General features: G+C 34.3%; 1 long non-coding RNA gene across 1 annotated transcript; it reads right to left on the bottom strand.

Annotated features, from left to right (window-relative positions):
* Window positions 1–8870: 8870 nt before the first annotated feature.
* LOC111719029 lies at window positions 8871–31695 on the bottom strand. Its single transcript, XR_002769346.2, has 3 exons — window positions 31400–31695; window positions 26122–26210; window positions 8871–9155 (listed from the first exon to the last, which is right to left on the bottom strand). It is a non-coding gene; the product is annotated as an uncharacterized LOC111719029 (long non-coding RNA).
* Between the last annotated feature and the right edge of the window lie 40394 nt (window positions 31696–72089).

Here is a 72089-nt window from a genome sequence, read left to right on the forward strand (position 1 = left end):
ATATAGACATATGTAGATGTAGCTTGTCTCTTGATCAAGATAATATATTCCTCAATGATAATAAGAACTTGACCCTCTACTATCTTTGTATCATTCCATATATCCTTGTACTTTTTCTTTATTCATTATTATTTTCTAGGACAAGCATATATTTGTGTTATATTCTTCTACCAGGTTATAGATGAAAAGAAAGCAGAGACCATGTTTTGTACTAATTTTGCACTTTCCTCTTGTCTACAATAGATGACAGACATTTTTAATTATTAAATTTGTAGCATCATGTCTTACATGAAATAAGTTTTAAATGGATATTTGTGAAGAAATGAATGAATTAATATAATAGAAACAATTTCTCATCTCTTTGACAGTGTTTCATTTTGATACTCTAGAAATGCAGAGAAACCACACAGACTTTGTAAGGAAGACCTTTCAAATACATGAATTCTATGAAAGGTTTTAAAAATCTTTCATATATGTAAATAGGACAAATATGAAATCAGCTATTTATCCTGGACATAATCAATTAATAAGTATTTATCAAGTTTCTACTATGTGCCAGGCATTGTGCTAAACGAGGCAAGAGTCAAAACCTACCCTCAAGGAGCTTACAGTCTAATGGGGTAGACAACATGCAAACAAATATATGCAAACAAGCTTTATACAGAATAAATAGAAAATTATTAACATTTAACTTTACATTACTTGCTAGCCCCCCCACACTAAATGTTCTATTAGACTGAGTGGATTACCTCCCACTGCTTTGAGGGTACAGTATTTAGATAGCTAGGATAATTCTTTTCCAGTTGAGTTTTCTGGCTTTCAGATTAAATTTCTTACATGTGTATAATTTGAATGTAACATTTTAAACCTACCTTAACCCATTTCTCCCACAACTGTATTACATATTATATGTTTTAACAAATAGTCCAGACACAAATGTCTGCTAAAGTTCAATGAAAGTATCATATATGTAAGTTATTTTCTTCAGAAAAGGAGGATTTATCATTATTGCAGAGTTTCAGATTTTTATGAGGACTTAAAATTTTGGAGACCATTGAGATCTGTACTCACACCAACCATTTCAAATGAAGGAAATGTCAATCTTACCAGCTAAAGTAAAAGATCAGGTCACATAAAGAAAATACAAATGCTTAATTATTAGATAAAATTATCAAGAATCTTAACAGTCATTCTAATGGTCTAATGTGCTTGGCTCAAAATGACTTCATGATGCCAAATGATATTTATGAGGGTATGCAACTGAACAATGAGGACAAGGATCACTTTTGACTTTGTTTAATTGCATCAAAGTGTTACATATTTTTTTAAAGAATTGATTATTTAACAGTATGGCTGCATCATCACAAACTATCCAGGTCCAGAGATTTTCTTTCTTTACAATTATCACAAGAAAAAATCATAACTAAGTTTTTCTTATTTTGAAACTCATTGCCCAATGGTATAGTAAAGTAATTTCAACTCTTCACAATGTTTTATTGTTGCTGTTTCTCTTTTGAATTGTCTTACATTTGGGCAAATAATGCAAAAACATAGGGATCTCTATAAAAAAAGATATTTCCAAATCTCTGGTCTTCATAAGCTTTTTGCACCTAAATCCAATACTAGTTTACTTTGATTTGTGTCCAGGACAAGCTTTGCAAAATGTTGTCTTAAATTACTTTTTAAGGATAGATTTAATTAAGAGAAGGAGATAGGGATCTAGAGACCCAACAATGCAGTTTTTTCCTACTTGGGCATGTCATCTGGAACTTGGTCAGTCATGAGGTGGAAACTCTCATCTTGTAGCCTACTATTTTAACTCATCATGCACATAAACAAGATGATAAGCTCAGGTGATTTCATACTACTGTCGATTGTGAAACCTAAGGGAAAGCCCCCAGTTCCCCACCCCAGTTACACTTTGCTTCTACCCTTTTCAAAGTCCAGTATCCCTACTTTGAAGCAACTAGGTGGTAATAGTGGATGAAGAGTATGGCCAAGAGACATGAAGACCTGAATTCAAATCTGGCCTCAGATACCTACTGGCTGTGTGATTCTGGACAAGTCACTTAATCCTATTTATCTCTGTTTCCTCAACTGCAAAATGATATGGAGAAAGAAATGACAAACCATTTCAAGAAAACTCCAGTGGGGTCACAGAGAGTTGGATACAACTGAAAAATTACTTTTTAAAATGCCTACTTTATAGACATTCCTACCCCATTCATGAGAAAATGATTATTATCTCTTTTTAGGAAAGTAACTTGTTTGTAAACAAGTTCTGTGTCCCAAAAGATTAAATTAAAGTCATCTTAATTAAATGCATCTAATGTGCTAGATAGAGATTAGGAATACAATGACCACAATGAAACTTTACTTCCCACTCCCATGCCCAAGAACTTAACATGTAATGGGGAAATAGCATGTACAAAGAACAATAAGTATAAAATATATTACAAAGATACATGTTCATATTCTCTGGGTAAAAACAATAAATATATTTCCAAGTGATTTATTCTACTACAATTATATCTGAAGTTTTGTTAATTAAATGATAACCACAGTTGAAAACTTCACACAAATTAAAAAGGTTTTGATAAAATACTATCTTGTCTCTGATCTGGATTTTAAAAGTGCATTGTGATCACCCTTTGCCATCTAATTCTTTTTTATTCAGTTTTTCTGTTTGAGACACATGTTTCTTCTGAAAGAGTCAGTAGACCACAGGATTAAAAAGCAGTTAAGTAAACTTATTTCTGCAATTGAACCATCATCATCAAGCTGTCCACTGCTCTTACTCCCAGCTTTTAAAATTTACTTCCAGTGAGAAATCCTCAGTTTTATCCACATTAAAATTTTCACACAAATTCAGGTCTAACTTGACTCTAACTCCCAAAGTATTGAAAAAGAAGGGAGGAGGGATCCATTGGCTATCATGTGAACAAGTGACATGTGGCACAGATAATAAACCTCATGGAAACAGAAAGCCAAAAAAAAAAATTGTTGGGAGGAAGAAAAAAATAAAAGAAATGAACTCACAACAGGTCTATGGCAAGAAATGCACCATTCTATCAGACTCCATTTGTTAATTTGAAGAGGTCATGGGGAAGATTGCTCTTTGATGTGGAAAACAGGGACATTTGAAGTACTCTGCAAAATTTTTGAAGTCATGTGGGATAAGTGAATCCAGCACTTCTGCCACTTTTTAACAATATTGGTGGATCCTTTCATAGATTTGTGGCAGCTTTCAGAAATGCGGGTTAAATTATGTGAGCAGATCAATCAAAAGAATATTATTCACTCCCTGAAAAGCAGCTTGAAATCAGAGGCAGTTGGCCAGAACTAATACAAATTCAACTTCCTTTTCATTTCCTCTGTATTTGTTATATGCAATCCTATGGAGCACATATGTAGAAGGCTCATAAGTAAGGAAATCCATTTAACTATATGAAATTATTAAAATGGAGTAGCCTTAAGCAATATTGGTCTGAAAAAGCTCAAGCAAGGCTTACCCATGAGATATATTAATAAGCAGGAACTTAAATGCTTAAATTTGTTCTTCATAGGACAGATGTTTGTTAGTAAGTAATGTGCATCATTCCACGTCTTTTGTAAGTTTTAGGATTACTGAAATAGATTCCTACATCTGGAAGCCAAAGAACAAACTGGCCACACAAGCCCTAAGAATTTATGACTCTGATATAGCTAATCAAGGTAGAGGGGCTACTAACTCCAAAAAGCATAAATTACATCATAAATAAGTTTCCTCTTTAAGAAAAAAAAATCTCACTCTAAGGTATGATATATTAGATAGCATATGGAAACATGATACCAAAGAAAATGGTCAACATAGATACTCCAAAAATGAGAACTTTGGAGGAGGTTTAAATTTCCAGTTTAACTATGTTAGCCAAGTTACCATCACAAATATCCCATTGAGGGCTTACTGGTTAGACAGCAACTTAATAGCAAAAACAAGCAGGACATAGTGGCTGGAGGGTCTAATGGCATCAGGACATCTTATATTCAAGTCCTGCCTTTGACACATGCTACCTATGGTCAAATAGGGGGAGGGGTACTTTTTAAATCTCATTGTCCCAAACATTATAATACTATAATTAGCAAATGCCTTGATGGTTTATGTAAGTCAGTGGAGTTTCCCTATTGGGAATCCATCAAACCAAAGAAATCATAAGTCTGGACCTTTTCCTTCCACATGCAAAAATCCTTTTCTATTAGTATATTATAAATTAATTCAAGATGACTCAAGGACTGATTATTTGGGAGGAGGTTTCCAGGCTCTCTTATTATATTCTTCCCCCATTTTGGTTATTTCCCTAATTAATAAAAATTCCAACTTTAAATACATTCTACTTGATAACTTCTCAACAACTTGGGTAAACTCAGTAACTTAAGTTAAATTGACTCTCAGAAGTTAAAACTGAATTGAAATGATGTTTTCTAAATTATCATTGGGTCTTATTTTTCTATGCTATTTCTCTCCCAACTGCTATTGATGATTGCACATTCATACCTTTTCTTGTAAAAGCTTAAACTTCAGACACACAGAGGCGGCTGATAACCGGTAGTGTCTCCACCTTAATCTTGACATGTCTCCATGTACCCTTACACTCTATTGTCAGAGTAGGGCGTTGTATGGTAATATTTAGTACAGGCTCATTTCCGATTTCATTGTCAATTGCCAAAGGCAACCTACTGGCCACTGGCCACTTCATGATGAAAAGTCAACAAACAATGCATCATGCTTGTCCAGGTCTAGATTAGCATTTACAGTCCAGACAGTGAAGGAAGAGTCCTAGGGACTTATTATGATAGTCTATTTCTGTAGAAAACAATACAAATGGAAGGAAGTTAGCCTGTCAGGAGATTGGCTTCCTATTCCAGCCAACAGGTAGTTGGCAAATTGCCATCTGAAACAGAAATGCTAATCACTAAGCACCTTAAAGATGTTCCTTCCCAGATTGGTTGCTTTATTGTAGGTTTACAGTAAAAATACCTTATGTCCACCAACTGGGAAATGTATCCAGTTGGCAATAGCTGTGGGTGGCAAAAAACAGAGTTGTTTTTCAGTACTAATATTTCTAAGATTTATGCAAATTTTACCTGATAGATTTTTCTAATAGAAGAAACCTAGAGAAAGCTCCTTTTAAAGGGGATGATTTACTTAATCATATGCATGTGCTAATTAACATAAATATATGTTATAGACAACAGGACATAATGACTAGAGGGGTAACTTTGCAGTCAAAAAGAATAAGAAAAGAAAGGAAAGAAAGAAGGGAAGGAGGGAGGAAAGGAGAAAGCAAAGGAAGGAGGGAGGGAAGGAGAAAGGAAAAAGAGAGAGGAGGGGAGGGAGAGAGGAACAGAGGGATGGAAGGAGGGAGGAAAAGAGGGAAGAAGAAAAGGAAGGAGAGAGGAAGGGAGGAAGAGAACTGGAGGGATGGACAAGATAAGAATTCAAATGTAGTCCCTGAAACACAATAATTATGTGACTTTGGGCAAATCACTTAATTTTTCAGTGCTCCCTGGCAATTCTTTAAAAAAAGACAAAGTAAAAAACAGATAAATCGTTCTACAATTGTAGAAGGAATTTCTTCACCAGGAGTTCTCCATTCTGATGAAGTCACAGTTCTAGATTCCCAACCAAACCACTTTCTCGCCTATGCACAGCCACACATACTGATTTGTGTGAAGTATAGAATGGAGAAAGGATGAAATAACATGCTTCACTTAAAAATCATTTATTCTTTTAAAATTCAAATCAACCATTCAAAATAAGAAATTCAATTTATGAAATTAGAAAGAGAATTCTATGTGCATCTATGTGCATTTAATATTTTAATCTTTCTGCAAGGTTAGAGATTCCATAAATTCCAATGACAACCTCTTTTGTTTTTAATAACTTTTTCTAATCACTTTCTTATTCTCTAAAAAACCAAACTCTCCTGATGTAATATAACTCTATATCCTCCTCTTCTTTGGTCCTTGAAGAACTTAGTCTAGTCATTGAATTTATTTTGTAAATTCATTCCTTAATCTTCTTTTCCTCTGAATCCCTCCAAATTCTTAAACTTTTCCTCAAAAGTTCTGTTCTCCATCTTTTGAATCTTTATTTTGTTTGTTCTTTGAACCAAGCAAAGGCTTTATTTATATTTCAGTGGATCAATGATCTCATAGTGGCTACTCCCTCTGCTATTATGGATTCTTATTAATTTGTTTGCACAAAAATCTGTAGAGAATCCAATAAGGTAGAAACTTTCTTGTTATTTTAATATTTAATGGCTGTTAATATAGTAGTGAGGTTCCATCTGTTATTTCCCTTTACATCATTTAAAATTTGTAGCCCAAACCTAAGCCTGTCCTAAGAAGGGTATAACCAATACCAAGTAGAGGATTCATGTGGATCCTAGAAGGCAAGTGCTAAAAGCAGGACACATTTTAATATGGTGGCACAAATAAAGGAACTTCAAGGAAACAGTATTTAAAGAAAATAAAAGACATAGTAAAATTTTGACTTATTGCTGGAAAGAGATAGAGGAAAAGGGAAAAATTTGTTATACATAAAAAATGGTTTCTATTCAGTATGCCAGATTCACCAATATGAAATATTTATTATGCGTACAGACAAGCAAATCTGTAAAAAAATTTTCAGTTTATAAAACAGCTATCATTGTTCTTATCTAATGATTCTCATAATGAATTAATGAATAAATTGTCAATGATTCTCATGATTTTGAATTAATGAATAAATGAATTCTCATGATAATAAATTATCTAATGATAAACTCAGAAATCATACAATCTAAGAGTTTAAAGAAATAACTAATACAATGTCTTCCAACCTCTACTTGACCAAGAGTTCTCTGTAATATCTCTAAATGACCATTTGGTCTCTGCTTGAAGTTTTCTAGAACCAGCTAAGGCATTCAATTGTACTTTTGAAAAGTGCTTTAGTTATGAAGGAAGGTAAGTTCAGTTTTGTTTCTATCTACTAACCAGTTAATATAATACAGAAAATAAGGAGTATATAACAGAAGTAACTCATTCTTAATAAATTAAACAAATACGCCATGACATTCCTTTAAGAAGCAAAATAAGTTCTTTGATTGATAGCTAGCCATTGACTGGGTGAAAATTAGCCATGTCTCCAACAGCCCTTACAAAGCTAAAACTACCAGCTCTAGAATGAGTTTGAGAGTTTGAGGTAGGTCTCTTGCACTGCAGCAAAACGACATAAAGGGGAGTAGAAAAATTTCTCTCCTCATTCCAAAATAGCTATAAAGTGTGGCAGTAGAGTAATTCATTCATATCCAGTAGGATACATTAAATTAAAAAAAAAACAGAGGAATAGAAACTTAGGGGCAGAAAGTTTCAAGGAACAAGATGTCTACAAACAGAGAAGAGAGCCAACTACATATTTAGGTAAGAAATAAGCTCTTGCGGGTAAGAGTTGAATTATGGACAGAAGTTGAAGTACCTGACCAAAAGAGAATCTGTGCTTAGAAAGAGAAAAATAAAAATAAAAGACACAAAAAAGAAACGATATCTAATCCCTAAAGTAATAGAAGCATGAGTTGTTTTGACCACATGTGTTCTCTATATGTGTGTTTTATTTTATCGGTATACTTTTATTTTGTGTCCACTCTCCCCCAAAATACTGCACATTTGTCTATGACCATGCCCTAACTCTATGAGGAGACTGTTTTGTTTACTATTCCTTTTATAATAGCATGTCAGTAAATACCATTTAAGTTATGTTTTCTATTGGCTAAATATTAAAGGAAAGTTCATGGATAGAGATTGATGAGCTATAGTTTTAGAAATACAAACCTATAGACTACCTTAGAACCATAGTTAATAGTCACACTTTGGTGAAATAACCTACAAATATTAGTGTAAATACACGAGCTATACTCTACTTATTAGGAAGATTTCCTCACATTAAATCTGCTTTTCTGAAACTTCCACTCATTGTTTCCAGTTCTGTCCTTTGAGACCAAGAACAAGTATAATCCTTCTTCCATATGATAGCCCTTCAAATGCTTAGAAATGATTATCATATCCTGTTTCCCCACTCCCACTCTCATTATCAACAGTCACCAAGTGTTCTCTTATTTACAATAGGTATTTTAAGTCTTTTGAATGATCCTTTAATGTCATAATCTTTGTTCCATTTTCAATACAAATTCCTTTTTTTCAGTTTGCAGCCAAATTTTTTATATCTCTTCTAAAAAGTAGCACCAAAACCACAGTGTGCCAATGTAGTCTACTTAATTCTGTCTGGAAGAGAATTATGTCTTCTCTCCTGTATACCATTCCTCTCTTAACATAATCTAGATTAATGTTAGGTTGGGGCAGGGGCTGGAGGGTTTGACTGCCAGGTGACACTGTTGACTCATTAAATTACCTCTAATAAAATTTAGAACCCTTTTCAATATCCTCTACTGATAGCATTACTTATTTAATATTTGTTAAATATTTTTCCTATGTCATATAATGTATTAAATGCATGTTCCTTGCCTTTGGATTACATTTTAAAATAGTATAGTATATGATTTATATTTCTAATTCTTGTCTAGTATTTCTCCTAAACTCTCACCTTTTGGATACAATGGCCCATAAAGATCTTTAAAATTACATATTCTTTTTTTTATTTCAATAGTGTTTTTTCCAATTACATGTAGAGATAGTTTTCAACATTCATTTTTGTAAGATTTTGAGTTTCAATTTTTTTCTCCATCCTTCCTTTACCTCTTCCCTCCCCAAGATAGCAAGTAATCCAATATAGGTTATACAGATACAATCATTTTAACCACATTTCCATATTGGTCTTGTTGTGAAAGAAAAAATCAGAACAAAAAGGAAAACCATAAGAACAAAGAAACAACCACAACAATTTTAAAGATCCACATTCCATCTCCAAAGTTCTCTCTCTGGATGCAGATAGCATTTTCCATCTCAAGTCTATTGGAATTTCCTTGGATTACTGTATTGCTGAGAAGAGCCAGTCTATCATAGTTGATCATCCCACAATCTTGTGTTACTGTATATAATATTCTCCTGGTTCTACTCACTTCACTCGGCATCAATTCATGAAACTCCAGGCTTTTCTGAAATCATCCTCTCATCATTTCCTATAGAACAAGAATATTTCATTACATTTATATACCATAACTTATCAGCCATTTCCCAACTGATGGGCATCTACTCAATTTCCAATTTCTTACCACCACAAAAAGAGCTGCTACAAACATTTTTGGACATGTGGCTCCTTTCCCCTCTTTTATTATCTCTTTGGAATAAGAACTCAGTAGCAATACTTCTAGATCAAAGGATATATACAGTTTAAAGCCCTTTTGGGAATAGTTTGAAATTGCTCTCCAGAATGGCTAGATCAAGTCACAACTTCACACCAACAATCCATTAGTGTTCCAGTTTTCCCACATCCACTCCAAAAAGAATTACACAATCAAAATAAAGTTCATCTTCCCCTTTCCCCAACCCAAGTTTCCCTTTCCAGACTTCTCTATTATTATCAAGGTCCTATGCTCCTCTGGTCACTAAGTCTCTACTTATTATGCACCTCACCTTATATTCAATCAATAGCCAAATTTCATCATTTTTACCTTTCCATCTTTCAAAAATATCCTTTTTCTCTATTCACATAGCCACCACCTAGATTAGGGTGTTGTTGCTTTTTTTCTGGACTATTTCAAAAAATTTTTAATTTGTCTTTCTATCCCAAGTGTCTCCTCACTCCAACATTCCACTTGACAAAATGATTTTCCTAAAGCACAGGTCTGTTCATGTCACAACCTTATTTAATAAACTCCATTGGCAATTTCTTATCTCTAGGAGCCCTAGGTATTTGAAACTCCTCATAACTTCACTCCTTCTTACCTTTCCTCTCTTTTTACACTTTAACCTCCCTCTACCCACTCTATACTCTTATCTACAAAAGCCTACTCACTGCTTCCCACACATCACTTTCCATGCCTCATTATCTGTACTTTTGGCCTGGTTATACTCCAAGTCTGATTCTCATACTCCATCCAGCAAACCATCTCAGCAAACAGGCTAAACCAGGTTGGGTGAACCAACAGGCCACAACACTGTCAATGAGTTGAAGTTTCTACTGAAGCATGTGAAGACTTCCCACAATGGAATGGACAGGTGAGAACAGTTTGGTCCAATGACCATGAAGGTGTTTGAAGCAAGTGCTATAGACCAATTAGAGACGGATCAGACATCAAAGATGCTAAGATCATCTACTTCATTCAGAACCATCGCCAGTCAGCCTGACTTTTGAATTGCCACTGGACATCATGACTCGAAGAGAGAGTGAAGCTGATGAGTTTGTGCAACTGTGTCTCATTCAATTTACACTTGAGTCAAGATATCATCCTGTGATGTCATTGGTCCCTTCAAAAATGAAGGACAAACAATAACTCCATGTGTGGAAGGTTTTCATTCCTCATAAGTACTTCTTAGCTTCCCTGGCTTCTTCCCAGATTCAGCTCAAATCTTACCTTTTACAGGAGGCTTTTTCTTACCGCTCTACCTTCTGTTGCTTTCATAGATTACTTTCTATTTTATACATACACATATATGTATACACACATATCTATATACATATCTACAAGCATATACATATATATTATATGTACTTAGGTAATTGCATGTTGTTGTCACATTAGAATATAATCTTGGATGGCAGGGACTTCTCTTCCTTTGTATTCTCATACTTTATACCATTGAATACAATGCTGTAAGTGTTTAATATATTTTTCTTCTACTTCTGCTATTGACTATATGCTTGTTTATTTTCATATAGCTCAAATATCTGTCATTTCATTTGTTCTGGGTATGGGTATTCCTTCCATCAATGCTAATTATCTTAGTCTATAGGCTTCGGGAATTATTGTGTACAAATATGTGCCAACCTATAAGAAAATTGACAATAAATTTCTCAAAATTTAACCAGTTGGATATTCAGATGACAGATATGTGGTCCATTCTGTTCCCACACACAAACTTTTCAGGTTGCCAAGTTGGCAACTCTTCCCATGGCTGTGTTTCACTGTCACCATAATAAGGCATCACAGTGGGACTTTAATGATGGGTAAAATATTTGCTTTGCTAATTTACATTTGTCATTTTTGCAGGTCAGTTTGGTATTTTGCCTATTCATATCTTTAGACATTTATATATCATGGGGGAATGATTTTTGTTCTTACACATTTATATCAAAATCCAATGTGTCTGGAATTTGAAGCCTTTATGAGAAAATTGCTGTAAATGGATTTTCCCCAAGTTACTGCTTCCCTTCTAGTTCTAACTGCATTGAATTTGTTTGCACAAAAGTCTTTCAATTTAATATAATGAAAATTTTCTATTTTATCTCTCATGAAAATATTTAGCCCTTACTTAATGAAGAATTCTGATCCTATCCATAATCATGAAAACTATCTATTTTACTTAGGGAAGAAAGATTATAAAGAAGAGATGAGGGTAGTCAACAATGTTGAAGACTGAAGAAAGGTGGAAAAGGATTAGGATTAGAACTAAGAAAAGGTACTTGCAAATCACCCTTGAAAAGGGAAGAGGGAAGACTTTGCTATTTCCTCTAGGTCAACCTGTCATAAATTCATTGAACCCCCAACAAGCTGAGTGAAAGAGCTTTAGGTAAGTGGTACCTCTTGCAAGTATAGTTGAAATTAGTATTGTGTATAAAAATAATGGAGCCTAATTTTTGTAATGGAGGCAGCCTAACCATAGGGGATATACTAATAGGTTTGGAATAAAGAAGATGTATGTTCAAATCTCCATTTCTGACACTTTCTATGAGTCACTGGACAAGTCATCTAACATCTACCTCATATATATCAGATGGCTAATCAGACAGAAAAGGAAAGAGAAATGCTGAGGGGAATGTAGAAAAATTGGGACACTGTTGGAGTTGCAAAATAGTCCAACCATTTTGAAGAAATATTTGGAACTATGCCCAAAGGACTATAAAACTGTGCATATACTTTGACTCAGCAATACAATTAATATAAATATCCCACTGGTATTGCGGTTTAGAGCTTTTTTTCTATCATTCTGTAAATATTACTTGAGAAACAACCTGAACCTTAAATTAATAATAGTGTTTAGAAGCCAATGTGATTTAGGATTAGCTTGTTGGAATTCATCAGCTTTTGGACCCCCACATTTTAAGTATCTTGTTAAAAGGCAACAATGCTACAACAAAGTCAAAAAATATACTATAATTTACTTGATCCAATAAATTTATTATTTACAAAATATTTTAAAATACATGATTTTAGATGATATTTTTTACCTTTAATATTGAACCTGTGGGCACCTATTGAAGAAATAATAAGAATGGATAGTGGGTAGTGTACATATGAGGTAAATTAGTCAAAAACATATTTCTGTTCTATAACAGTTTATAATTTTTTTTTAAAGAAATTGAACTAAAGTTGATCATCTGTTTTCAAAAAGTTCTCCTTTCCCAACAAATGTTGTATAGTTAATTCTTTGGGGTTGATTAATCTGAATTTAAAAAAGAAAAACTTTTCTGAATTGGCAAGGCTTCTTACCCATTGTGAATTCTCTATTTGTAAATAAAATTTAACACTTTCCTATCATCCTTGTAAACATAGGGCTACTCAACAACAAGGAACTATATACAAAGACACTCAAAGTCTCTTTGAAGAACTGTGGAGTGGATTATTAGACATGGAGACACTGGCACAGTACTGCCCCACATGGCATACCTACATCAAAGAAGGCATTGTACTCTCTGAGCACATCAGAATTGCAATAGCTCAAAAGAAATGTGAGTTGCACAAATTCAGAGACATCTCTACTCCAAATGCTCACATGGACTATTTGCGCCCAACCTGTGGTACAGCTTTACCAAATTTGTATTGGTCTAATCAGCCACAATTGCACATACTGTACCTTGACCCTAGCATAATGATGTCATTTTGGTCCTCTTCAAGATTGAAGAAAAACAACCAAACTAACCACTAGCAAGAATTCAAAGAATTTATTCCTGCTTTTATAATTTACCTTTTCCAGCAAATAGTCTTTTCTATTTTGTTACTTTAAAATATTTCTGAAGACTGTAAAAAAACATCAATACCAATTATTAATTGAGAGATATTGATAGGAAATAAAAAGTAGAATGATGAAGTAGTAAGATCTAATGTTTATATTTTGATTCTAAATCACTTATAATTCATACATACATGATAGAGCCCTAGACTTGGAATAAGGAAGATGGATCCAATTGCCAATTCAGATGTTTTCCAGCTATGAAATCTTAGGCAAATTATTTAACTACTCTGACCTTCAGCTTTATGATATATAAAATAAGAAATTTTGACTCAGTGAGATCAAAGGTCATTTCTGATTGTTCTTTTATATGTCCTTAATTTAGCACCAAAATGATAAATATCCATGGGATCAGTCTTTCTGCCTATTTCATTCAATTGATTTATTAGGGCAACAGGGAAAAAAATAAATTATGCTTTTTGTGGTGTTTTTTATTTTGTCTCAGATCTATAATTTTATTCTTGTACAGAATTCTTGCCTAAGAAACTACCTCTTCCAATGAAGGTAGTTTCCTAGGCAAGAATTCCTTATTCTTCCAAAGAAGACCAGCAACTTCTTTGTAATTTGGCATCTTTTGAGTACATTTTGAATCAGCATTTATGAATCACTGCTAGATTCACAGGGTTTGAAGTGTGATGTGGTGATGATAATGATGATCAATAGCTAGCATTTATATTGCATCTACTATGTGCCAGGAAACTGTCCTAAGTGTTTAAAGAATATTATCTCATTTGAACATCATAACAACCTTGTGAGGTATTATTATTATCCCCATCTTATAGTTGAGCAAACTGAGGCAAAGAGAGATTAAATGACTTGCTCAGAATTACACAATTAATAAGTATCTGAGCTTCGATTTGAATTTAATTCTTCCTGACTCCAGGCTCAGAACTCTATCTATGGTACCTCCTAGCTAACTGAGTACAGAATACTATCCTACATCCTTCTCCATTAAGGCAATCCAAGAGTTTCAGGAGTAGAGCCAATATAGCAGAGTGAAGCCAGGAAGGTGCTTGAACTTTTCCAGTTTCCCTTTAAAACAGAGTCTGAACAGAGTTTGATGAAATGAAATTCCTCTCCAGCTCAAAATAGATTAGAAAAATTTCAAGAAAGGTCAGTCTCACTGGGGTAAAAGGAGTGTTTAACCCAGCTCAGACAGAGTCTGGGAAATCACAGCAGATCAAAAACTGAGACCCTTGGTCTTGGCTCAGTAACAGAGCAAAACAGTAAAGCAGTTCCCAGTACCAGTTCAGAATGCAAATTCTCTTTCCTGGAAAGAATAGGTAAAGCTACCACTTGCAAACACAAGGAGGTCCTATGTTAAAAGGCAAGGTTCAGACCTGCAGAACAAGCTTGGGACAGAACCCCTTTTACCCAGGAGCAGTTTGACCATAAAAGTAAAAATGAGGAAATACCAAAATAAAAGGAAAGAAAATGAGCAAGAAACAGAAAAGAACCTTGATCCCAGAAAGTGAATATGGTGACAGGGACCATATATTCAGATAAGAACCAACTCAGATGAGAAAAAAAATGTCCACAAAGGAAATCTCAAAGACTGGAATGAATTGGTCTTAAGTTCAAAGAGGCTTCTTGGAAGTGCTCATAAAAAACTTTAAAAAGCAAATAGAAGAGATAGAAAAAAAGATAAGAAAAGAAATGAGAGATGCAAGAGAGAGTTAATAGCTTGGAGAAAGAAGACAATTCCTTAAAAAATACAATTTGCCAAATGCAAAAAAAAAAAAAAAATCCACTGAAGAAAACAGAACCTTCAAAAGTAGAATTAACCAAATGGAAAAAAGAGATACAAAAACCAACTGAAGAAAATTACTCATTAAAAACTAGAATGGAGTAAATGGAAGCTAATGACTCTATGAAACATCAAGAATTTATCAAAGAAACTAAAAAAAATGAAAAAATGGAAGAAAATATAAAATACCTCATTGGAAAAAATAGCTGACCTGGAAAATAGATCCAGAATAAACAATTTAAAAATTATTGGTCTATCTGAAGACCATGACCAAAAAAAGAACCTGGATAACATTCTTCAAAAGATCATCAAGGGAAACTGCCCCAATATTCTAGAAACAGAGAGGGAAATAGTCATTGAAAGAATCCATCAATCACCTCTGGAAAGAGATCCCACAATGAAAACTCCCTAGGAACACTGTTGCAAAAGTCTAGAACTACAATCTCAAGGGAAAAATACTGTAGGCTGCCGAATAAAAATAATTTAAATATCAAGGAACAAAAGTCAGGATTACCCAGGATCTGGCAGTTTCTACAATAAAGGATCAGAGGGCCTAGAATACCATATCCTGGAAAGCAAGGGATCTGAAATTACAACCAAGAATTAACTACCCAGAGAGACTGAGCACCATCTTTCATCCATGAAGTAAGAGCCTTTCAATCATTTTTGTTGAAAAATAATGCCATTTTAGAAAAAAGAAATTCAACAAGCCATTAATGAACTCCCTAAGAAGAAATCTCCAGGGCCAAATGGCTTTACAAGTGAATTCTACCAAATATTTAAAGAACAATTAATTCCAATATTATGTAAACTATTTGAAAAAAAATAGGTAAAGAAGGAATCTGCCAAATTCCTTCTACAACACAAATATGGTATTAATACCTAAACTAGGAAGAGCCAAAACAGAGAAAGAAAATTACAGACCAATTTCCTTAAGAAATATTGATGCAAAAAATTTAATTAAAATATTAGCAAAGAGATTACAGCAATGTATCACCAGGATAATACACTATGACCAAGTGGAATTTATATCAGGAATGCAGGGTCAGTTCAATATGGGGAAAACTATTGCCATAATTGATGATATCAATAACATGGTTATCAATAACAATGCTTATATGTAGACCAAGTTAACTATAATAAAAATGACAGTTCTGCCTAAATTGGTCTACTTGTTCAATGCAATACCAATCAAATGGCCAAAAAAATATTTTATAGAACTAGAAAAAGTAATAACAAAATTCATCTGGAAGAACAAAAGACTAATTCTTGTTTATTTTTCACTTAAGGCAATCTTTAATTTTAAAAATTACAAAGGATGGTGGCTTAGCAGTACCAGACCTAAAATTAACTATATTATAAAACAGCAGTCATCAAAACCATTTGATAATAGATAGGAAAGAGAGTTGCAGATCAGTGGAATAGATTAGATATACACGGTATAATAATCAAGGCCTTTTGTAATTAGTATTTGATAAACCCCAAAACTCTAGTTTCTGGGATAGGAACTTATTATTTGACAAAAATTACTGGGAAAACTGGAAAACAGTATGTCAGAAACTCGGCATAGACCTACATCTTTCAATGTATACCAAAATAAAATCAAAATGGCACATAATTTGGGCACAAAGAATGAAAGCATAAGCAATTTAGGAGAATAAAGGACAAGTTACCCATCAGATTTTCAGAGAAGGGAAAAATTTATGACCAAAAAATGGTTTTCAATAGAAAATGTCATTTCTATCTAGAAAAAAAATATGGAGATTGAATATAAATCAACATATGCTATGTTCACTTCATTTTCTGTTGTTTTCTCTCTCCCATGGTTTTTCCCATTTGTTTTAATTTTTCTCTCCCAACATGATCCATAAAGTAAATTGCATTAAAAATAAATAATAAAACAAGCAGACACAAAATGAAAATAGATTTTAAAAAAGTAAAACCAAGTTGCACATAAGAAATTCTCAGTTTCATATATAATACTCTTTTTTTTTTTGGTCAACTTTTTAGAAGAGAGTGGTCATTTTATTTGTTGTTTAAGTTCAGAATAAATTATAGCAAGATATAATACTCTAGCTTAGACCTAAAGAAAAAATGAAGTGACAACTCTCACTGCTTCTTTACATAAATGGAGGACTATGGCTATAAAACACTACTTATAATGTCATTGTATTGATTAAATTTACTGAACTATCATTTTTTTCCTCTTTTAAAATTATTTTTATAAGGGATAAACTAAGGTCCATTGGGAAATATTGGTGTGGTAAAAACAAAAAGTATGAATAAAAATTTTGTTGTTGTTGTTTGCCCCCCCAAAATAAAATTAAATTAAAAATAAGGCAACCCAAGCACTTAATTTGAATTGGGTTTGTCTACAATCAATTTCCTCATACTCAATGACTCATTAAGGCTCCAGGATAATATATTTATAGCTTAGAATATGGTTCATATGTCTAGCATTTACCCAAAATGAAAGTAATAAAAAAAAAAAGTGTGGTGTACAATATAAGACATGCCATAGGTAAATTATTTCTACATACAAAAGGAATGATAAACATATAAGGAATCATAAAACCATATTAATAGGACAAAATTGACTAATATAACTACTGTTACAGTCTACTGAAAAGATCATATTTAAGTATTATAAGGACATAAAGTTTGTGGGGTTGCTGATTAGGCATTACTCTCAAAGAAAGCACAAATGGAGCATCCCAAATAGGCAGACTGAAGCTTACTTAGGTAGGAAATATGCTTTAGCTGCCATATGTTTGAGATGGCACAGAGGCTATGGTAGAGAATGGGGCAGCTTCCCCTATTCCCATCTGATTCTTGGGATACAACTCAAAAATAAATCTATGCATTTTGCAGCCAGAAAGGGAAAGAGGAAGAGGAAACATTACCCCTTTCATACATCCACTGATTCATCAGCTTTTCTGATTTTGTAGCCAATAAGATAAATCTTTATTATCTCATAGCAGAAGTGCCAAACATGCAGCCCACAATACTTCTAAGTATTAGAACAAGATTAAAATGTAAATAGAAAATACTTAACAAAATAAATAAAAATGCTTTAAGACATGGGTAATATTACATTTGTAAACTAAGTTCAAGAGGGATCCTTTTGCACAGATTAATAGTCCCATTTCTATTTGAATTCGACACTACTGTCTTACAGTAGCAAATGTAAGATTCTGTGATAAGTGATACAAGGGCAGAAGCAAGCCTCCCCAAACTACCATATGGTTGCCTAGAACCAAAAATGATACCCCCTGATCTGTCCAGTTGGGGAAAGGAACCGGAAGATGCTCCTTCTTCCAATACACTGATGGTGCTAGATTTAATGTAGCCAGAAGGATAGTTTCTACTCTCATTAGATCTAATATTATTCAGAAGAAAAAGGACAAATGTTAGCTAGGCTAGTTATGAAGAGAGATATAATAGATTCACAGAGGAATTTATAACTTGTGCTAAATATAGTTATGTTAGGAACTGGCTGCTCTAGCTAGTACTAAAAACTAACTATTTCCCTTAATTTAACATAAGAAATAAGGTCACCAACCAATTTTTTTTAAAAGGTCAAAATTAGTCTGAGATTTCCATCTTCCTGGCAACTGAAAAAGTCCTATCAGAGTCAATACTCTTTTCCTCTCTCTTCCTTCTTCTTTCTCTAAGGAGAAGCCTTTATAAAGGCAAGCAATTACAGAAGCTACCCCCAAAATCTAATAAAACAGACATAATTAAAGGAAATATTCATTCAGTTCTGTCTGGTAAACAGAATAAAATAGTATAAAATTTTATTCTGATTTTGTTCAGTTCAAGTTCTTGGTTTAAAGGATGAAAAAGGCTATTATAATAACCAGGAAAAGCTTGTGATGAAAGCAGAAAAGCTTTTTTTTTTAATATCCTTGTTTATTTTTCACTTAAGGCAATCTTTAAAATGCTTATACGCTTACAACCTTATTTTAGATTGTGAGATCTCAAGGGCAGAGTCTGGGGAATACACTATTGAAACAAACACAGAGCAATCTAAATATATGGTGGTACTTAACAAGAAAAATGGAGAAAACAAGGTAGGAGAAAGATGGAAAGGCAGAGGAAGGAAAAAAATCATTCCATTTTAGTTTTTTAGACACAATCACACTTCATCTGTAACTATGGAGGCCTATAAATACAAACATATAAAACTAAACTCAGGTAGCCAGTCCCCAGAAATATTGTTTCTGTTTGGATAATTAGCACATTTCAAGAGTTTTCAGTTTTATTGACAATGTTCAAATTTCTATATCTACCACTGCTAAAATTTTTGTTTTATTATTGATTTAAAATACTACAATGGGGATTTTAATTTTTTCTTCTCTCTGCTGATGCTTCTGAAGCAGGCACATATTCCACTAGAACAGAGTATAATTTCATCTGATTCTCCTAGTTTAGGGTCCAATTGAAGACCCTTAGAGGTGAGATTAAAAATCCAGACTGATTCTCAGATTTAATTCAAGATTCACCATATGTGCTCACTCTGTGTGTGTGTCTCTGTGTCTATATATGTATCTCTATGTTTCCCCCTCTTTTTTCTTCCCCCCACCAATCTCTTTCTATATTTCTTTTTCTCTGATTTTTTTATTTTTATACTATTTTAGAGAGGTACAATGGAAATATCAAAGGATCAGAGAGAACCTGGGCTTGAATCCCTTTTGTGTGACTTTAAAGAAGTCACTGAATCTCTATGGGCCTCTATTTCCACATCAGTAAAATAATAAAATTGGACTAGACTCCTTCTGAGGACTCACAAATTCTATATCTAAGTTTCTATGATCTAATAGGGTCAAATCACAAATATTAACACGGAACATCTTCCTTTTTTGGATGGCTTGGGAGCTACATCATTGCAAGAATGCAATCATATTCCATGGGAATACTTCATTTATTGTATTTTTATTTCCTGTGCATGTTTGTATATACAGTAGGCACATGACTGTTGTTTGTTTGTTTGTTTGATGGCCCTCTTGGGCATTTAAATCTTAGGATCATAGACACAAAATTGAAAAGGACGTTGTAAATCTTGGAGGAGAAACTTCTCACTTTACAAATGAGGAAACTGAGGTATAAATAAGTTGAAGTAACTTATTCAAGGCCACATAACTTATAAATGGCACAATTAGAATCCAAACCAAAATCTTTAAACTTTAAACCCAGTACGCTTTCCACCACAAGAAGCTGTCTTTGCTTTATGAGAATCATCTATTTTAGCAAATCTGAATGAAGAGGAAATAGTCATTGCTGGTAATTTTCCCTTTGATCTGGAATCTTTCTCTCTTCTAGAAATGAAATGACAGTGTAATTCAGTGGGTGACACTAGTTTAAGGTCAAATTTGATTCTAGACTAAGAGAGGAAGAAAAATAAAAATGGCTTTCTTAAATTTCATCCTTACTTGATGACTCATTATGATAAAGTCATGGATAGAACAAATACTGCATTCCTATGTTTAAAATAGTATCTTTTTTCACATTTGCCTTACATCCATCAAGGTAAGAAAATTTTAACAAATAAAAACATCTTAAGATCCACAAACTTCCTGGCACACATTTTCAGCTTTGTTGAGCTTCCTGATAAATTGTCTTGGGGATCTTTTCTTTATGCCTTAACAATTCAGAATGTCTCTGGTGACAGAGCTCATGTCAGTCTGATGGTTGAGGAAAATACATTCATTTGCAGTTGCTACAAGATTGTAACAATAGAAAGGATAATTTAGTGGTATAAGAGACAGAGGCTGCAAGGACTAGATTAGATGATATTTTCATGAAACGTCAGCGCCAGAGCCAGGTCCCTAAGTCTCTGTGCAATTACAGCAATCAGGCTGTTACACATAGAACAATGTGCCTTCTACCTCTTATATAACAATTCCTGGTGACCAGCACAATCCACAGGAGACATGAAGTTGATGCACACTATAGACCGTTATTGTTTAAGTTGGTCTTAACTTTAGGTTAATGCTCATCAAAGAGCACATTTGTTGATTTCAGTTCTCTCCATGCTACTAGCATTTTAAAAAGATGTTTCTCTCAAAAGTTGTTTTGTTAGCATAAGATTGTTTGCAGCTGAATTCTGGTCCACTCTACTTATATTTTCATTTCCTGTTACCCTGTGCCAGATTTTCCAATCAATTCTACTTCAACGGTAAAGTTTGTGGATCAAAGATAAAACATATTCCTTACTTTGGAGAGTGAAATCTCCTGAGACAGCAGCAACAGTGAGATTTCCCCTATAAACCATTAATGGATCCTAAAGAAGCTGTTGAGGCAAATGTCCTGTTCTCAAGTATGAGTTCTTTAGGATTTAAAAGTCTTTCACTAGTCATTATATGTATATTCCCTGTACCACAGTCCTACCGATCATGGGACCCCACTATAATTTCCTACATTTCCTCAGCAACACTGAACATTAACAGAGTAGGGTATTTCCAAAGGGAAATGACCCCAAGACCTCTCTTCATCTCCCTTTCACTTCCCTCCTCCAGTGCTCTCAAGGAAAACATAGACTCATCCCTTTTTCGCCACAAAACTTTCCTAAGGTAATAGATATTAATGGGAGAAGAGAGACATGAGCATGGGCTTTGCACCCTAATTGAATAAAAGACCTGCCTAAAATTGGACGGTGGTGAGGGAGCGGAGGGAACAGAGTAAAAGCTTTGTTCCCAAGTTGATCTCTGGATGCCAAGCTGCAACCTGGAATTTTTACAGTTGAGTTTTAAACTCCTGACAATGAGCATTTATAATGGAAATGCTGCCAGACCTTTAACTATAGCGACGCCACTATAATATTTATAAGTACCTTATACTCTTTCCAAACACATGTGCTCATTACTTATGTCTCTGCTTCTGCCTCTCTTCTGGGGAACCTTTCTATATAAACAATCCAGATTGGCTTGCTTATACTCCCAAATTCTAACTGTTCTACATCTCAATCTGTTATGAGAAAGCCAGTCCAAGGGGGCCAAAAAACCAAGACTCTTCCATAAGGTTTTTACAAAGCTATAGTTTTTATGATACATAAACTTCCATTTTCTCCTTGGAATTAGGAAATCAATCTTTTGACATTTTACTTATGATTTTTTTTCAATTATAGGACAAGACTCCTCAGAGATTTGGAGGGAACCTATTAACCAGTCCTTACACACCCTGACAATTAGGCTGGCTTTAAATAAACAGAGAAAAAGAAGTTCCCCATCAATGAAAGGCCACTCAGAGTGCTGACAGCTTATCTGGTCCAACATAAGCAGGTTTCTGGGGAAACTGATTGCTTAATAGTGATGGAGAATGACAAGGATTTCCTAACTCTTCCATGCAAACCTCAAAGCAATTTTTTGTCTGGGCACAAATTCATTTAACAGCTAAGAGACAGTTTAATATGGCCTGCAGGTGAGAAGGAAACAAACAAAATAAAACAATCCCTTTCTTTGCTGCCAGTTTACAAAAGAAGCCAAATTTTCATCATGACTCAGGACAATGGCTCTGCCACCAAATAAATATGAAATTCAGAATGTTATAGGAATATAGCCTTCTGTGCATATCCAAGGGACAAGGATAATGCTAACATTTTCATTAAAATTCTCCTTCATGATATATTTTAGGTCATCATCTCATTTAAATTTAAATTCTTCTTGTCTAATCCCAGTTTGGTCAATTGTTAATCAGAAAGGGAAGTTAATCCAAAAAGTTAATCCCTCTGGGAAGGGAAAGAAGTTTGAAGAAAATGTTCATTTTTAGATTCTAAGATCATGAGAGAAAAAAAAATAAGAAAAAAGAATAGGGTTCATGTTAAGGCTCCCTCCTATCACCATAAATGCTCAGGGCTGCTACGCTAAGTCACTGTGTCCAAGCTTTCCCAAGGTTTTTCAAGCCCAAAGAATCAGTAGCTTGGGGAACATCAGGAAGTCTCCAAAGAAGAACCACCAACAGCAATGTGATGACAATTTCATTATTAAAAACTCATGATGCTGCTCAGCTACAATGATGAAAGTAGCCTAAATTTCCAGGTACCTATCATGGAAGCCTGATTGTTCATTATATGTTTGGAAAACAGAGAAAGACATTCTCTATCAGTGTGGTATAAACTGAAAGGGTTGTGAAAGTTGTCATTGATGGGTGGAAGAAGAAGAAAGGAGGGAGATATTTGAAAGTTAATCTCCTCCATTGGCAGGAGTTTGTGAAACCATCTTTTCCTAATCTTGAAGGAAACAAAACAAAACAAACTCTCTTTTAAATACCAATCTATGAAGGATGCCAAATTCCTATTATTACTCAAGTCATTGGACTTGTCATTAGTTAAAGATGGATTAAAGATAGGCTCCCACAATCCATTTGTCAAATGTTTGGTGGTAGTGATTTTTTTTAACTATTTGGGTAATTTGAGAGAATTGTGCAAGTTGATATCAAGAGATAATTTTGAACATTTTGATAAGAAATATTTCCAAAAAGTTTATCAACTAAAATTTGTTTTAAAACAACAACAACAACAACAACAGCCTTCTGTTACATCTTACCATGAGTAATGATATGAGCAAAGGCAGAAAATTTCTTTATTTTAAAGAAATTTATTATAAAAATATGGGTCATCCTTTAATTTATTATTTAAAGTATAACTTTTTCTATTTTGATTTCACCAAGAATCAGTCTAATTTCTTTCAGGATATTTTAAGTTTTGAATGAACTTATTTATATTTCTATGTATGTTAGGAAACTAGAAAGAGAACATGTTCTAATTTCCCCAGCAGGAGAATTAGGAGATGATATCCAAGATCCCATCCAGTTCTAATGATCTATTACTACTAACAAAGAGTCACTTTGTTTACATTTCAAACTTTGTATATGTTATTAAATGTGAAAAGAAAATTGCATAAAATTAAGAGTATTTATAAAAATTGAAATGTATTTCCATTTTCTTTTGGTCTAAGACAACCTAGTGACCTTCATCTTAATCAAGTTAATTGCCTAAGAAGGAAAAAGTCTAAAAAGGCCCCTAATTCTTTGAAGCTCCTCATTTTTTTTTCTCATCTTGGACAATATTAGTTGATGCTAAATTTGATTATTGATATTGATATATATATATTTTATACACATACATACAACTTTGTATGTATGTGTACAAATGTATATACTATGTTTTATATATTTGCATATATATCATTAAGCTAATTATTTAAAAATAATTATCTTGAAGATAACATATTCTCATATCTTATTCTGTCCAATTTCCTAATAAATTACTGACTATAATTGGATCTCTTAATTATACCCTCTAAGGATTTGAAATTCGGATAATATGGAAGCTTTCTATCAATTTTCTCTTCCATTGCAGTTCAGTAGAAAGAGTTCTGACTTTGCCAAAGAAGACACTTAATTCAAATGTTGGATCTGATATTTCAACTAATGGTGTGAACATGGGCTCATTTAATCTCTGTAAACCTCAATTTCTTCAGGTATGAAATAAGAAAAATGGATATTTATCTTTCTCACTTTACAGAGTTGTTTTCAAACAGTACATTCTAAATATGAGTTGTTATTAAATTTTGATCAGCTAGGAATAGGGTTTCTGAATAGTATGTTATTCATATTCGGTTAACAATGAAAATTTCTCTCTTCTGTTTTAATTTAAATAAATTAATTCCAACTTTTGCATTGCTTATGGAAATCTCTCTCCAAAGATTCTTTCTCCCTCCCATTAAATGGAATGTAACACTTACAGTCTGTTAGATTATTTAAGCCATTTCATATTAGATCATAATGGCAGGAGATATTAACATATTTCATAATACCCTTAAATTTCTTCTATAAATAGTTCCTTTCATTGATTGAAAGTGACATTCTCAAAGAGATCCAGACAGAGAATCTCCAGATATTCCTGTTGGCTAAGTTTCCCATGATCACAATTGCCAAGAGTATTTGACTATCTTAAATAAAGGACTAGCATATCATAATAATAATTGTTCATATTTTATAGCACTTTGATGAGAGTTTCCATTTGAGCCTCATGACAACTCTGTAAAGTATGAGATATTATTATGCATTTTACAAGTGAGATAACTAATGATTTGCTCAAGATCATATAAGAAGCAGAATGCGAACTCAAGCTAACTCCAAATCTAGCACTCTAGCTATTATCCTACCACAGAAGTCTCTAGATCCATTTTAGGACAAACAGATAGTATACTAGAATTTTGAAGAATTAAGGAGTAGCATAATTCGAGTTTTCAATTACTTGAAGGATTGTTACAATGGAAGAAAGATTAGATTTATTCTAATAAATTGAAACATATATTCAATTTCATTAAAGTTCTGTAGGGCAGAACCATAACCACCTGATAAAAGTTTACAGGGAGGTAGATTTTGACTTAACATAAAGAAAAATGGTCTAATACTCCATAAATTCAATAACTACCTCAAAAATATAGTTAAGGCCTCAGTAGTACCTAGATGCTTTCCATCAACTATATTGTAAAGAACATTACATCTTTAAAATTCTATAATTCTATGATTTTATAGAATGGTGAATTTATTTCATCTCTAAATTAAACTATATTTTATACAATACTGGCAAAATGGATTATTTGAGTCCTAGTTGTTATAATTACTTTTAGTCATTGATAAGCCCTTGAATGACCTTCAATTTCATATCAAATCCTGGAAACCAAATGTGAGTGATCATTTACTAGTATGTCATGAAAGTTGTCTTGTGCAATGTCCAAATGCCCTCAAATAATGAACTTCTCAGATTTTCTTGTTTGTTGACAATACTATGTTAATTGCATTAAGCCCTGGTACTTTATAGGGCTTCCTTAACAAGTTACTCAAGAGAGAGTGACCTAAAATCCAATAGAAGAAAAATTCATATCACCTAAATGATGACATGTAGTTGCATAAACAGTCCAATGAACTGGCATGTCAATTTTGGACTGTTATTATAGACAGATCATGAGTTAACTAAAAATGCATAAAAATAAGACATTGGGCTGCATTGCATTGGGAATTTCCTCTGTACTTCTAGAAGGCCCAGGTGATACCCTGTTACAAAAGCTCAACTTTTTAACTCTATATATTACAAATCACAAAATGCCATTATCTCTAAAGAATTAAAATTAAAGGATACCCAAAGGTAATGGGAAATATGTAGAGTGTAATTAAGCTCATATATGAGAAATAGCTTATCCATATCATTAAAAACACAATACCAGAAAATGAGGTGAATTTCTTGTCAAGTCATAAGGCTGAGAAGTTATATGTAGATTGCTCAAGTCCTGCACTGGTCTCCACAAAATACCTTAAAAAGACCCAGCAGAAGACGTTTTAGAGTATGTTCTCAATGCAGTATTGGTGGAATAAGAACAAGAATTACATATATTGATAACACATGGATGAGTTTCAACCTGCAAAGTGAAAGTAATACATTTGATAGACATCCATTATACCAAAGATTAAGAACTTTTGTCAGAAGATCCTTTTTTTTTTTTTTTAACTTCTCTTCCTGCTTATTAATTCCTGTATTTCAAAAGTTGAGATAACTGGGGGAGGGGAGGATTAAGAGAGCAAGTGAATTGTGGGAACTGAGTGAACCACAATGAAACCATCTTGTGACTCAATTCTGGAATTAGCTCAGTGTCCTTTCTATTAAATTATGAGTCTAGTTCAACTTTTGACTTGGGAGAAAGCTTTATTCAGTTGGATATTGTTTGAACCTAGGCCTGTGTGGCTGAGAAACTGAACCACCTTTCCCTGCTATTTCTAAATAGGCCCTAATTATTTCTCTAATTAGGCCCTATTTTAGAAACATGGTTAGATCCAAAGATTGATGCAAGGAGTTTTCTCAATTACACATCTCAAGCAACCTATAAGTCTTATTTGAAAACTGTCTCTATACTCATCAGTTATTGTTTCTGTATCACTTTGTTTACAGATAATTGGGAGAACTGGGTCACCTCTTTTTCTAAAGTCAAGGAAATATACTTATTTGCTTTCCCCTTTCCAAGTTGAAAATCCCCATTCTTTCATCTAATTAGAAATCAAATTAATGTTGCACTGTTTCCTTTTAATTAATTGACCTTATTTGATTAGTTATTTTTAATATATAAAACTCAGTCTCCCCTGTGTTGAGGTCTGGGCCTAAACTGAGAAGGTCTGGTCCCAGTTTGTTGGGAAATGACCATGAATTGCTTAATAAATCAATGTGCTTGAAAGATAAATCAATATGCTTGAAAGATCAAACCTTTGTTTCCTCAATGACAACATATTTTATCTACCATATAGCTACTGTAGCTACAGTATCTGAAGTAAATTATTTTTTCCTCCACAGCAATGGTTCTCAAAGTATATCTACTAGCCCTTTGTAGATTTCCAAGATTTTTCAGAGGAGCCTTTGAGGCCAAAACTATTTTCATAATATTAATACATTATTCACTTATTAACTTATTCCTCCCTTTTCCAAGTACATATATATAAGGCTAGATTTCCTTCATATATTTCAACCAAAAAAACTTATCACAACAGATTTAATGCAGAAAGAGATATGAGATTCCACCTATCTTCTATTAAGTCAAACATTAAAAAGATTTGCAAAAATATGTAAAACTATGCTATTCTTCTCACCAATCTTTTTGTTTTGGAAAATATAGTTATTTTCATAAAATCATACTATTTATGCCAATATAAAATAGGTTGATTATTATTTAAATGAGTTAATAACTTCAATCCATCCATTTTAATTTCATATAGCAAATATCAATAACTATAATTCACATAAACAAAAACTCAATGGTGGGGGTCCTCAAAAATATTGAGTATAAACCAAACTGGTATGTTTTCTTCTATGTGGCTCTTAGGCTCAGAACTCCACCCATATTCCTCTCCACCTCATTTAGCTTCTTGATGAATTTTAAATCTCAGATTTCAGTTTTATTGAATATATTATAAATAACATTTATTGAATATCTGGGTTATAATTCAGATTTGCCAACCATGAGATCTTTAGATTCTGCCAACGTATGCTAGAAACATGTTACTATCCAAGTAGACCAGATAGAACATGGGTAGAAAATATATTAAACATAGCAAGTCACCTCAGTAGATGATCTTGATGGCGAACCAAAGTAAGATAACAAGAAAAAAGTCAGCAGTGGAACTAGATGCAATAGAATTATCATTGTAGAATGATGGAAAACAAAAACAATGCTTCTACAAATATAGAAAACAACCATGGGAGATGGAATGACACATTCTGGAAAAAAAATAAAGATTAGTATAAATAATAATTCATGTCATTATCATAACTTGCGTTGCTGTACCATTCATTGTACTTCACACATATAATATCTCCAAGTTTGGTTTCTGAGGAGAAACAGGACATACCAAGGCAAAAAGGATTAGATCATCAACTCACATAGATTCAATAAGAATTCCTTAACCATTTAATCAACAAACATTTATTTCGTTCCAATGTATCCAGTACTAGGTGATAGGACTGGTAGGTTTTCACATACACGTAGGATAGAAATCACTACATATCTCAAACTTTTCAATAATACTCAAATGTGTCCCACAGAAAAAAAAATATTCTGTGTTCATTATTTTTAAATAGATCTTTGTGTTGCACAAATGGTTTTTAATGTTGAAAAAGAAAGATGTAGCTCATTCTGCTATTTTTGGTTTTGGTCTTCTGGAAAAAATTTTCCTCATAAGATTAATTATAATTAGGAGCATTTACCTAGTGCTTTAAGCTTTGAAAGGCCCTTATATATGTTATCTCATTTCATCCTCACAGCAATCCTGTGAGTATGCACTGTTACTAAACCCATTTTATAAATGAGAAGACTAGGGCTGAAATATATTGAGTCTTTCTCAGGGTCACACCACTTGAAATTGTTTGAGGTTGAATTTGAATTCAGGTCTTCCTAACCATAAGTTCAGCATGTATCCACTATACCAAACAAACTGCAGAAAGTTAAGGCAGATTGCTATATATTGCAAATCATACTAATTCCCATTACTAAAACACAGAGCCAATGTATTCTCCCCTAATCTGTGCTTCTACTACTTTTTCCCTAAATTTCTGGTATTATTGACATAATGAATTAAGTTGGTGTTTCTTTCTCAAATGTGTGCTGGTATTGATTATATCAATCCAAATCTTAATTAGAACAAAATGTATTTTCACAATTACAAAAAGAAAAGTGAAAAATTCAGAGAATTTTAAAGAAAATATATTGGGGGTAGGGATTTAGAAAAGCAAGTTTGATGACAAGGTAAATCACATTAAAAGAAAAAAAAAAAGAAACAAGGGAGGGAGAAAAAAAACCAATTTCTTTTCTCCTATCATATACCTAATCATCAGGATAAAAGATACAGGTCCTCTATCTCTTCATCTGTTTCTAGAGGAAAACCTTTACTCCCATAAGCTCAGCTACTTTTCTATAGCCTGACCCATGCATAATCTACAAATGATGATGTTTATTAGAAAAAGATTATACAGAGTTTGAGAGTCTTGCAGATAGGTTCCTGTTTAAAAGTTTAACTGGCATGCTAAGGATGGAAGAAGGGAAAGAGGGATGGACACATGTGATTGATGATGTCATTTAACTCCTGTCTGATTCTTAATAACTCCTTTTGGGGTTTTCTTGGCAAAGGCACCAAAGTGATTTGCCATTTTCTTCTCCAATTCATTTTAAATATGAGGAAACTGAGGCAAACATGGTTAAGTGGCTTGCCCAAGTGTCTGAGATAGGATTTAAAAATCATAAAGATGAGGTCTTCCTAACCCCAGGCCTGGCACTCTATCAATATATATATATATATATATATATATTATTACATATATATTGCCATGAATGTAGTACTCAATTTTGCAAGGGCTTAGTATGACACCTGCCCTGCTAGGATTTTTGCTTGTTAGATTTGCACAGCCTAATTTAAGCCCTGTATTTTGCAACAAGTCTATATTTGAGTAGTTGATTTCAGATAGCTCTTGAAAACAGGAAGAGAATGCTATAATTTTAAAGAACTATTTGGCAATCAACCCACTAAGAATAAGGATCCCAGATTTTTAAAAGGGGAAAAAAAAGCAAACCTCAGAGATTTAACATTGAAAATCCTCAAAACAAATCATAATAAAAAATAGCATTTTGTACTTGACTTCTGGCAGGTTTTTCTTTTTTGGCAGGGAAGTAGGGGGAAGGACAAACTTTTAAAAGTGCCTTAACAATAAAGAATTGAAAAGGCCAAAGTCTTCCTTTAAAATAGAAGGGTGGCATGATGAAAAATCAATTTATTTTCAATTATGATCCATTTCCGATGAAGAAAAGCAGAAGAGGATCATTTTGTCAAGGCAATTATCCTTCTGAAAGCTAATATGTTCATCATGTTGAATCTGAAAGGAAAAAAATGACAATAATTGAGAGAAACATTATTCTCTTTCCCACGGAAATGTCGCTGTAAAATCACAGGGAAATAATTAAGTGCAGAGGTGCTCTTTAAAAGGAGCAAGACACATCTAGCAGAAGGACTACTTCTGGATTAGATAGGAATTTGTACTCCTTAGGGCATATGTTTACCACACCTGGAGGTGCCCAAGACCTGCTAAACAATGTTTAAATTGGGTTCTTCAAGTCAATCAAAATAATTGCTTTGAATAAAGCAAATTATAGCCAAGAGCTGTAGAAAACCTTAACTGGAGTCCTGTTAGTTTTCAAAACTGGGGACATTAAATCCTCACACATGTTATATAAACCCAGTTTGCACTAGTGTAAAAGGAATAGTTGAAGCAGTACCTGTGCCCTACACACTGAAGCTTTAACTCACTGAACCACCTGAAGTTCCACACATCTTCCAAGACAACAAATGAAAAAAAGGCACCCCAGAGTTGAAAGAACTGGCTTCCAGAAAAACAACACTTCTATACAACTGGTTTGCTTTGGGGAGGGTAAGGGAAGAAAGGGGAGAATGATGTGGGAGAGAAATGGAACAGTAGCTCTTACAGTGAGACAGATACCTCAACCTCAGAGGGAGATTGGAACTTTTTGAGTAGCCATTTAGAAAACAGGAACTTTTCTACTCTTCTCTCCACTGGGAAAAGAACAACTATGACCAACTATCTCAGAATAGTCTTGATAGATTTGCTCTAGCCTGCTTAGGAAGTCATGTAACTCTAGTCAGTGCAGGGGGCGGGGGGTTGGGGAAGAAGATTCCTAAGATTTAGATGCAGAGTGTAACCTACTAAATCTGGGTCTTAAAAAATAATTTAAAAGAATTTAGGTGTCTTGATTCCTACATATCTCTAATCACAAGGCAGTGTGGTATAGGAAAAGGGGGTATGGGTTTAAAGTCTTATGATATTACTATAGAGCAATCCCCCTTTATGGTCCTCAGTTTCCCTTTCTGTAAAATGGGGTGGGGGGATTGGACTAAATGACCTTTAAGGTTCCTTCCAGCTGTAGATCTATTATTATAATAAAATATACATACATTGAAGTTGTTGCCTTCTTCAAACTGCATGCAGAACTCCCACTGATTCTAACTATATGTTGGATCCAGCAATCAGACAGACTCCTGCCTGTGGAAGAAGAGAAGAATCTGAGGTAAACCTCAAATGAGATGCATTTCATTTTGCCCGAGGCATTGAAAAAAGTCCCACTTAAAGGGGCCCAGGAATCCTTTACAAGAGCAACCTTCTGCCTCTTAATTTCTATGTTCAACATAAGCCCTCCTCTCAAACAATGTCCTTCCAACCCCGTGACAGGGCTGAGGCATTTCATGAGCATGTGCTCGGAAAAGAAACATTCGGAAAACAACTCTCTTAAACAAATAAACAGTTCAGCTCTTGAACTTTATGCTCCTAATCTCTGTCATCATTAATCACATTCAGAGTTTGATTTTAAAAGCCTGAAAGGAAGGGAAAGGAAAAGGGAAGGAAAGAGAAAAATAAACTCCTTGCCTCAAAATTTTGTGAAACAGAGAAACTTGAAACTCACCTACGTGTCCTACAAAGACAAAAGCAGGGATGCAAAGAGTTCAAGGTGAGTATCCAGAAATGAGTACCTTCTAAATTTGCAAAAATAAATTCACTCTTGGCATGGCACTGAAAAGGATTATTTCAGGATTCTGGGATTACCTCTTATTTGAAACTCTATAGAAACCCCACTGAGGAGCTGAGATCCATTCATAAAATTATCTGGGGCACTTGTTCTTATAGTATTTTCCTTACAATGAAAAAAAAAAAAGAACAGTGCCTTAGAATTGTTCTGTAATTTGCCCAAAAAGTAGAGGTGGCCTCTCATAAAAATGAGAGAGAATATTGGCAGATGGAAGGCAAAGGAGGCCCAACACTGCTTAATCATCTATTTGACAATGAAGGCCATAGCATTTAAGTACCTATGATGTTCCAGGCCCTGTGCTATGGTTGAAGACATAGAATTTTTTAAATGAATAAAAATAGCTTAAAATAAGGGTACTAGCATCTGGAAGGATCAGGAAAGCCTCATGGGGAGGTGCTGAGCTTGAGCTAAGTTTGGAAAGAAAGTAGGGATTCTCAAAGGGGAATGTGAATGCATAACAGGTGTGGGGCACAGGTGTGCAAAAGCGTAGAGAAAGGAGATGAAACACCATTTGTGAGGAAGAAACAGTAAGAAGGTCATTTGGGTTGGGCTGGACTATAGAGTGCCTGAAGGGGAGTTATGTATATAATAAGACTGGAAAGGTAGATTAGAAGTAAGTTTTAAATGTATAAATTATATTTATGCCCTTTGTTTTACATGGGGTAGAATTTTAACAAGAAATGTTACATTATTTGCCCAAAGTCCCCTAATAAGTAGGAGTGGCCTTGGACTACAAATCACTAGTATGTGGTACTCCAACCCTGTGGGATTCCTTGTAGGAAAATCAAGCTAAGCTAACTCTGCACTGTTATGTGGGATCAAATGTGATGCAGAGCCCAAGAGCAACAAACTGAAGCTGGGTCCTCCTTCTAGATCTATTCCACCTCAAGTAACCTCTGAGAGAGCATTGGAAATGAAAGTACATATTAGCTAAAACTGATTGATTCTGTCATTTTTATGGTAAGATTCTCTGCCTTGTTTCCGCTTTAATTTTTTTTCAAATTTTTTCTAACACTGGCAGCATCTATATTCTTTTCACATTTAATAAGGAAATTTTGCCTATCTAAAGGAACTCTAAATATACATGAAGTGACCTATTCCTAGTGGTCTTCACACACACTTAGTAAATGAAATGACGACCATTTAGAAAGTTGAGTTGTTTGCCATTATTCACTTCATTTAGATCTTGCTTGTGACATGGGAATGTTCCTGATTTATAGCTCTTAGTTAGTGAAATAATAGGACTTTTTCCTTTTCCCTCTTTCTCTCCTATAGTCAGTAAAACTGCTGATTGCTTTCTGGCTAAAAAACTATTGTTGGTGGTTGTCAAAGAGTACTATTCAAATGATGAAAGCCATCTGGGTTTCTGTATGTTTGATGAGGCAATAAGAGCTGCCTGATGAGGGCAAACTTGGAGAAAAGGTGTTAATCACCAATGAGTGAATATAATCAATCTAAAAAAAAATCTATCAGTTCAATCCATTTTCAACATCTGGACCTTCATTTTCTGAAGTAACAGAAATAACAATTTAAACAGCTCTTATAATGGTAATTTATTGGTTTTGGGTAGAAAATCTGAAATTCCAAAACAAACTTTCATTTGTACCCTCCTAAATTAAAACAATCTACTACTCTAGGTCATGTTTGATTGGAAGTTAAAAAACATCCCCTCCCCCCCCAAAAAAAAGAAGTTTAAAATTATTATCTATTAATATTTAAGCAGCTCATTAAATTTTTACTAATTCCTTAAGAGATTGGGTTAGGAAATAACAGAATAATACCATTTTTCCAATTACCCATTCGCTTTGCCTCCAGTCATTCAGTCAGCATGCACTTATTAAGTACTTGCCATGTGAAATACACTATGCTAAGTGCTGGGGATAGAAAGACAAGTAAAATCAGTCTGTGACTTGAAAAAACTAAAATTCTAGTGGGAGAGACAAATAGGTACAGACAAGAAATGCTTTTTTTGTTCAATCACCTCTAACACCTCATGACCTCATATGGTATTTTCTTGGCCGGTACTGGAATGATTTGACATTTCCTTCTCCAAGTCATTTTACAGATGAGGAAACCGAGGCAAACAGGGTTAAGTGGCTTGCCCAAGGTCATACAACTATTAAGTGTCTAAGGTCAGATTTTTATTCAGGAAGAGAGTTTTCCTGACTCCAGACAGGGAGCTCTATTCATTGTGCTACCTTGCAACCCTACAAGATATAGATAAGATGGATGAAAGGTTACTTTAGACAGGAAGGTTCAAGAGCCAGAAGGAGCAGCAGAGGATCAGGTAAGACCAGGTAAGAGGGTGTAACTTAGATGATCTTAAAGAAAGCTAGAGAAGCTATGAAGTGGAGGTGAAGAAATAGAGCATTCCAAGTATGAGGACAGCCTGTACAAAGAAGATAAAGTGTCATGTGAAAGGAACAGCAAACCATCCAGTGTTTTTGAATCATAAAGCAAATAGAGATATAAAACCAGAAAGGTAGGAAGGGGCCAGATATAGAGGGTTTTGAAAAACATTTATCATGATCATTATTGTTATCATATCACTTATCATTTATGTTGCCAATACCTCATTTGATCCTCACAAAAACTTTTGAGAGTTAGTTGTTATTGTTATCTATATTTTACAGCTGAAGAAACTGAGGCAAGAGCAGTTAAGTGACTTGTTCAGAATCACACAGCCAGTAAGTCTCCGACAGATTTTAACTCAAGTCTTCCTGACTACAGGCCTAATCTTCTATTCAATACACCACTTAGCTGCTTCTAATGTCAGAGGATGATAGATCCTGGAAGTTTCTCCTTACTTTAATCCATTCTTCATATATCTGTTAGAGTTAATCTTACTAGCCAGCCACTCATATCCCATTCTTCTCCTATTACAAAACCTTTAGTGATGATCATTGTCTACATAATAAAAGTCAAATTCCTTGTTTTGGAATTCAAACCTTTCCCTAATTTGGCTTCAATCTACATTTCCATTCTTTCAACATTCCCCTTTAGGGACTCTATAATCAAGTCAGATTGAACTACTATTAATCTGTTCCCCAATCTCTCCATATCTTTTTCTTTACTACATATATTTATCCAAACTATATTCCATCTATAAAATAGATACCTCTTATTCCTTTCCCTCCACCAAATTCTGTCTGAATTCTGTCTGAAATTCCTTTTGTTAAGATTCAGCTCATATGGCATCTTTCCCATGAAACACTAACTGGAAGTGATTTCTCTTCCCTCAAATAAAGTTTATAACATTTTCTTTGCACGTCTTTTTTTTTTTTGGTTAATGAATTCAATCCAATTCAACAAGTATTTATTAAGCCCCTACTGTGTATTTTCAGGCCCTGTACTTCAGCTAATGATAAAAAAATTAACAGTGACCTTCAGTGGTCTCATACATACACACACACACTCACACACACACAGCAAAGTAAGTATAAGACATACAAAAGGAACAAAGTCATTTGTGGAGGATGTAGAACAAATAATGGATATCAAAAACTGCCTCTTGTAGGAGGTCACACTTAAACCGAGTATTCAACAGACTTATAGGACCCAAAAGGCAGACTTGAGGAGAAAGGATATGAGGATATGCAAAGGCATGGAGCCTGGAAATGAAATAGGTGAAATGTTCTGTGCAGAGGATGACAAGTATGATTTTGAATATTAGGTCAGACAGGTGGCAGAGTGGATAGAGCCTGGAGTTACTTGAATTCAAATCCAGCCTCAGACACTGCATGACCCTAAACAAGTCACTTAACTTTGTTTACCTCAGTTGGTAATTCAAAGTCACTGAATTTTGTTTACCTCAGTTCCCCATCTGTAAAATGGGCTGGAGAAGGAAATGGCAAATCATTCCAGTATCTCTGTCAAAAAAAAAAAAAAAAAAAAAACCAAAGGGACCACAGACAATGAGAACTGAAATGACTCAACAACAATAACAACTTTGGATAGTGTGTAGCTAGCAACGCTAGGAAGTAACATGTAATCAACTTACAAAGACAGGTTGGAACCAGATTGTGAAGGGTTTTAAATGGGACTGGAATTTATATTAGAACTAGTCACATATTTGTCTTATCTCCTCCTTCATATCATTTCATTTCTGTATCATCAATACCTCGCATCATACCTTATACATAGAATTGCATGGAATTTTCCTAAATGATAGACTCAGCTTTATTCTTACACAGTGAATCACATCACTCTAGGTTAGGAAAGCCTCTTGTACTTTCATGGCCTGTAGAGATTACTACTCTAGTGTGGCAATTCTTCAGCTTTTTAATAAGGACAGAAGACTTGCATTAAAATCTTTCAAAATTATTTTCTAAAAATATGACTAAATAATACCAAATTATATATGATGGGTTTTGTTTTATTTATATTTTCAGATTCACTTTATTCTGAATATTGCAATATTAACCCAACCATTTATGAAAGAGAGATGATTATTTATTAGCATGAAGTATATTATAGTTTGGAAGCAATCAGTGTAGCATATCTACTAACACACTGGAGACAGCAACTTATCCTCTGTACAGAAAATATCATCCATTTCATCTCCAGCTTCCATGCCTTTGCACAGATTGTCATTCATATCCTCTCTCCTCTCCCCTGACTCCTTGGATTCTCTAACTTCTTTCATACTCAGTTTAAGCGTGATCTCTTACAAGAAGCAGTTTTTTGTCCTCCCCTCCCCAATTTGTTAGTTCTCTATCCTTCCACAAAAGACTTTGTTTCTTTTGAATGTATCTTTTACTTACTTTGCTGTATACATATTAGAACTCTGAAGGGCATTGTTAAGTTTTTGTTTGCTTGCTTTTTTTTATCATTAGCTCAAGTATAGAGCCCAACATTGTTCTATATCATGTATCTAGAATTTTGAATTTAACCTAGTTTGTGTTTTGTCCATGACATATCTTGAATAGATGATGCCGTGTTCCAGGTAAGTCACTGACTCTAAATTTCAGAAAATTGTATTAGTATAATATTTGTATAATTGTATATTGGAATAATTAACTAAAATAATGAATTATATTAATAGAGGGAATATCCTCACCCAGGTATTCTCACTATCAGTGAAATCCCAATTACATTTCCCATTCCTCTCCTTAGGAACACCAATTTCATTGTCAGGATCTTGCTTAATACTCACTTATTAACAATTTTGCTTTCTTTTCTCTTAAGACTTATTCATTTTAGCCAATTACACAAAATGGCACTGTTATATCTTACTTAAGAAAATAGAAATAGACAGTAAATGGACAGATATTATATAGAATAGTGTAGTATGGTGGAAAGAATACCATGTCAGAGAAAATCTATTCAAACCTCCTTTCTTATGCTTACTAACCTGTGTTACAATGAGTAAGTCACCTAACCTCAATGAGATTTCATTTTCTTACAAGGGAAAGAAATGTGAAAGGTCAGGGTCAGACTTGCAGTTCTCTGAGTTTTCTTCCATATTTGATCCATTGATCTCATTCAGTAATTCAATCTAGATCAACAAGAGGGAAAATTTAACCTCATGACTTATTAAACCCAGTTTCTAGTGATCCTTAACATCAATCAACCACAATTTTTGCATGTCCAATGATGTTTGGAAAGCAAAGAAGTCTGAAGTGTATTATAATTTAGCATTATAACTTTTCTTTCTTCGTGTAACTTTTCAGATAATTTTGTGGAGTCATATGCCATAAGTCATCCACAGAACACAGTTTGACCAATGCTACTCTAAGAAAAACAAAAAAGGAATTTTTTTCTCCAATGCAATAGTCTTACATAACACTGGCTTCTATGGCCCCCACCTGGGGACTAGGTAAGTTAGGTTTTAGTACTTTTTCAGGGTTCTCTGATACTCATTGCCTAAAAGGCCAAGTAGGTTAGATTTTACTCTTCTTCTCCAAATTTCTTCAGTATGGTTCCAGTTTCCTTAAATGATATTCTGAGAGAGAGAAAGAAAGAGGAAGAGAGAGAGAGAGAGAGAGAGAGAGAGAAAGAGAGAGAGATGTATATATGTTACATATGTGTGTGTGATTGTGTTCATCTTTTCCATTGGTTCTATCCATTCTGAGTGCCTTCAACGTGCTTTAAATTTAAACCCACTGTGACTACAACTGCTGAGGAATCTTAGAGTTATTCATAGTATCCAGGTTATATTATCTTGCTTTGAACCTTTGGGAGTGAGAATAAGGATGCATAGTCTATGACATCATTTCTATAGTTGTTAAGGACAAATCTATGTGTAGACATAGTCCTATTCACACAAATATGTCATTGAAACATGATCATTTTATACATGGAAAGACGCAGCTGCAGGTTGAGATAAGATTTAAAGAACAGAATAAAACAATAGACACAAAAGTAGGGTTTAAAGGATAGTGATAAGAATAAGAATGAGAAAAACTAAGCAAGACAAAAGAGAAAGCATAAAATATTTTTATTAAGCTTATATGTTCTTGTAAAGCCATATTACATCTTTTTCCTGTAAGAGTACACTGGAGGTTTGACAGTAATTGCATACGGTATATTCCTGAATAGAATATACTACCTCTACCTCTATTCTATCAATATCCCTATTGATATCAATATCCATTATGTCAGACCATTGTTCACCAAAGGAGCAGAAGCATCTTATCCTGCAAAGGATTTTCAGCTCTTGCCTCCCCACAGACTGAATTCAGTCCTGGGGAATCCATCCTAACATATCAAGCAAAAGTTAAGGCTTTTGTTTTTATATTGCTTCATCTAGTTATTTGCATATCTTCTCCCAAAACCTGAAAGAAATATCACTTAAAGGCTAGGTCTGATTCAAGCCTAGAGATTTTTCAGTATATATGAGAGATATGTTAAAAACAAAAAATTGATCAGATATAATACAATTATTTATTTCCTCCCCACAAAAAAATTATAATATACAAAAGTCTTATAAGAGAACATTAACAAAAACTTAAACTTAAAAGGATGAAAGCCAAATGTATTATTACATTGTCCTAGTAGATTGATACTTGAAACAATTTTAAATGAAATATTTGGTGAGACAGCTTAATAGTAATTTGACCTTTACCTTAATCCTACATAAATGTGAATAATTTCTTTAAGGTCCATATCTCCAGAAAGCCCTGGTATAATTTGGACTCATCCTCCTATCAGTGGTCATCTTCTCTGACAAAATGTTGTTGCAGAAAACACCTGCTATCAATCTGCTTTGACTAAGAAATCCAAGGACTACTGAGGTAGCAACTTCACAAAAGTCCAGCTCTTGCTATTCAGTCACCTATAGTCAGAGAAAGAAATATGAAGCAGAAATCTACAGCACAAAATGGGTCTTATCTAGCTTAAATTTTGGTCAGGATATGCATTCACAATGTCACATTGAAGCAGCTTCCAGAGATGCAAAATGGGGCACATTGCCCATGTCATACCTGGCTCAAAACTCTTAACTTTCATTCTTTTGTATTATTTACTAAGAAATAGGATAGAACTTTTAATTTCAGTACTTTTCTGTTGCTGATCCACTGGTCAAAGGATTTGGTCTCAGTTTGCCACTGTGATCACCATTAACATTTGACAAAATTTCCCAGTCACAAGCAGAAGCTCAATTTGTTTAGATAACTAGTTGGTTGGAATTCATTTTCCTATTGGCATATAAGAATGACCCAAGTTTGATAGTACAGTTTTGATTAAACATTACATAAGGTAGGTTTAGTTTCCTATCAAAGTTATACCCAACATACACTTATGCTAGTTTGTTACTGTTGGTTTGCTAGCATATGAATATAGTTGGAGAATCCAAATATTTTAATGCCACAAAGATGCAATAATTTAAAAAACCTTGATTGACTTGAGAATTCTTATATCATTATTATCCACTATAATGTCTATTAACTTCAAATTAATAAAAAAAAAAAGTTCCCTTTACTAAAACATTAATTGAAAAACTTTCATGAAGGTTTCATTTTTATTTTGGTAAAGCATACCAAAGTTTATTTACTCATTTCATCTATAAAATGTGAGTCTATATAAAATGGGTTCTAAGGTCTTCTCTAGCTCTAGACATTATCTAAGCGCCTATAAAACACCAACCAATTTCAACTTAGTGATTGGTAATTGAACAATAAAACAATTTCAGAAAGAGTTGTGAAGTTCTTTTGGCAAACTTTCCACAATTAGAAAATTAGCCTTAGGAGCTGAAATTCTCTACTGATGCCTTTCATTTTTCTTCTGTTGGACTGCTTCAAGGTTAAAGGACAAGTTTGGGTGACCTCTAAACTTGGCTAGATTTAAACACAGTTTAGAGAACTTATTGTTTAAATGTAGGGAGATGTTTCTTTTAGCAATATTCTACATGTTTCTTGAAGTTGATTCTAAAATGCTTAGCTACCCTCTTTCTCTGTCCCCAAAAAGTCTTTCATTACAGCTTCTGCTTTTTTCCCACCTATGCAAAATAATCTTCTTTTAAGAAGTATTTGAAAATATTGCTAGTTCGCCCAAGGTGTGTTGTAAAAGAAATGGGCTATTTCCCTGGGAATATGGTCTAGTGGGAAAAGCATAGGCTGGAAGTTAGCAGATTCTCCTATATACCTTGTCTCTTAACAATAATGATGAGATGCCAAGTAACTTGACCAGCAATGATAGATAGTAAGTAGCAAATTTAGAAACATAACCTTGATATTGTTTTTTTTTAATATCAGTGCACATTTCGCTATACCAAAGATATTAAATATGTGTTCCATGGACTTCATGTGGTCCCAATATTCCCGTGTGGCCTAAACTATATTAAAATGATGTGGAAATATTTAACAAAATAAGTAAAAACACAATAAAATATAGATGATAATATATTTTAAAATAAAGACAATAAAACAGCTCATAGGAATCCTCATATATGGATCAGTGGTTTGTGTTTCTATTTAACACCATTGTACTATACCACACTATTTCATCAAAATAGTTGAGATCAATGAGTTATCAAACTTCATTAGTAGGCAAAGTTTTTATAATAGGTATTCTGTAGACAGATGAAATCAAAAATCTGGGTTCTTTCTTCTCCCCCACCAAAAAAAATGGAAAAAACTAGTGACCAAATAGCAATGGTTTGTGATCATAGAATTTAAAAGTTCAGCAGAATATTAGAAATTATATACCCAAGAGCCTGTTTCTAATTTTATAGATAATACCAACAATCCCTACACATATTAAGGTATGTATAAAACTTTCCTCACTATATTCCTGGTCATGTAATTTTTATCATGCTAATTTTATAGATGGAAACGGAAAACCAGAAATATTACATAACTAGGCTAAAGTCATATAGCTGATTACTGGAAGAAAACAGTTAAATACATTTTTGGACTTTTCTGAAAAGTGGGGATACATATTACAAGAAGCAAGAGGATAAAAATCAATACACATTTGGAAAGTTAATGGATTGACCAAAAAAAGTAAGTTGACAGAAAATATAAGTTAAGTTAATAATCATAAGGGGCTCCATCCTAGTATATAGTAATAATGGAAGACTTTACTTTAGAGATGAGTCAAATTGGTCATGATCCAACGGGTTTAACTGTGTTGGGAATTACAAAAGATTTGGTTGGTGTGGCTAGAATAGAGCTGTTATATTAAAGGACAGGTATCATCTGAATTTTTAGATCCAGAATTCATTGCCAGAATTCAAATATTTCTAATAATTCTCCACATCAAGAGATCAAGTATGTTTATCCTGCCTCAGCATCTCTGGGTATCAAGCTACCAAACAGCTGCATTCAGTGAAGGGGGAAATGAACAACAGTATACCTGTGTTAAAGACTCAAGAGCTAAAACATACAGCAAGTCTGAACGTGAATGCAAATATAATAAGTGTTTTTGTAATAACCCTAGTATTCTTGTAGAGATACCAACAAGTAAGAGCAGAGCAATTCTTGAAAGCACTCCAGGTCCCCATCACCAATCAGAAATCACAGTAAATTAGACCCAGCTAAGCTTTGGATCCATGACATGTCTTAGCAGGTTGCTATGAAGAAGCATAAGATGCACCTGTTTACAATTAGCTGCAATGGATTCCATACAAAATTCTTCATTGTAAGAAGGTGAAGGAAAGACTATTTATATTGTGAGTGCAGTCTTTTCTGTATTCCTCCTTTTTTGTGATTGATGGTACTGAGAAGTATACCAGTCCTTTTACCAAATCTGTTTTTAATATGTCCACCTAGAAAATCCAGAAGTCTGATTGATCCAATGATCTGTCCAAATTTACCAAATATTTGCCCTATTCACTATTTTTACATTAAGTTTTTTATTTTATTTTTTATTTAATTTTTACATTTATTTTTTAAACTTTGAGTTCAATTCTTTCTCTCATTCCCACCTCTGGCCCCCATTAAGAAAGTGAAGTTATGCAAAATATTTCCATAAAAGTCATGTTGTGAAAGAAAACATAGATATTTCCCCTAAAAATATGTGTGTGTGTGTGGAGACAGAGAGACAGAGAGAGAGAAAGAGAGAGAGAGAGAGAGAGAGAGAGAGAGAGAGAGAGAGAGAGAGAGAGAGTCTACCATCATTTTTTGCAGCAATTATAGACCTGTCTTGGAAAACTTTTTTTGGTTTTAAACCATATCTGATCCTTGGATTATAGACATTAACCTAGAGGTGTGTGTTTTCTATTGTTCTGCTTTCATATGATAAATGTGGACAGGTGAAATAAAGAAACATAAAAAGAAATATCTTGTGTTTGCTGTGTTTTGTTGTCATTTCATTTGGCATTATGAAAAATAGGGGTCCTATTACATTGTTTCATAGACATTACAGAGTACTAGGCCAGTAGGTACTTACCCACTGCCACAGTGTGAATTCATTTTGAATGTGTCACTGATATAAGTAAATGCCTAAGGAGTGTTAAAAACAAATAAATGTTTGCATCATCAACTCAGATGGTGAGATAATGCCAATTAGTAATTCTGAATTACCACCAAACACTAATTGCAAATCTGATTTTTCTTTCAAAAACACCTGAGGCCTCTTTATTAAACTTGTTTCAGTAATATACTTTTACCTAAAGGCTGAAAAGTTGATTTCAAGATGAATATAGTGAAAACAGCTTCCAGGCTGTAACACTTTTAAAGAAAGCACCACCTCAGGGGAAATGGCACAAATATATGCTATATAGTTGATGATATGGAAGTTTTTTTTCTTGGGCATTTCTTGTGTATCCCTCTTTCCCTGGGGCTTTTCCATGTCACATGGACTCCATACATTTGGAAGCGAACCAATTATAAACTAACCAATGAATACCACAGCCTACATTCAAGCCATGTGGATGATTTCAGGGACTTCTGAATGAGGATCAGGATAATGATGAGCTTCAAAAATTGGATTATAGATATTTTTTGGTAGGAGAAATTTGACTAGTAATAGATTTCTAAAGCACTAGAAAGTATCTAGTTGATTCCAAGAGAGAATTATAACTTTTTTATCAATTTTGAGAAGGAAAAGTATTCTAAGGATTCATACTTAATATAAATAATCTTTCTCCAAGTCAACTAAAACTCCTACCTGAATAAGAAAAAAATCCAATTCTACTATTCATCAAATTCAAGCCAACTACATCTATTGCAATTTTCACAGGAGTCTGATTATCTCATCCCCCTCACTCACATAGCCAGAAGAAACAGTTGACATACCCCATGCTCTCTATTGTCCCTTTCAGGCCTTTCTTGTACTAGTGGTTCCTCATTAACTTTTTCTCTTTTGAATTTCATGCAATCCATGGATATTTCCCTCTCCTCATTCTTGTTTTCTACTGATCTTTAGATCACTCTACAAATTTTCTATGTCTCCAATACCTAATTCATAGTCTTCCTCTGCATGGCATTCTCAATTACCTTTCTCAAAGACCTCAATAGTCATGTTGAGCACTTCAAATGTAAGTGTCCAAACTCAAAATGAGTATCACATGGAAGTTAATAGAAAGACATATGAAAGAACATGAATAAATATTAAGTTCTGATCAGGAAGTTATAAGAGTCATCAGAAATGAGAATAATATCATCGGGAAAATTGATAGGAAATAAAAATACTTTAGTCACATGGAAGAGAGGATGAAGGATGAGTAAAATAACCTGAGAAGTCTACTAGTAGCTTCATAATGTCCAAAGCATTTTGGGTGGACCCCTGAGACTAACTTATAGAAAGACAAAGCTAAGATTTGCACAGAATGAGCAGGCATATATGGATTTCAAATGCATCACTTAATGTAAAGTATTAGATGATCAATCATTGAATATTTTTATATCTGAAATATTTTGTGATTGAGCATCATGGAATAACATAATTTCCAAGGAACCGAAATAGAGAGCCAAAGGACAATGAAAAAGTTCAGGCTTCAACATATTTCAAACAAGCAATTATATAGAAGCAATATGAATCATATCATCAGAGAAATGTATTATCTAAAAAGAAAATGAACTGGTCACATGGTGAGCAAAAAAAGTGTGTGCTCCATTAGTATTCTGATGATATTAAGAAAACTCTAGAAAAGGACACCACATACTGGTGTGTAAGGAACTTACAAGCAACCATGGACAAGGTTTGCATAAAATAGGTGGGTATGACTGATAGATAGGTATCGCTGAGTTTGTGATTTACTTCAGTAGAGGGAATACTGGCATTCTCTTATAAATTAATTATTAATTTAATTAATCATTAACTAATTAATTAAGATTAATATATTAGTTTGTTAATAAAATAATTGATAATTCTATTAGGATCCAAATAACATTTTTCAAAGAATCAAATTTTCACATTTTCCAAATAACTTGAGACATAATATCAACATTTGAGGTTATCTGGAAAAGCTTTAAGCAAAAAGTGATACCTGAGCTGCAATTTGAAGGAAGAGAGGGATGTCATGAAGCAGAAGTATGGAAAAGTATAGTCCTGCCATGGGAAATGACTAGTGTAAAATTGGAGGTGGCAGATGGAGTAATATGTAAGAAAAAAGAATAAAATGAAGAGCAGCTTGGATGGGTTGTATGATATAGGGAATAGTGTATAATGATGCTAGAAAGATAGCTTTGGACCAGCTTGTATAGGGCGTTTTAAAAAATAAGAAATTCACATTTCATCCTAAAGACAATAGGAAGCCATTAGTATAAAGATCTACACTTGAGGAAAAACACTTTGATAACTATGTGTATTTTGGATTAGAGAGAGGACAGAGGAGATAATAAGATCAATTAAGAGACTATTGCCAAAGTTTGGCAAGAAAAGATGAAGGCCTGAACTAAAGTTTTGATTTGGTCACAATTAAGGTTACAAATATGTATGTGTGAATACATAATAAGATATAATAATAATAATAATATATAAATACTATACACTGTGATTCTGTGTGTGTGTGTGTGTGTATATATATATATATATATATATATATACATATATATATGGAAAATGTTACGACTAAGTTATATAGCTGGTATAATTAAGGGTACCACTTCTTTCAAGCCGCAGCCTTCTACATAAACCTTCTCCAAATAACCCCAAATGCTGAAAGAAATTTCCTATCTCATATTTAACTACATCAGTAGGAGGAAAAAAGGATTATATGGGACAGATGTTCCTGACATAAAAATGGCAAGATATGACAATTGACTTAATATGTAGAGTGAGAGAAAGTATGACATCAAGGATAATGCTGAAGTTACAAATCTTGGAGGCTAGGAGAATTGTGACACTTTCAAAAGTAAATAAGAACATTTGGAAGAGAAATTGATTTGGAAAAAAATAAGTTCTATTTTGGACATTTCAAATTTTAGATATCTACATGTTGTTTAATTTTTCATTTCTATTTTCACTTTTATATAAATATTTTATTGTTTCTAATTATATGTTAAGATAGTTTTCAAAATTCAATTTTACAAGATTTTTACTTTCAATTTTTTCTCCCTCCTACCCTCTTCTCCCCCCACTCCAAGATGGCAAGTGATCTGATATAGGTTATACATGTGCTATCATGTTAAACATATTTCCACATTAGTCATGTTGTAAAAGAAGAAACAGAACAAAAGGGAAAAACACACATAAAAACAAAAAAGTGAAAACAGCACGCTTCAATCTGTATATCAGTTATTTCTCTGGATGTGGATAGCATTTTCCATCATGAGTCTTTTGGAATTGTCTTGGATCACTGCATTACTAAGACAGCTGATCATTATACAACATGTACAATGTATTTCTGATTCTGCTCACTTCATTAAGCATCAGTTCATGTAAATCTTTCCAGGTTTTTCTGAAATCTGCCTGCTTACCATTTCTTATAGCACAATAGCTACATTCATATCCACAACTTGTTCAGCCATTCCTCAAGTGATGAGCTTTCTTTCAATTTCCAATTTTTTGCCGCCACAAAAAAGAGCTGCCATAAATAATTTTTGTACATGTAGGTTATTTCTCCTTTTTTTATGATCTCTTTGGGATACAGACCTAATAGTGAATGGCAGTGCCTTATCAAAGGGTATGCATAATTTGACTGCCCTTTGGGGATAGTTCCAAATTGGTTTCTAGAATGGTTGGATCAGTTCAAAACTCCATGGTGACCCTTAAGATGTTTCAACCCACAGAGACTGGATTTAGGTTCTTGGTTGTGTAAGGATTGAAGGTTTCCTAGTGACCTGAAATTTCATGGAGGAAGCAAATTGCTGCTCTACCTATAGATGAGATTTCAGAGTTGATTTATAATCAGGGGTTACCCTAATCTGATGGTGTGGTGTAGCCTCTGGAATTGTTAAATTGATCATTTATACCTCAGAAATCAGTAAATACTGCAAATCAAAGTGTGATATATTATCTCATTGATTGTCTAGCTTAAAAGATAGAGAAAATGTTAAATAATACAGATTAAACATAAGTTTGTAAGGCCCTAAGTTTTGGGGAAAGTCAGTTTTTTAAAATTTACCAGTATGCCCTTTCCTCAACTCCACTGAAAATATTCAGGAAGCTGACTGCTTTTTCTGGAAAACCTGTTTCATAGGAAGTAAGTGACTATGTCCCATGAGTCAAGTTTTCCACAAATACTAAAGAAAGGTATTAAAGCCTCAGACTTCTGTCTTTCCTGTCAATTCTGGCTCATTATCAGTATCCAGGGGTTTTTTTTTCTGTTAATTGGATGATTAGGATTGTTCAGAATTGTTCAGGAAAGAACCTCTGTTCTTTCCTGGTATGTCCCTCTGGTATGAGGGCTTGCGGAATTCTTTTCAGGCAAGACTAGGTGTCCATCTTTGGTGTCCCCTTGCCACCCAACTCTCACCTGTGATTACAAGAAGCTGTAGCATGTGCAGTAGCCATACTCTTGTAAAGCATTTCAGCAGACCAGCCAAACCAGAGTGAGGGTAACTGGAAGGTCTCAAACATGTTGAGTTAAGGAGGTGTCTATCCCAAATATATGAAAACAATAGATAGATGAAAAAAAATGTGTTACAAAGACCATGCACTGTGGAGCACTTAGAACTTAATGAGACATGGAATATGTCAAGATCATCCACTGAACCCCAGGCCATCACCAGTCACATTGATTTTTGCCTTGCCATTGGACTTCAATGACTCTAGAAGACAGAATGAGACTGACTATTTCACCTTAAATCCATTTTATGTGCAAATAAAAAGACATCATCCAGACCATTTTACCATTTTTACCTACCTCAAATTCCTATGGTGACAGGCAAGTGAAAAAGCAGCAGTGCAAATATATTGGGAGCTTTAATTACAACCCTGCACACAGTTAGCCCTTGCCAAAGGATCATCTTCTCATTGGACTGAAGCAGCAGTGGGATTCAGCAAACCCCTGGGTATCTGAGCATCTTTTATAAAGAGCACAATGCTCGCCACCTGGTGTGAAGAAAGGGTTAGAAAATGTGCCCTAAAATTTTTCTACTTTACCCACATTGAGATTGCTTACCTCAGCAGGCAGGGATCCCATCCTGTGGTCAAAACATGTTAAAAATATACAAGAACTTTTGCAAAAATTATTCCACTCAACATTGGTACATGAAATGTGAACATTCTTATGGATAACATGAAATCCTGCAGATCTGAAAAACAAGCATCTCTTGTCATAAGAGAACTCAGCAAGTGTTGCATCCAAATAGCAGCCCTGAATGAAACAAGACTGGCAAATGAAGTTCAACTCACCAAAGTTGGAGCTGGATACAAGTTTTTCTGGAGTGACTGTAGTGAAAGGAAGCCCAAGGAATTTCATGTAGGTTTAGCAATGAAAACAAATCTAGTAAGTGAAGCTTGTGTACCTACCAAAAGAAATGAATGACAGGTTTGTGTCAATGCAATTGCTACAGTCATCAATGCTTATGCTCCCATCATGACAAGCCCTGATGAGGTCAAAGGAAAAAAATTATGAAGACTCAGAGTCTCTCATCATCAAAAGTGCTGAAAGAGGACAAGCTCCAGAGTAATCACAGACTAACAGATATGGAAGAAAGCTCTTGGGAGGAATGGAGTTGGAAACGGCAACAGTCATTTATTACTGAAGATGTGTGCATGTCATTATCTTCTCATCACTAGCTCCATCTTCCATTCATGGATATGCAATTAAATTTCATGAATATACCCTTGCAGCAAGTATTGGTATTTAATAAATTGTCATTATAAGAAGAAACAGACAAAATGTAAGAGTGACAAAGACCAAGAGCTGAACCAATTATAAACATCTAAAAATTTGCATCCAACAAAAGTGAGGGACTGAAGGCAAAATGACAATCAGAAGGCTTAATGGTCAACAAATTAGAGTGCTTCTCTATGAACATTTCATTGTTAACTTGAAAAGAAAGCTGAGCCAACCCACAATTGGCAATGGTGGAATAGAAAATCAGATATTTGGTTAACAGTACTCTGCTTAGTTATCTAGGCCAGAATACTCAAAAACATTGGGATTGGTTTAATGAAAATGATGGAAAAATTTGGAAGTAGCTAAATGAAAAACAAGAACTCCATAGGGTTTACCAACAGGATAGTTTGTCCATCTCTAAGAAGGCAGTGTTTATCTCCATCAAAGATATCTCCAAGCCAAACTCAGAAAGATGCAGTATTTTTGACTCAGTAAGAAAACAGATGAAAATCAGTTTTACCTTGATAGTGGTAATCTAAAGCACTTTTATGATGCCCTAAAAGTTATTGATGGGCCAAGACTCTATGGTGCATCTGACATGGTCCTAGAGAGATTGGCTGAACACTTCTATATTGTTCTTAACAAACTATCATCAATAAATGCGGAAGCCATTGACAATATATCTCAGTCTGAAGTCAGTCCTTCTCTAGTCAACTTCCAACTGCAAAAGGCTCTGTTTGTATGGCAAAGTACCTGATACTGATTCTATTTCAGCTGAAATTTATAAGGTATTACTCATACAAAAGTTGATAGAAGTTTTCTGGGTTATGTGGCAAGAAATCATCCTCTAGGATATGTTTCTATTGTCCATCTTTATAAAGAAAAAGGAATAGGTCATCCTGTGACAATAACATGAGGCCAGTCTCTTAATCATTGCTGGCAAAATTCTTGCCAGCTTCTTCATTAATAGACTGATCCTTCACCTGAAAGACAATTACCAAAGACCAGTGTGGCTTCTGAAAGGACTGAGGAATAGTTGATATGATGTTTGCTGCTCAACAACTCCCAGAGAAATGCCAGGAGCAAGACAGAGCTCTCTATACAGCATTGGTCAATATGGCCAAGATTGATTGATATTGTCAATCTTGAGGATTTGTAGATCATGGATAAAATTTGGTTGCCTGCAGAAGTTCATCAGTATTGTATATCAGTTTCATGATGGCATGCTTGCCCAGACTTTGGATAATAGACAATGTTCTCATTTTCCCAGTTCCCAGTGGATTGAAACAGTGCTTTGTGATTGCTCCCATGCTTTTTAGCATGATGTTTTCTGCAATATTTTTGAACACTTTCAATGAGGAAGAAAATGGTGTCAAGGTCAGTGACCACACTGATGGTAAATTATTTAACTTGAAAAGACTATAAGTCAAGACTGAAGTGGAGGGACAGTTGCTGTGTGATTTTTTTGTTCACAGATGATCTTCACATGGAAGATAATAATAAATAAAAATACCCACTCCTCCTTATGATGTAGGCACAATTTATTTCCTTTTTATTTTTTTCATATAGGATTCTGTGTTGAATTTTATTTTCATTCTCAATTGAACTGGTTACTCGACTCTCCCACCTACCCTGTTTCTCTTTAATATAGATTTTGGAGTATGGTACTGATAATTAGTCTAGGACTACCGTCATTGAATAGATTTTACATTATTATAGAGTTTTTCCTTGTAGATACTCTCTTCCAAATATCTGAATAGGAACAAAAAACTCTAGAGAGTTTAAATGTAGGAGGCCCACCGGAAGTCTGTCATGAGATGGTTCTTACTTGATGAAAGGATTTTCCTCCCTTTTCACATGGAAGATATGACATTTCCAGCTTCATGTATTTATCATGCTCAGCAAGGACTGCCTTAACAGCAGCTGATATCAAACAGTATAACTCCGAGAAACTTTTCGCTGGTAACAGTTAAATCTAATGCTTCTGATCTTCAAAGAAAAAAATTTCTTTGGACTATACCCTGCTGATTCTATAACTTAGTAAAGAGGGCTTCAGCTTGCAGGTCTTTAAGAACTCTCTTTAGATATGTTCAAAATGCCTTTTATCTTGAACGCTTTCCCAAGTCTTAAAATGTTTCTTCCACTTGGGCTATTTGATGTATGCATCCCAAAGAGGATGATAAGAAGGATTCAGGAACATACTGTGATTCTTTAATAATAAACAGATGTTTTGGAAGGGTTATATTATATGATATGAGCAGTAGTTTAAGAATATGAAGCAGCAGTATACTCATTATCTTTCTAAACCTAGACACAAAGTGCTAGTCTAATTGTGCCAATTAATAAGCTTTGGGAAAGAATCATTGTGAATTCCTTAAACATTTCATTGAAAAGAACAAAACATAATATCTCCTATTGATCCAACCAAGAAAACCAGGAAATGAACTCCATTCTTTTTTTAGAGGATACCCATGCATCCTCAAACTTCATCATTATCAGTATTTATTCTTGGGCTTTTGCCTCTGTTTCAGCTAAGTGAGTGCAGTGTATTAATCTCTATCATAAACTGGCAAGAGTCTTGCTTCCTTACTTTTCTTTAAGAAAAAAAAACAGAGACTGTTTTCTTTGTCTGGCTAAGGGTTTCTAATCCATCTCCACAGACAGGAAAAGAGTCTCTCTCTTTTGGGAAGAAGTATAGAAAGGTTTATTTGAAGTTTATTTTGGTCTCCTTTACCCTGAAATTTCAAGAAAGCATTCAATGGGAATCTTTTTCAGAACATGCTGAGAAGGCTGGTCATAAAACAAGAAAGAAATGGAAAGTTGTATCAGAACTAAATTCAAAGTTTTCAAAGGTCCCAAAACAGTTGTTTTATAAACTTACACAGTCAAGGCCCCCATATACTCCCACATATTAAGTCCCCTATCCATCTCCTCTACATACCTACTCATTTCATAGCAAAGAAATTTTTTCTTATCTAATTATTTGAAATATTGAAATTGTCTTCCCAACATACTAGTTATATTTTTTCATGAAAATGGAGTGGTTTGAATTAGCTCATAGGTGATCAGAGATTGTTAGAACTGGAAGAAATCATAGCTAATATATAAATTACAAACCACTGCAGCATTCTTGCCAAGACAACCCCAGGATGGGGTCACAGAGTCAGACATGACTGAAAATGCTGAATAACAAACAAAAACAACAAATCACTGTATATACATTACCTTATTTGATTCCCTCAATTCTGTCAGCTTGCTGTTATTATTATCCCCATTTTACAGAGAAGAAAACTGAGGATGAGAGAAGTTAGAGAAGTTAGAGGAATTGCCCGTGATCATGAAGCTACTCTGAGGTAGGATTTGAACTCAGATTTTCTGACTCCAAATAACAATGCTCTATTTAGTACACTACCTACATTTCTCTGGTCATATAGTCCAATCCCCTCATATAACAAATAAAGAAACCTACTTTGTATACTTTGGTCAAATGTTTCTATTACTACCCTGGCCAATTCTTCTATCCCTGTCTAGTTTCAAATATTTGCAATATTTCTTTCAGGGCCAAAAATAATTAGAATTTTTTTAGCATAAATTGGTTTTTATTAGAAGATACAACTTCCTTGAATAGCAATACAACACAAAGTCATATAATTGAGTGTAACAATATGAATATATAAATATATTTAACCAAAGAAAGTATTAGATATAAAATATAAAAATTCAGAAAATAAGTTCACTAAGGAATAAAAATTCTAAATATAGAAAAGTTCTAAACTTAGGATGAGTCATTTATTGGTTCTCCTAAATAGAAAACTTCCAATTTTTCATTTTAAATGAGCCAATTCATAAAAAACATATAATTTACATGGAGATTTATAAGAGCATGATTAAACACTGTGGAGTAAAATCACACACATATATACACATACATATTTATACATACATATATATGTGCAGATATAGATATAAGATTATATATAGATATAAATGTATACACATTCATTATCTGACTTATGAATTTAATTTCCAGCAAAAATATGCTAGAGCTGGCTCATAATAGCTTGCAGAAGTTAATTGTTAACTTCTAATTTTAATTATTTACACCTCAGAAATCATCAAATTATGCAAATTAAGGATTTATGTATGGCTTTGTTGATTGTCTAGACTAAAGAAAGTGATGGAGTAAATGTTAATGTAGATTAGACTTTAAAGAATTTTGTGGGTAGTATTTTTTTTAAAGAACCAATTGTTAAATGTTTACTAGTACACCTCAAGTTTGAAGAACCTTAGATATTGGTAAGATTGCAACCTTCATTTTCGAGATGAGGAAACCAAGTTCCAAGGGGCAAAGTGACTTGGTCAAAGTTACACACTTTAGGAAGTAATAGTAAGGGTGTGAACCCAGGAAATTTGGTTACTTAATAGGCATTATGGTGAAATGAATAGAGTACTGTACCTGGGATCATGAAAAGTCGTTTTGAATGCTGCTTAGATACTTACCAGCTATGTGGACCTGGACAAATCACTTAATCTTGGAGACTCAGTTTCTACATCTATAAAGATATGGTGTTGAATTCAATGACTTCTAAGGTCCTTTTTAAATCTGAATATAAAACTATGTGCCTCTCCTCTTCTTCTAATAAGAAACTTCCGTCATAATTTTCATAATCTTGAAAATATATCTATATATCTATAAATGTATGTATGTGTGTATGTATGTATTTCAGGCTTCATCAATTCCTAGCCAAACTACACAGACATAAGTAAACTCCATAAGAACAGGAACCATATGTTAACAATATTTATTTGCCCACATCTTTGGTAGTGCTTTGCACAAATAGTTGCTAAGCCAAGGGATTTTGATAGAATGGATGGATGAATGAATAAAACACGTTTAAATGAAATATCAGGAATGTAGAATTTAGCTTGTTATAAGCTGGAAATTACCATCTTTATTAAATCTTAAATTTGTTTTGCTCTTTTACAGCCTATTTGTTGTGTCCTCGTATTTTAAATAAATATAATAATAATAATTCACATGTAGAGAGCATTTAACAAGTTTCTTTCTGCATAATTGCACTGAGCAAAAGCAGTCTAGGTGTGACTCATCATAGAAGAGACTGAATGAATCTGAGAGGTAATATGGCTTGGCCAGAATCATATAACTTACAGAGTTCAGCTTCTGGCCATCAAATGCAGTGTTTTGTTCATGACACCCTGTACTCTGTCATTGAAGATGCCTTCCATATGCACATAGATGATTCTCATAAAAAAAAATTTATAAAACTGAGAAAACAGGCATGTGGGTCAATAGTTGCTAAAGTTTACTCAGCCACCTTTTTATTTAAAAAAAAATCACTGCCCACTTTTCTTCATGTAGGCTACAGGACTTGATAATTAAAGCATCTATCACTGCCAAAACACAAAAAGAAAAGGCAAAAATGTAATGAGGAAAAATATGCCTGTTGAAAAAAATCATTTAAGAAAGAGGTTTGTTTTTTTGTTTGCATTTTTACTATTTATTTTTTATTTCATATGGGGAAAGCCATTTAGAATCACCTGTAGATTCTCAGAAAACCTCAGAATTCAGTATTATTTTATCTGCTGAAAAAATTGTGGCTTGAAGGAACAATGAGATTTTCCTTTTAAAAATGCATCACACACACACACACACACACACACACACACACACATCTTCCAGAATAGTTAAACTCAGACTCAAGTCTGTATCCTCAGGCCACTGAATCCCTTGCATTAGTAACCAAAACAGATAATCCTTAAACCCCCAACATGTGTATGGCTTCACTGCTCCAACAACTCTGGCAAGACAGTTTAGAGGAGATGCAATCCTTGCCCTCCAGGAGTTTAGAATATAATAGGGAAATCAATATACCAAAAGAGATTGATCTATGTAATTAGAAAACTGCAGAAAATGTCTTTGTGGAATAGTCTAGCATAGATTGTGAGCTCCTTTTTACCTCTTTCTACATCCTCAGAACTTAGTAAAGTGTCTGGCACATAGTAGATACTTTAAAAATGTTTACTGGTTAAGTGAATGAATGGATAGAGACAAAATTTTAAAGTCTGGAAAACGTGGGTTTAAATCTTGATCCTAACACATAGTGACTGTGTGATTCTGGGCAAGCCAGGAAAATCCCTAAAACAGAAAGTGAATCTTGCATTGTTAAAGAAAGGATCCCCATGTGGAAACTCCCAAATATGTAGCACATTATCATTGAAACTTTCAGTTAGGATCATGACAGTGAAAGACAGCCAATACCTTGAAAGCCAGAATCAGAAACTTGAAACAGAAACTTGCTACTTTAGAGGACATAATGGTATGAAATCCAATAATAAATATTATTGGGAAATAGGTAGAAGAAAACTTCTTGGAATATAGGGGGAGAAAAGAAAATAAAGGCTATTGGAGATAACACTATGAATTAACAAAGATCACCATATTTCCAAAGTGACACAAGTTTTTAAGATTGAAAAACACTTATAATAATTATATAAAGTATATTATCATACACATTTCATAGATGAAGAATTTGAGACTTAGAGAAATTGAAATGACTAGCCACAATGTATATAATAAAGGTCAGTCGGCATTCTAAGATTAGCTAATGCAAAATTAAGAGTATTTTATGCTATATAGTCTTACTATACTTATTTTGTATCAACCTCTGAGTAAAGTTTTATGTGCAGTACAATTCTGGACTGTTCCCAAGTGAAGAGCAACAAGAAAATGTGAAGGATTTGAGGGTAAAATTTCTGAAAGAAATAAAGGGATGTGAAATAAGATCAATGAAAAAACTAAGCCATCCAACAGGAAATGAGAAATCTAAAAATGCAAATATTAATAGTTGTTAGTTTTTTCATGTCTAACAGCTACTCTACTTGTTATGGAAGCAACCTGCTATGGGAGCAAGTGACTGCTGGGGATCCAACTCAAACTAGCCAAATGAATCCCTTCATGTGAGAAGATGATGATGATACAAGGAGACTGAGAGGCAGTTGTATTCTCTGACCTCTCTCCTCTTCCCTCTTGCCTCCAATTTATTTCATTCCCAATCCACAGAAACATCTATGTCAGTAAAGGCTGATTTGCAGTTCCTTCAGGGTTGTTATGATTCACAGCTGTGGGGGCTTTTGGAGAACAGACCTGCCCCTTCACACTTAGGTGTGGTCTTTAACATCTACTGATAACAGAACAAAATGAAAAAGAATAAAAGCTTGGAGCCTGAAGTATTTAGATACATATGGGGAATTTTCAAATAAATTGAAAGGATTATTGAGGAAGGTTGTATGATTCCTTGCATATATTATTATCATTCCGGGAAGGCTTATATGTGTTATTATTCCATCTACTATATACCAGTCCATAGGAACTTTCCAATATAGTGAACTCATCACTACATTGCTATGGTTCTATGAGGATCCATTTTGACAGTTCACAATGAACACATAATTTCTTTCACAATTTTGAATTTCCAATTTTTAAAATCCATTATGAAAGTATGACTAAATAAAGGGAATTAAATCACATTCTATATTCGGATAGAAACTGATAGAAAATCTAGAAATTCAGTGTTCTATTTGAGATTTCTTTCCAAGTTAATGTTACTATACCTTTCATGTTCTATCAAGAATGAAATGATGACTTTAAGGGAAGACTTCCTGACCATTTTAGTTTGTATAACAAACTTCATTTCACTAAAACATCAGCCTCAATATCTGAATAACCATCATGCTATTGTAGCCTATTTAGAATTTGCTAAATTTCTGTTCCTAAATCAAAGATAGGGTTGTTGTTTGGAAAGTGATTCATATACCTTATGGTAATATAAGATTTGTGAGTTACTATCATCCCCAAAAACTACTTCTATCATTACCACCACCACCAATACTATTACTACCACCACCACCACCACCACTACTACTACTACTACTACTACTACTACCACCATTACTACTAGTTTGCTATTTTGTTACTGTAGTTCTATGAAATTCAAAGAGTAATATTTTTTCCCTTGAAATTTTAGACATAATTGTGAAGCAATGTTTGTGCCTTTGTGCCTTAATTTTTTTGTAATTCTCTTTTCTCATCCCCAGCTCCTAACTTATTCTTCTTCCATGCTTAATGTGCTCAAACTTGTGCTTGTGCTCAAGTCCATTATTCCCTATTATCTTCCCAGAATACTTGATCTCACTTACCTGTAAAACAAGATGGATGATACTACAGGGGTATTTCTTAATTTCCATTTCCAAAACCTACTATAAGCTGTCACAAATAGAAAGACTCTAATAGACTAATTTACACTAAGTTCTTCATAACTGACATTGAAAGTGAGACTCCAAGAAGCATTTTATCTTAACAATAACCAATATTTAGAAGTATTTCATATTTTTGACTCATAAACTTAGGAACCAATTCTTTAATGAGGAAATGTCAGATTCCAGGATAAGAAGATGTAGGAGGTGATGTCTTCCCCTAGAACCCTAGAGTCATAAATACTGATTTTTTTATCACAGTCATACAATGCAAAGTTATAATTATCTTGAATTCCAATATTCTCATTTTTAAAAAATAATGCAAACTATCAGATATAATTTGCCAAATAGGAGGATCTATTCTGACACATGTGCTGCTAGCTCTATATAGCAGAGCTCAAATACTCTATTTCAAATACAAAAATCATTCTGGACAAACCCCCAAAATGTAACTCATATCTCAGAATTGAGCTATAGTGACACATGGATCAAGTTCAAACTTGGTAGCATCAGAATTGATTTCCATATAACATAAACCTGGAGTTGGACCCCTCCCTAATTCTAATTAGGGAAAAATTCAGGATAGTTAGAAAGTTTAACAAATCTCCTCTCTGGTAGATACTAAATCTCCTCTGCAGACCAACAAAGGCCACTCAATTCAAAGTACAAACAGAGAATAGGTCTATTGCTCTTCACATTGCCATCCCTTGCTTTATTCTTCCTATTTAAACTACTGCTCTTTCATCCTTATTTGGTAATAGTTCTTTTTTGTTCTGAAGTGCTTCACATATGCACTGGCCTTTCTCCAGGTCCTCCCTCCAACCCTTTAACTCCCTTCCGATTCTGTCTCTCCATCAAGTGTCAGTTTCTTCCCTCTGGAGCCATATGGTCTCCTAGAGATACTGCATGCATGAGCTGGTCTTTTCTCCAGTCTATGGCTGTGTGTAGACCCTCTTTGTCCACTATATCTACACCTTATCTCCATTTTAAAGATCAGACCTTAAGGGCATAACTCAGGTGCCAGAATCACTGTAAACTTGTCAGCTTTAGGACAAAGGCTTCATCAACAAGGATTAAAGGTAAGGAGAATTGACACCTTGTCTAAGGAATTATCACTTTGATGAGGAGGAACAAAAGGGGAAAGGAGGCAGCTATATATTGGCAGGGAAATCTTCATGCATATGTTGAAATTAGCTATGAGACTATAAAAATCTTTGAAGAAAAAAAATTGCATTATAGTTGTATTTCACTGGGAAAGTTTTTTTAAAGTAACTTGTACAGAAACAACTAAGAGGCCCCTAGAAGAAGCAGTTGCAGGCTGAATTATAGTGGTATTTTATCAGATAGCACTAATATGGATAAGAAAAGTCATTCCTGACCAAAAAGGATGAAAAGTGATTTTGAAAAACTGCTTTAAAAGCAGAGTACTGAAGTCTCTGATAGAGAGAATGAGAAGATTAGCATTATTAGGAACAAAATTTCCTTTGGAAAACACTGATCCAGCTGTGCAAAGCAATCTTTCTCACATATCTATTATTGTTTCATTGCAATGGAGAGCATCCGGGCTTGAGGTCAGAAGACCTTATTACCCATAATGATAACAGAAAGATAACTGATAGAAAGACAGCAAGAAAGAAAGAATTATGTATAACTATACAGTTATCTATAAATATACTATATGTGTGTATATGTATATATACACACAAGCTAATACACATATGTATAAGGGACAAGGACAATTCTCTCCTATGAATACCATATATAAGTAAAATACATTGATTGAGCAATAGATTGATATAACCTGTCTTCCTATCTTCTTCCTAGGTGAACTTAAGACAAGCCATATAATCGTCTTGTGGTTCATTTGCAACACGTATAAAATAGAAGGCCCAATCAGTGTTTTCCAACTAAAACTGTGATTTGAAATCCATATTCTATTAACCTCTCAGGGTTATTGTGAGAACCAAATGAGGTAATGAATATGAGATTGCTTTGCTAACCCATATAAATTTGAGGAATTATCATTCCCAGGATACTTTTCTCAATTTACCTTTCCTGGCCCCTTGGTCAAATGTGACCTTCTCTAGTCTAGGACAGGAAGGAAGTAAATGCCATATTTGTTGCCTCAAAGAATTGATGCATTCCCCTAAGTACCTAATTTCCTAACAGGAAGGATTCAAGACAATCCAGGCTCAATTTGTCAAAACATTAAGAAAACTATGTGGCTTGTAAAGGACATGTTGAGAAAAATTAGTATGGGATTATTTTTTATTGCTATTGTTCTTAACAAGAACTTGCACTTGGTATAGTAATCTATTCTTTTTTCAAGACTCTTTCCATAATCTCATTTTCCAATCCAATAAATATTTATCAAGGCTCTACAATGCCTCAGGCATTGTGCCAAGCACTGCAGATATAATTAGTAAATATAGTCTTTGCCCTCAACAAGTTTACAATCTAGAGATGGAACAGGTAGAAAACATAAAAAAGTAAGAAAGCTGGCTGGGGTAGAGGGAAAGGGCAGGGTACCAGGAAGGAACTATCATGAAACATTTCTATTTAAAGGAAATATTCTTGCTTCTCTGTTTTTTGTTTTACTGGATCATTTAATGGACTAGGCCCAAGGAAGTAACTTCTGAAGCCCCCAGAGGGTAAATATTCACAATTTGGGAACCACTGCACTAAATGATTAAAAATTTGAGATATTGCTAACAATCTAATCAAATTCTCCTGGAATGTCTCTACCAGACACTCAATTATAAATGCTATTTAAAAAACCCAACACCTTTTATCTGTTAAATGGAGTATTAACACCTTATACTGCAGAATATATTGATTTTCTATCTGAAACACCCAATACTACTCAGTCTTCTGCTACAATTCTGGTTTCTGATTTGTGGAAGAGTAGGAGAAGGGGCAAACTAAAGATGCTTTGGAAATAAAGTCCTTCTTCCACAGTCACCAGCTTCCAAGAGCTTCTCTCCCTTCATGTTGTCAAGAATGTAAAACAGGAAATAAGAACTCTGAGCAAACTATGTCAAAATGACTGGCATTTACAGATTTACTGAGTATGGAAAACTCTTAAGGGGATTAAGCATTGACTACTAATGGCATGAAATGGAAGATAAAAAATAAAGAAAGGAAGAAGGATTGAAGGAAAAAAGAAAGAAAAAGAAGGAGAACAGAGGAATGGAAGAAGAAAAAGGGAAGAAAGTTGGGAGGGAAGAAAAATATAAGAAGAGGTTGCTATATCTTATTAATTTATATCTATAACATTCTTTCCATCTATCACCTACTCACTATTCACACTATCCTAGCTCACACCTTCCTGACTTCTCTTCTGTTCTTTTATAATACTCTATAATTTGGTCTTATTTCTTGCAGCCTTTTCTTATTCCAATATATAGCTATCAAATTAAAATTCCTAATGCACAGATTTGACCATGTCACTCCCCTACTTAAAACCCTTAAATTTTGAGTGCCCTATTGTCTTTATTTTTTCCCCATAAATTAACCTATTTATTGTTGGACTATGGGCTACAGATATTTAATAATAAGATTTGACTGGTTTTCAATTCCTTCAGTCTTCTAATGGCAGATGTCTGTGATTGCAGAGGCAGTATTGTAGGTCCATGCACTACCAGATACTGTGTGGATACAGGATCCACAATTCTACATCCTCAAGGCCTATCTCTTAATTTTGGATTTGACACAGAAGGAACCTGTGTTCCTGACATACTGGCTAATTTCAATTTTGTTCACTTTTTCTGAGCAACGCACTATAACATGTTCTATATTTAACAACAATTCTGTCCTCCTTGTATGTTTAGTCATGTTGTCAGTTGCAGGGCCAGAGCTCAATGACGAAAGAAACTTGTGTGCAACCCTATTGTCTTTAAATAAATAAAAGCAACAAGTGAATCAAGGCCCTTCACAATTAGACTTTTCCACCCTCATTTCATATTGCAGCCAAAGTGAATGACTAGTTAATTCTCCAAAAATGCATTTTACCATGCATAAATATGTCCTTGCCCTGGTTGAACCTCATGTATGGAATGCACTCTGTTCTTTCTAATTCTTACAATATTTATCTTCTTTCAGGGCTCAGTTTAGGTACCAAATCTCTGTGAAATATACTACAGATTTGTCCAGGTGTCAGAGCTCTCTCTCCTTCCTCAAATGATTTTATATTAATTCATTTATGGGATGTGCTATGTTGTCTTTTATTGCTTTGTTGAAATATTGTAGGAACTTCTAAGTGAGATTTATAATTACACAAAAGGGTTTGTCCTAATTTTTCTCACAGCAAAAAATAGAAGAAAAATCTTCAAATACACACACACATACATGCATGCATATAATTGGAGGGATACAAAGGTTATTCATCAATGTATATATAATATGATGTACACATATATAAATACCTGTGCATACATTATTTGTGTGTTATGTACATAATATACTACACATGTACATGTTGTATGCATATAAACTCTCTTAGCTTTGTTTACTCATCTGTATTTTTGAAACCATAGAATACTACTAAGCAGTTACCAGATCCTTTTCTAATGATGAAAGTCCAGGTGCTGGTAATTCCATTATGATTCCAATTTACTTAACAGCCAAAGACAACTGAGAAACATCAAATTCTTTTCAGTTATCATAAAGATGGAGAATTCTAATCAGAGCATCCTTTCATGGATGGCAGTACTCATCAGATAAGTCTAGAGATGTGGTCACTGTAAATTTATCTAGATAGAATCTTGGCTCAGCCCTTTCCTAGAAGGAAGCTCTACCCTTCTCCTTTTATGCTTTCAATGCACTTTAACCACATGAGCAGACATAATGAAGTCAATCCCATAAGAATTGTTTAACTCTATACATCCTTTACTCCTACCCATAGAAGTTTAAAAAAATAAAAAAGTTAAATCACTTCTCAAGTTCTATGCTCAAATAATATAGTCAATTTGCAGTTTTACCAAATTATGCACGATTATACTCAAATTGCACTTAACTCTTTCTATTGGGAGTTTTCAGTTATATTTTCTATGATTAAACCTAGACCTCTCCATCACCAGACACCTCCAATTTTGGAGTTATTAAGCAATTCCAATATTTGAGTAAGCAATAAATCTCCATCTGATTTTCAGAGAAAACTATAAGATATCTGAATACTTTATACATTTTACTTAGTATCTTCTCTGATCAATTTTCAGTCTGATATAGCACTCTAGACCCAGTCCATCTCAGGATTTCCTATGTCTTCTGCAAATGGAGTGTCTTGCATTCTGAATTTGGATAATAATTCTTCTTTAATTGACGCCCATTTTCCAGCTCTAATCATGTATCTATCTAACCCTTGGGCATCAATCATCTATTGAATCATTTTCTGCCCACAAGCACAGATTCACTATCATAATCTCACCACAGAAATATGCTTGCTAGGACAGAAACAGTCTCCCCAGCAACCATATTTCTGTGGTGAGATTATGATAGTAATATCTTGCAAGTAGATGTCACCTTGTCTTCCTTTGCATGTCCTTCTAAATTTGTGAGGTTGTTATGCCCTACTTCTTTCCTAGACCTTTACCACTTTTGAGATCAAGTAAAACTTGTTCAGCCTATCAACCTTTAAAGATCTTTTTGGTAGGAGAATCCTGAGACAAAGAGATCAGAGTATATCAGATGGGGTATACATGCAGCATACATTGTAAAACCTAGGTTGTAAAAATTTAAAAATCATTTTAAAATTTTACTCTATGATCCTGCTTCCAGGGAGTTCTTCCTTCCCAAAGATTTGACTGTCTCTTCACCTAGCAAGAACAGGTACCTACATTACTGCATTAAGAGGACAAGTAATTAATAAAACTTCATTGGATTCCAGCAACTAGCACTGCTTCCAACAATGTTTTTAAAGTTTATTTTATTTTTAATTTGTGGAATAAAATGAACATTTCCCTAACATAGTATGACTAAAAAAAAAAAAAAACAAGATGCTTGCACATAAAGCTGTAAATCTATACATAATAGATTTGCAGTTTCAGTTAGATGACTAGAACTTAGAAGTACAAGATCTTTTCAGAGGGAGGTAAAGAACTCCTCTCCATGGTCCACAAAAATAAACTAAGAGATTATCTTGCCTCTTTGAGACATTCCCTTTTGGACCAGCAAATAATAAAAAGGGCCTGATTTTTCTTTTTTCGAGGGGGAGGCACTATAGACAATCTTTGCTCCCACCTGAAACTAATAATAGCTACCTTGGGGCAAAGACATTTGAGAGTTATATAAGTTCACCCATAGGTTTCTGAGCATGTCAGTGGCTAGTCCCTAATAATGGACTTTTCCATCCCAAAAAAAGGCAGCAGCTTTGGCATTGAGAGAGTTTGTACAGAAGAAGATGACAGAAATAGACATAACCTGAGAGGATGTTTGAGCACTGGATAGTTGCAATATCTAAAGGTCATTAAGAAGGAATAAGGGAGAAAAGTTTTCATTTTCTAATTATAGGACCCCTGTGTTTTTAATTTTTCCTTCCTTCCTTCTCTCCTTCCTCTATCCACATAGGGTATCATACTCTTACCTACAAATGCTCTTAGGAGTATTTTTTCTCTTTTGCACCTCTGCATCCTTCCAAGATAGCTTGTCATTTACTGACTAAATTTCTCTCTTAAGGACCAGGGCTTAAACCAAAACCAATCTGATTCTAAGTGGCCACAAATTAGGCCAAGCCCTGTTTGGTCTTTGGGTCTTGGTACACTCAGACTAAATGTGTAAATAGTAGTCGTTCTTGAGGGTCTTTCCCCTTCCATATTCATTCATTCATTTGTTTAGATCTTTTTTTGGACTAGGTGAAAGAAGAGATATTTTGCCTCAATTACTACCTAGCCTTAATCACTGAATAGGTGCAGCCTCAGTCAAACTGAGATGTGTTGAAGACCTTAGCTTAAAATGGCCACGGTCTCCCATTTTATCCATGGCCATCTCAAGTCGTCTTGATCTTTATCTGGCCACTGGATTCAGATGTCTCTGGAGGGGAAAGTGAGGCAGATGACCTTGCACAGCCCTTCCTCTCTGAAATTCAATTCACTTGCATGTCATGGTTCACTTCCCTGATGTCATGGTCCTCTTCCAGAGGTCCAACAACAACCTCTGTGATGCTGGACTTTGTCCTTGAAAGGCCAGAATTAAGAAGTTTTTTTTTTTTTCCTGAGGCATGGACAATACTATGCTCACTCCTATATCTCTTAGAGCCTTAGTTTCATTATCTGTAAAATGAGAACGACATTCATTATAGCACCTACTTCACACATTTCTGGTGAGGAAAGTGTATGACAAATTTTAAAGTACTATAAAAAGATGAATTATTATCATGACAGGAAGACAAGTGGTAAGTTAAGAGAACCGACAAGTGTTACCCCCAACTTGGCTCCTCCACAACTGGATCCCCCCTCCCTTTCCTTATTGTCTCCATACCAGTTTGCCTACATTCCAAAGAATATCACTATTTATACATTTGGATGAATACTTTTTTGCAAGTCAATAATGTTTACCTGGTCATTTATCATCTCATCCCTTTCTATTTCTTTTTTTTCCTCAAGTTATACAAAGCAAACATTTTCCTAACCCAACTGCCAGTACTGTTTTAATAGCAATAAGTACACAGAGACACACAGAGACCTCACATATCCCTGTATTGCAAACTCCAAGTCATATGTGCTTGGACTCTGGCTCTCCTTTCATTGCCAAGATTCAGAATATTGAGCAAGCAGGAACAGTGGAGCCAAAACAAATCCAGTTATTCCACCAGCACATTGTGAGGTGCAGAGCAAGCACTTTTGATATTGTGTAATTAAGGCTGTAACTAACATCACAGAGGGAATTAGCCTCTAGATTGTGACAGAAACAAATCAGTTTGGCTTTGAAAGGTTTCCTTAAAAAGAAATATTTTGGTTCCAGTGTTTGTGCAAGAGGTAGAAAGCCTGCTGTCCTTGACACAGGAAGTAGATAACACCTGTCAGTAGAATTCAAACCACCTGCTTGCCATGCCTCGGGGAATTCAGCCTACAGCTGGCTGCAAATTCTCCAATTTATGGACTGCACCTTCGTAGGACTCTGAGCATTTGGGGGTATTTTTTTTTCTTTTAGAGTGGACAAAATATTTGATATTCAGCAATGAAGATTATAGATCTATAAATCATTTTTGGTTGTGGTACTTCTCCCCCTATTCTGGGGTTGGAGAAAGGTTACAATCATCTCCTTTAGTTCATCAGGCTGCAAAACAGTCTGGCGTTTTACAGGATCAATTCTCCATACAGGTTCCTTGTTTCTCATGTAAAAGACACAATGGTAAAAACCCAACCTAGAACACAGTGTCTGTTCTTCAGAAAGGAAAACGACCCAGAATCTTCAGCATCAGACGTATGTATAAAAGATTAACTCCAATGCCAAAAGTAACAGCTTCAATTGGATTTCATTACTTTGCTATGAGGTGGTTCAATGTTTTTCTTGGGAAAGCCCTTAATGAGTTCAGCAACCATACAAGCTTAATATATGTTTGCCATAAGCAGTCTTTTTTACTTTATTTTTAAAATCTTAATTAATTCTGAAGAAGTCTGAAAGAGTCAAACAATTCTGGCATGAGCATAACCCTTTGCCTTCATTTTTTTTTTCAGGAAAATCCTGGGACAACAAAAGGTGAGCCAATCACCCCCTTTTCCTTAGAATTTCTGAAATTAACTGGAACTGCTATTTCAGACCCTAAAACTTGATTGAAAAGGAAAAAGCTGGGGGGAGAGAGGGGAAGGAAAATAACCTTCTACCCACTATGGAGCAGGGTAGCCCATTTCCTTAAAGGAGAAAGATGAGGAGGAAAAAACAAAAAATAGAATTAGTCAGGCTTCTTGTTCAGAAAGCACAATACCTTTGTCCTACTTAGTGGCAAGGCCAGGGGCGATCCTGGGTTTGAATCTTGGCACTCACATTTATTAGCTGTGTGAAATATTGAGCTATTCATAAAAAGATTGGGCTCAGAATTCCCTTAACGTCTCTGAACTTCAATTTTTGTTCTGTAAAATAAAGATATTTGGACTACCTACTTTTGTAAGGAAAAAATACTTTAGAAACTTTAGAAAGGCTATCTAAATGGTCATATCTATATGATTGTGAGCAAATAATTTAATTTCCTTGGGTCTCAGTTTCCTCATTCATAAAATGAAGGGGCTGGACCTTAGTTTAGGCCCATAAGGTGATTTCCAACTCTAATTCTATGATATTTTAAGCTTTCATTTTTGTTATTATTTTTCATCATTATCATTATCATCATCATCATCATCCCTCAAATATTACTATACAAAAAAGAGATGTTTATAATAATGTCCTGAAATCATGAAATTTTAAATAATATGTAAGGATGGGTAAATATATAAATACACACATTTCTATTTGCATTTTATATATATGTGTATATATATATATATATATATATATATATACACACACATCTAAAAGGGTTATGTACACATTATGCCACAAACAATTCAAATTAAACACTACCCCAATAAGGCCTTTTCTTTCCATGTCTATGCTTGAATTCTTTTTTTTTTTTCTTTTTTTTTTTATTTAATAGCCTTTTATTTACAGGATATATACATGGGTAACTTTACAGCATTAACAATTGCCAAACCTCTTGTTCCAATTTTTCACCTCTTACCCCCCACCCCCTCCCCTAGATGGCAGGATGACCAGTAGATGTTAAATATATTAAAATATAACTTAGATACACAATAAGTATACATGACCAAAACATTATTTTGCTGTACAAAAAGAATCAGACTCTGAATTATTGTACAATTTATGCTTGAATTCTTTGTGTAAATGTGTGCCACATGTCAGGGCTTCTCGCTGAGAATTGGAATTTTGGTTTCTGAATCACACATATGGTATACATGCCAACTCCAGTGGAAAAGAAAAATGAAAGAACAATACGCCCCAATCATGTATGGCTTGTGTTCATGAATAGAGCCCTTAGGCCAGTAAGTGCTACCAGTTTAAGGGCCAAAAGTGACTTACGAAAGGTCAAGCAAATATCAGACTTGCAGCCTCCAGTGAGTCAGAATCCCTCAGAGGCAGAATACCTGTGCCAAAGTGTGAACAATCTTCTTTCAGTTTAGGGGGAGACAAGGGAGGAGTTTGGAATATAAATGAATCAATAGCTTTGAAAATCTCCAACTTCTATTTTTTGGCTTCTCATTCATACACAGAAATGATCCCAAAAGGACATCTGATGCTCCTGAATCATCTGTCTGATGCTAAAAGCTACCCCAGAGTCTTTTCTTTACTAACATCAGAAAAGGTTTCCTGGAAGGTTGAAGTTTAAAATGGCATACTGAAGGATAGAAATATGGTTTATTGGTAGATTTATTTGTTCATTCATTCATTGAATAAACATTTATTAAGCCCATATACTGTAAGATCACTGTACTAGCCAGTAAGAAAGAATGTCTATGTATTCATAGAATTTACAGTCTAGTAAGGGGATAAGAAAACAAACAAGATTAACTACAGTACACAATATCATATTGTAAATGCATTAGTGAGATATAAAATAAAATACTTCATGATTATCATGGCAGAAAATCACTACCAACTGGAGGCACCAAAGGAAGGCATCCTGGAAGAGGTGGCAAGTGACTTGGGCTCTAAAGGGTGAATATGAATTCAATAGAGAGAGAAGTAAAGCATTCTCAGCATCAGGAATAGCATGAGCAAATTCATAGAGTCAAAGGAAATGGAAGGGTTCAAGATTATAAAAATACTGCAAGAGACAGAATAATAGTGGTACTATAGTCAGAAGCAGTCAGAAGTTAGAAGAAAAGAGGCAAGGAATGGCTCATAAATTCAGGTTTGACATAGAATTATACATCTAGACCAGGAGAGTACTTCAGAGTACACCCAATCCTATTTTATCACTTACAGATGAGAAAGCTGAAGCCTAGGAAGGTTACATTATTTTCAGAGATAGCCTTTGAATGTTGCCAAGTTTGTTACTATTGTAATATACACATGGAAACACACACCTTAAGCAATTGGGCAGGAAATGAGGATGCAAAAACAAAGGCAAAGAGGTAGTTGGTGAGAGAGAGAAACCAAAAACTTGAGGTTATTCTAAAACTGAAGAAGGACAGAGTACTCCATAGTAAGGAGGGATTAACTGTGCCAAAAGCAACAGAGATTAAGATGATGAGCACCTCCCCACCCTGAAAAGTAACTAAATAAATAAATAAATGAAAGAAAAAGTTCTTCAGATTTAGAGATTAAACAGACAGAAGTGCGTTTTGAGAGCAGTTTCAGTGAAGGGCTGAGGTCAAAAGCTACATTACATGGTCCCAGAGAGGAAGTAGATAGTTGGGAAGTAGAGATAAAAGGAATACATAATTTTTTTTTTTCAAGAAGTTTGACAATGAAGAGGAAGAGAGATATGGAACAGTACTTAGATGAGGTAAAAGACCCAAGGGAAACCTTCATTAGGAATAGAAAGACTCAAACATGTTTCTAACACTAGTAGATGACATTTATGTAACACTTATGTACCAAGGTACTATGTGCTAAGTACTTTATAATTTTCATCTCATTTGATTCTCACAAGGATGGAGTTTTGACAAGTATAGTCCTGCTCTAAACCTTCAATGTTAGGAAGAGCTTCTTAGAGGACAGGAAAGATTGAGGATTGCTACAATGAGAAGGTAAGAGGAGAAAGAGGGCCAGTTTGCTGCCCTCTATTTGTGTCATTTAACAAACTGAAAAAAATCTAGAATTGGTCACCAAAAACTTTTTTTTCCAGATTGGATCTCACTATCTCACTGATAGTTGTGTGGCCTTTCTTAAGCTTGATCCCACTATTGATTAGAAGCAGGATTTGATCTCTTCTTTTTAAGACCTGGTCTGGTTTGCCTTCTCTTGGGCAACATCTGACAGATCATGCCATATTTATTCTAACCTTAGTGCAGACATTGATCAATCCTTATCATACCACAACTCAGAATTTCAGAACTCAAGCAATCCAGTGGCCTCAATCTCTTCAGAAACAGAGATTACAAATATGGGTTTACCACCTAGGCTCTGAAACCCTTCTTGCAAAAGAATCAAAGTAACAGAATAAACTTGGCCTCCTAGAAATTTTCATATTACAGACCAAATACCTTTGGTCTACAGACCAAACTATCTCTAGACTTTGATCAATCCTTATCATACCACAACTCAGAACTTCAGAACTCAAGCAATCCAGTGGCCTCAATCTCTTCAGAAACAGAGATTACAAATATGGGTTTACCACCTAGGCTCTGAAACCCTTCTTGCAAAAGAATCAAAGTAACAGAATAAACTTGGCCTCCTAGAAATTTTCATATTACAGACCAAATATTTCTACCTTTGGTCTACAGACCAAACTATCTCTAGACTTTGAAGTTCCAAACCATATTATCAAAGCATGATTTCAGACATAGCTGGGTTATGAAAAATGTGAGTTAGGGAAATAGCTTGAGGCAAGAGGAATGAATATATTTATATTTCATAATGACCCTATCAGTTAATCAAAGTATGGACCTAACTGTATATATATCCTTTGATCCAGCAGTTCTCTACTTGGACTCTATCCCAAAAAGACCATAAAATGGGGGAAAGGACCCACATGTGCAAAAATGTTTGTAGCAGTCCTTTTTGGAGCTGCAGGAAACTGAATGGATGCCCGCCAGTTGGGGAATGATTGAATAAGTTATGGTAAATGAATGTAATGGAATATTATTGTTGAGTAGGCTGATTTCAGAAAAGCCTGGAAAGACTTATCTGAACTGATGCCAAATGAAGTGAGCAGAACCAAAAGAACATTGTACACAGAAACAAGATTACATCATGATCATCTGGATGGACTTGGCTATTCTCAACAATAAAATGATTCAAGGCAGTTCCAATAGTCTTGTGAGGGAAAGAGCCATCCACATCCAGAAAGAACTATGGAAACTGAATGTGAATCAGAGCATAGTTTTTTCACCTTTTTATTGTTTGCTTTTTTTCCCCATTTGATCTGATTTTCCTTGCACATCATGATGGATATGGAAATATGTTTAGAAGAATTGCACGTGTTTAACCTATATCAGATTACTTCCTATGTAGAGAGAAGGAGAAAGGAGAAAAGCAGAGAGAAAAATTTGAACACAAGGTTTTACAAAGAAGAAAATTGAAAACTATCTTTGCATGTTTTGGGGGAAAATAAAAAGCTATTAAAAAAACAAACAAGTGTGAACTTGGCTCTGTCATTCATGAATTTTATACCAAAGAAATATCACTCCCATTCCTTCATATGTGAAAATTTGAATATCACGTGAGAAGGTTCCATAATTTGAAACCCTTTGATTATAAAGGTTAAAACAAATATTCTATAGGGAAAAAAGAAGACATGCAAAAGCTTAGGCTCAGAAATTAATAGCTTTTATGCCTCTTTTTCTTATATTTTCTATGATTTCTCTGGTATGGATATATGTTTTTTGCAGAAGTATGTGAAGCTTACATTTGCAAATATTTCAGTAAGGTTCAGACTAAATAAATCAGGAGGACAGAGCTAAAAAAAATTTTTCCCAATTATTTGCTACTACAAATATATGTACAAAGATATTTGTAGCAGCAAATAACTGGAATTTGAAACAATCTAACAAATTTATTTTGCTATAAGTATCAGTACTGTAATATAGCAACCAAAAAATAAAACAACTCTTCACTCACATAGCCATCATCATTATCACCTCTTGCCTGCACTATTGCAATCACCTCCTATTGGTCTTCCTGCTTTGTCTCTTCTCACCCCAATTCATCCTCTACCAAAGTGATAGACCTGAAGCATGTCAGGTCATATCATTCCATAGCCCAAAATGCTTTAGTGATGGACTCCCTTTTGCCTTTAATAAATCTTATTAGCATCCAAAATGCTTCATAATTCTGCCTTTACTACAAGTTATTCCATTTTGTGGACTCTGCTTTCCATTCAAATTGACTTACTTGCTGTTCCTCACATAGAATTTTGCATTATCACTGGAATCCTTTCTCTCCTCACCTTTATCTCTAAGAATATCTAGCTATCTAGCGTCCTTAAAAATCAGGTGAAGTGTATCATGCCTCTGTATCATGCCCTCACTATGAGGCTTTTTGGGACTGTCTTTTCCTCTTCTAGTGTCTCTTTTCCATTGAAAAAGTTAACAACTTAGCTATTATTATATTAAACATATAGTTAGTTAAGCCAACAGAATTTAAGCTCCTTGAAGACAGGGATGATTTTCTTTTTGTATTCAATCTCCAATGTCTATAGGCATAAGAATATATCATTCCATCTACATGAGTATTCTCTCCAACAATGCAATACAAGCCTTCCTTCCTATACACAAAGTGGGTATCAACTAATTCATGTCTAGACATCCTGTATTCTAATACTGGATTCATAGTAGTTGATCTATAAATGCTTTTTGATTGATTCTAAACTGGATCTATGAGCTTATTTGTATGTGTACAGTTTCCCTCTGGGCAGATCACAACATTCATATAATACAATTCTTATACATGACTTTCTATAAATCCTCCATTAGAAAAAGCCATCAAGATACTGGAGGAAATTCTTTTGGGGTTTTTTGCAATCGTATCAGGGTACCAATGAGTAGCAGTTACATTGTCCAATTAATGTCTCTCATTCTGTAATTGACCTACCACATATTCCAGTTGTCTAGATCTTTGATAATATACTTTATGACACTTTTCAAACATGATATCCCATGATGTGCAACCATGTAAGATTAATGCTAGTGTCAGAGTTGAAATTACACAATATACATCTCCCAAGATGTACTCTCCCAATGCTACACTGAAAGCACTATACAGTGTCTTAAATGTCTTACAACTTGATCTCTTCAGTCAACATTGAGCCAGCTCATTATTTATCAGTAGCACCTGAATGCGAGTTTTTAATTTAAATTTTAATAACTTAAACCAGCAGTGACTATTGGAACACCTTAGAAAGAGGATGGTAGATATGGATTAGTTTTCATCTGCATTGTATATAATGATGAACCAACTCAGTGAAATTTGCCACTGTATTTTATAGAATGGAACATTTATAGTTTTCATTTACTTGTTTTTC

The sequence above is a fragment of the Sarcophilus harrisii genome, chromosome 1, assembly GCF_902635505.1.
Source record: "Sarcophilus harrisii chromosome 1, mSarHar1.11, whole genome shotgun sequence".
Taxonomy (NCBI): domain Eukaryota; kingdom Metazoa; phylum Chordata; class Mammalia; order Dasyuromorphia; family Dasyuridae; genus Sarcophilus; species Sarcophilus harrisii.